The 71,036-nt window shown below is 37.0% G+C and overlaps 6 protein-coding genes and 2 long non-coding RNA genes across 9 annotated transcripts; all 8 read left to right on the plus strand.

The window, feature by feature from the left end:
• Nucleotides 1-2,623: 2,623 nt before the first annotated feature.
• On the plus strand, nucleotides 2,624-6,659 carry LOC126596278 (stem-specific protein TSJT1-like). Its single transcript, XM_050262806.1, has 5 exons — nucleotides 2,624-2,936; nucleotides 5,031-5,271; nucleotides 5,375-5,495; nucleotides 5,659-5,768; nucleotides 6,362-6,659. Exons 1-5 carry the CDS (start codon nucleotides 2,734-2,736, stop codon nucleotides 6,395-6,397), a joined length of 711 nt encoding a protein of 236 aa, XP_050118763.1. The 5' UTR covers nucleotides 2,624-2,733; the 3' UTR covers nucleotides 6,398-6,659.
• Nucleotides 6,660-12,504: 5,845 nt separating this feature from the next.
• Nucleotides 12,505-21,322, plus strand: LOC126596279 (uncharacterized). The gene is made up of 3 exons (XR_007613935.1): nucleotides 12,505-15,288; nucleotides 15,828-16,069; nucleotides 19,962-21,322. It is a non-coding gene; the product is annotated as an uncharacterized LOC126596279 (long non-coding RNA).
• A 563-nt stretch (nucleotides 21,323-21,885) lies between these two features.
• LOC126596654 (nuclear transcription factor Y subunit C-3-like) lies at nucleotides 21,886-24,519 on the plus strand. Its single transcript, XM_050263319.1, has 3 exons — nucleotides 21,886-22,048; nucleotides 22,188-22,241; nucleotides 23,522-24,519. The coding sequence occupies exon 3, from the start codon at nucleotides 23,560-23,562 to the stop codon at nucleotides 24,313-24,315; it is 756 nt and encodes a 251-aa protein (XP_050119276.1). The 5' UTR covers nucleotides 21,886-22,048; nucleotides 22,188-22,241; nucleotides 23,522-23,559; the 3' UTR covers nucleotides 24,316-24,519.
• A 1,074-nt stretch (nucleotides 24,520-25,593) lies between these two features.
• On the plus strand, nucleotides 25,594-28,187 carry LOC126596656 (uncharacterized). The gene is made up of 2 exons (XR_007614012.1): nucleotides 25,594-25,756; nucleotides 27,730-28,187. It is a non-coding gene; the product is annotated as an uncharacterized LOC126596656 (long non-coding RNA).
• A 9,582-nt stretch (nucleotides 28,188-37,769) lies between these two features.
• Nucleotides 37,770-41,340, plus strand: LOC126596447 (protein trichome birefringence-like 10). The gene is made up of 4 exons (XM_050263029.1): nucleotides 37,770-38,752; nucleotides 39,337-39,726; nucleotides 40,238-40,396; nucleotides 40,621-41,340. Exons 1-4 carry the CDS (start codon nucleotides 38,310-38,312, stop codon nucleotides 40,994-40,996), a joined length of 1,368 nt encoding a protein of 455 aa, XP_050118986.1. The 5' UTR covers nucleotides 37,770-38,309; the 3' UTR covers nucleotides 40,997-41,340.
• A 388-nt stretch (nucleotides 41,341-41,728) lies between these two features.
• Nucleotides 41,729-45,925, plus strand: LOC126596448 (NEDD8-activating enzyme E1 catalytic subunit-like). Of its 2 annotated transcripts, none has more exons than XM_050263031.1 (9): nucleotides 41,729-41,945; nucleotides 42,047-42,210; nucleotides 42,669-42,871; nucleotides 43,666-43,898; nucleotides 44,013-44,075; nucleotides 44,163-44,219; nucleotides 44,341-44,462; nucleotides 44,851-44,968; nucleotides 45,286-45,434. In XM_050263031.1, the coding sequence occupies exons 1-9, from the start codon at nucleotides 41,841-41,843 to the stop codon at nucleotides 45,298-45,300; spliced, it is 1,080 nt and encodes a 359-aa protein (XP_050118988.1). In that variant the 5' UTR covers nucleotides 41,729-41,840; the 3' UTR covers nucleotides 45,301-45,434. The 2 variants fall into 2 exon arrangements, with proteins under 2 accessions (XP_050118988.1, XP_050118987.1); XM_050263030.1 differs by having other exon boundaries at nucleotides 41,730-41,945; nucleotides 45,346-45,925.
• A 3,502-nt stretch (nucleotides 45,926-49,427) lies between these two features.
• LOC126595155 (uncharacterized) lies at nucleotides 49,428-50,579 on the plus strand. Its single transcript, XM_050261537.1, has 2 exons — nucleotides 49,428-49,677; nucleotides 49,998-50,579. Exons 1-2 carry the CDS (start codon nucleotides 49,552-49,554, stop codon nucleotides 50,238-50,240), a joined length of 369 nt encoding a protein of 122 aa, XP_050117494.1. The 5' UTR covers nucleotides 49,428-49,551; the 3' UTR covers nucleotides 50,241-50,579.
• A 17,985-nt stretch (nucleotides 50,580-68,564) lies between these two features.
• Nucleotides 68,565-70,641, plus strand: LOC126595137 (3-dehydrosphinganine reductase TSC10A-like). The gene is made up of 3 exons (XM_050261512.1): nucleotides 68,565-69,370; nucleotides 69,623-69,913; nucleotides 70,408-70,641. The coding sequence occupies exons 1-3, from the start codon at nucleotides 68,692-68,694 to the stop codon at nucleotides 70,413-70,415; spliced, it is 978 nt and encodes a 325-aa protein (XP_050117469.1). The 5' UTR covers nucleotides 68,565-68,691; the 3' UTR covers nucleotides 70,416-70,641.
• Nucleotides 70,642-71,036: the final 395 nt, after the last annotated feature.

Below are 71,036 nucleotides of genomic sequence, written 5' to 3' on the forward strand. Positions count from 1 at the left end.
AAAGACATAAATAGAAACTTTGGTTTTATAGTGATCATCTTTTCGGACCATATTTTGTAAATCACATAATGTGACAGTTGATGGCTAAATTTCTTCTGTAAATCATCAAAATAAAATTCAACCATCAATAGTTACATCACATGGTTTATAAGATATGCTCTAAACAAATGGCCTCCCTAGCACTTTTGAGATCGTTAATTATGTCATTGATATCAAATTTTTGTTTCGCTTTGATACATTTTATTGTTATAATTTGTTTCCCACTATTATGATGATTATCATTATCATTTTTCTTTAGTTTTCTTTAATTAAAAGAACATAGTATTATTTTATTGACACTTTAAAAAAATCATGCACTTCTTTTTCATGATAAAAACACTTTAGTGATAAAGTATTGCATGATACACAATCGAAACGTTAACATCATAAGTAAAAATTTAATTGTTTTTAAAAGATTCTATGCCTGATTACAATCATAGGGTAAAAAAACAAACTTGATAGAAACGATGAGCAAAAGTAGTTAACTGATGAAACATGTTTAAGAATCTTTCCAACCAAAACCTAAAACCTAACTAAGCAACACTAAACTCGAGATACTAAAGCAAAGAGTAAATTGTAGCAATTGTTCCTGAACTTTAATCAAATTAGAGTAATGGTCCTTCAACTAAAAATCCATTACCATTGGTCCCTCAATCCATCAAAACGTGTAGTTATGATCAATTTCGTCAACTTCGTCAGAATTTTGTCAAAATGAGTTATGTTAGAAGGACCATTACTACAATTGGATTAAAGTTGATGGACTATTTCTCCAGTTTGATTAAAGTTGAGGAATCATTGGTAATTGATTTTTAGTTGAGGGACTATAGCTACATGTTTTAATGAGTTGAGGGATCAATGGTGTAACATCCCATATCGCCCAGGGAAGTGGATCATGTATGCCTTATATGTATATTCTCATCTCTACCTAGTACGAAGCCTTTTGGGAGCTCACTAGCTTCGGGTTCCGTAGGAACTTCGAAGTTAAGCGAGTTCGGGCGAGAGCATTCCTAGGATGGATGACCCACTGAGAAGTTCTCATGTGAGTTCCCAGAAACAAAACCGTGAGGACATGGTTAGGGCCCAAAGCAGACAATATCGTGATACGGTAGAGTTGGATTGTAACATCCCACATCGCCCTGGGGAGTGGATCCTGTAAGCCTTATATGTATATTCTCATCTCTACCTAGTACGAAGCCTTTTGGGAGCTCACTAGCTTCGGGTTCCGTAGGAACTTCGAAGTTAAGCGAGTTCGGGCGAGAGCATTCCTAGGACGGGTGACCCACTGTGAAGTTCTTGTGTGAGTTCCCCGAAACAAAATCGTGAAGGCGTGGTTGGGGCCCAAAGCGGACAATATTGTGCTACGGTGGAGTCGAGCCTGGGATGTGGTGGGGACCTGGGTGGGGATGTGACAAATGGTAATTGATTTTTAGTTGAGGGACCATTGCTCCAATTGAGTTAAAGTTAATGGATCATTGCTACAATTTACTCTTAAAGCAAAACTTAAAAAGAGGTATTGAAAACAAAAAATAAAAATGCTTAAAGCAAGAGAAATGGTCGCTATTCTGATGTTGTAACTTGTAAGTTTGTGACCAGAAAAAGCAAAATAAAAACAATATTGAGTAAATGGCAAGTAATTAAACCTACTTCAAGTTTCCAACACCGGCAAAACAAAATGTTGTTGAAGGATATCAAATTTCCAACATTTACCAAATAACAAATCTTGTTTTTGTTTTTGTTGGTAAGAAATATATATATATTCCTTCTGTTGTGTTGGTTTAAACAGATAAGAAATTGTTGTTGAAGAAATCATATTTTCACATTTACCAAAACATCCCTCTGTGGTTAGGTTCCGAGGCAAACAACTCCGGTAATTTCGCAACAAATCCAGAAAACCCAATAAATGTCCGACGTGGCACAAAAGCATGACCCTAAACTAAGGAACACCCAGACAATTCCGCACCTGACAACTCCCTCCTCACTGATTCGTGAATTTTTTACCGTGCACGGAGCACAGTAGAACACCCTATGTCGTCATATAAAGTAATACTAAAAGACATTAATTTGTAAATTAAATTTACAAACTAAATAATGTATCGTTAATAGGTAATATCAACGTTTAAGTAATAATTTAATCATCAACACTCATATCATTTAATTTATAAAATCTTATTCATAAATTTAATCTCCTCATTAACATTATATAAACTCAGAAACGCATTCATTTTTGAATTATTAATTGTACAATTATCTTACTACTTATATAATAATATAATGTATCTCTTCATATTCCGAAGACAGTGAAAATCTCTCGACGATTCATCCCTAGGCTTGGTGGCTCGACATGTACTCATGATGCTGGCTCGTCCGCGGGTCCCACACGTCACCGGTTCGGGAATCATCGCCACCCGCAGGTCCCACCCACCACATGCCTCATCACCCTTGATTGGATTATTCCTTTGAAAAAAGCGAAAACAAACAAAAACAAAAAAATTCTATAAAAATTACAGCAGAAAAAACGCACAATCATTGCTGGCACAAAGACGAGAATACCCTCGCCCTCTTCCTATATAATAAACCCTGCCCCTCTGCTGCTAAGGATCCCATTTCCGAGTTCTCTCTTAACTCCATCGAAACTAAAAGAAAAGAGTAGATTTTTCTTTTTTTATTTTTTTATTTTTTAGTTAGAGATCAATCATGTTGGCTGTTTTCAGCAGCGCGATCGTGTCGCCGCCGGACGAGCTGGTGGCCGCTGGCAGCCGAACTCCGTCGCCTAAGATCACGGCGGCGTCACTAGTCAACCGCTTCGTCCAGACCAATGTCGCCGCCGTCTCCATACAAGTCGGCGACGACGCTCAGCTGGCCTACAGTCACACCAACGAGTCACCGTTACAGCCTAGGTAAGACAGACACACCGCATGTCGTTTCTTTACAGCTTTATCTGTAAATCACACGCTGTAGGAGATTTATTAATCGAACTGGATCAGCCAAACCACGCTCGAATTCGTAATTAATCAAACTGGAGTAAAATTGTCCAGAGCGCTCATTTTTTTATTTGTTTTTTTTTATTGTAATTAATTTTATATTTTGTGTGGTTGATTTGTTGATAACGGTTGGAGACTGTGATGATCATGATTGTGAAATCGTGATGATTTTTCTTGATCTGATTTTTCTCGGAGCTTCGGGATCAGCGAAGAGAGTTTTGGCGGTTAGTGCGGTGAGGGAGGTCTTGCATGACCACCAGGGGATCTTATCTTTAAATAAGATTCTGTTGACTAGATTGTTTCGAATGAACCGCCACCCACCTGATCCTTCCACGTGTCAGGATCCAGTATAAGTTTCACAACAATAAAGTTACAAATGTGTGTGAGTTTTTGGTCCCATCATTTTTTATAAATATTTTATTTTTATTAGAGCATTTTTAAAAGATATGTCAAAATCTTAGGTAGAATGTCACTGTACATATTTGACATCAAAAGTCTCTCAAATCAAAGTATTATTTGCTAACTGGATTTGAAGGTTTTGTGATTTCGAGTTAAATTTGACATCAATGTTAAATTTCTTTTTAATTCGTTTTAATGGTAGGTCTTTTATTCCACTAACTTTTCAATTAATAAAAATTTGTTTTAACATTTTTTTACTAATTACAACCATTTAAAACTTCATTTAAATAATAAATTAACATTTCACAATTCTGTTGGAAAATTACAAAATTTCACATGAGGCTTCAAATTGTCACATCAGCCATCATTTATAATTTGACATCTTCTTTAGAGATGATCTTAGTTGTGGTAAATATTTAAAAAAAAACTAGCGAAAAGTTATCAAAATTTTTAGTTTTAATCAAAATAATAAAATAAAGATGTAAGTAAATAATATCAGGAGTGATTTTTTAAGTAAAAAAATGTTATTAACGTTAAAAGTGAACATTATCAAAAGTGTTTCATTAAAACTTATAAGAAGTACCAACTGATATATATTGGGCTGTGCTGTACGCATATACCTTTTAGCTTCACACACTTTTTTGTATTTTTTTTAAATTTATTCAATTTAACGATTGAGAATTAAGAGAAGTGTGAAAGTTAAAAAAAAAAAAAAAAGAGTGAAGATATCGCTACTTTGTATATTTTTAAGACAAAAGGAAGCTCCTGCCCAAAAAAAAAAGATAAAAAAGCTAATATACTCTTTTCTATCCGGACAAGAAAAATTGTTTATTCATTAGGTTCTAAAGAAAAATTAAAGACAGTAACGTTTTAGGATTCGTAAAACCAACTACACTTGGTGGGATAAGATTTTATTGTTTATATTAAGTTCTAAAAATCTTCTGTAAAGAAGTTAAAAGTTTTAAAATTATTATTCTTCCCAATCAATCTCAAAAGTCTATTTTGAAAGAAGAATATCAATGGGGAAGTCTCCAAAGAATTGCAGTGGAAGGATCTGATGAGGAGGATGATGTAACCGGAGCGTGGGAGGGAGAGATTCTCCCCTTGCTACCGAATATCGATTTAACTGGTGTCATGGGTTCAATACCTACATGATTCAAAAAGTAAACCTGGTTGTTTAATAGCAAAGTGGTGACAAAAGATTATAGGGATCGATATTGTTTGTTAGATGTGATTTATTATTATTATTATTATTTTTTTTTTTTAAACGGAATAACTGGTGTCAAGCCCGATTATCCATCATTTGCGGGTCCAGAGAGGCTATGGGGATCATTACTGTTTGTTAGGTGTGATTTGATGCAAAGAAGATGGCAAGATGATGTGTCATGGAGGTCTCTTAAGGGACAAGCTCTGTTTTTATCATTTCTTTTATTTTACAGATAGAGATTAAAACTTATATTAGTACTAATTTATTAGATCACAAAATTAATTTATGGCATGCATCATTGAAGGACACAGACAGTAACAGTTGTATCCATAGGTGAGGAGAGTTGGGATCATATTGGCAACTTGTACATGGACTTGTTGGTCTAATCATGTGAAAGTTTTCAGGTCATTTGCAGTGAAGGATGAGATATTCTGCTTGTTTGAGGGAGCACTTGACAACTTGGGAAGTTTGAGGCAGCAATATGGACTAGCCAAGTCTGCAAATGAAGTGATTTTGGTGATCGAGGCTTACAAGGCCCTGCGCGATCGCGCGCCTTACCCGCCAAACCATGTTGTTGGCCATCTCAGTGGAAACTTTGCTTTCATAGTATTTGACAAGTCCACCTCAACCGTGTTCGTGGCATCTGTAAGTCATCCTTCCACACCAAGCAAGCAATGATCTGCCTTGGTAAAGCTAATAGATTTGATTCGCATCTAACAACAATTGGGTTTGGTTGTAATTGTGACAGGACCAATTTGGCAAGATTCCGCTCTCGTGGGGAATTACTGCTGATGGATATGTGGCCTTTGCTGATGATGTAGAACTGCTTAAGGGTGCTTGTGGCAAGTCGCTTGCTTCATTCCCGCAAGGTGCGTAAAAGTTTTAGTGGATGCATCAGTATCCAAGTGGCACCAAAGTCTTTGAGTTTTTGGTCCACCAGTAATTTGACAAATTACGGCATGATGTATGAGTAGTTAACCAAAAAAAAAAATGACCGTTCTTAGTTAATAATGGTGTTATTAATTTGCACAGGATGTTTCTACTCCACGACGGTTGGAGGACTGAGAAGCTTTGAGAATCCTAAAAATAAGATCACTGCTGTGCCTGCTACTGATGAAGAGATATGGGGTGCAACATTTAAGGTAAATAAAAAAAAGTGCCTATTTTTCGTTTTAGTAAGACAATAGACTAAATTTTCAAGAACACCTGTTGATAGGGCTTAATTTTCTATTTTGATTGACGGGATGTGTATTATTACGTCGCTAATGATAAATAGGCTGAGTGAAGAGTTATATCATATGATGCAAGAAGTATATATTCATAATTTCATATTCAAACAAGATTGCAGTAGCATCTCAACACGAAGAGCCTTAGTTGGATAAAGTTTCAAATCTTTGCAGCGAGTTAGCTGATGATGTAAAACTGTTCCTGACTAAGGCTCTTTGGAATTGGAATGCTAAAGCATCCTCCTTTACGACACTATATTCTGAGCAAAAAGAAAAAAGTGTATGTTTTGAATATGACGGTTGTCCATTGATTTGAGGATCATTTAGAAGATCCGATGAAGCCAGTGACTAGGGCCAGGCATTCGTGATTGCAAACCCCTCGTCCATCCCTATAGTTGTACAATTTATTTACAGGGACTAGGACCAGGACTAGGCGATGAAAATTCGCCAACTTTATTAATGTTGAGTTGGACCGCATTTGTCGTCAACTTAACGGGGCGAAATTTCAGGTGGAAGGGCCATCAGTTTTTGCAGCCACTAAGTAGAAGTTTTTCCTGATAGAGAGCTGTATCGTTGAGCCTTCAAAATCTGAATCTGTATCCGTTTCGATGGGGAAGGTTTGTACATGGCGTTGGGTGCAAGGCACACATCAGAAGCGATGTAAATAGCTGAACAAGTGAGTGATTGTTGATAAGAGTGTTTCTCGTGTGGTTTCTGCTCGTTGTATTCTAAGCTTCTACTACCAATGTACAGCTATGCTTTTGATTAATTAATAATAATGTTGTATTAAGGTTTGGAGTTTTTTAATCGGGATCAATCCGCATTTCTTCTCCGTTGAATGATTTAATGAATGAATGAATGAATTCTAATCAGGAGTTACTATAGGAAGAAAGAAAAAGAAAAGCGGCTGATTAATTTGGCGCTTAATTCAGTGTTGATTAAGGCTACTTTGGTATTGCTATGCTTTTTAAAAAATTATTTCTATTATGTTGTAAGAATAAACAGCTGTAAAATGAAATAGTGATGTTATTTCCACCCTAATGTCTTATCTTCCCACACCTTTTAATGAATTTTTTTAATTATAAATTTGTTCATTTACAAACAAACTGATAAGGACATTAATTATCTTGCTTTTCTTAATTAAAAAAAAAAACAAGTTGGGTCTACGAAAGAGGTAAAAGATTATGTTTCCATTGAAAATGTAGAAGATTATGTTCACGAATTTAATTAAAGAACTCTACATAATTCCCTACTTGGATTATGAGTAATAACATGGTAAATCTAATTTATTCACAATGTCTAATGTGGGTAATTCCCATTCACTCGAATCTAGAGTTCCAAACTAACCTTATGGAAATGAGCAAAAGTAAGGATTACGGACCACTCAACGGAATCCAACTAAAATATAGCACCTACCAAAATGTACCAAGTACAACTAATCACCTCCTAGAATGCATATGGTCCCCCATTGCGGATATACTAAGCAAAACCATAGGCATAATTTACCCGTGTAGGCAGTGATCACCTAGCGCGGATATACCAAACATGATCATCCTTGAAGTACGTATGGTCCCATAACGGATATACCAAGCAGGACAACATCCTAACTCTAGGTAGTGATCACCCATCGCGGATATACCAAGCATGATCACTCCTAAAATGCTTATAGCCCCCATTGCAGATAAACCAAACAGAACAATAGGCATAGTCTAATAATGTAGGATCTTTGATATACCAATCATGATCACCCCTAACATATGTACAGTCTCCCATCGCGAATATACCAAGCAGGACTGTATCCTACAGCTCTAGGTAATGATCACCTATCGCGGATATACCCAGCATGATCACTTCTAGAATGCGTATGGTCCTCCATTGTAGATAAACCAAGTAGAACCATAAGACCATCTCCAATGGTGGGCTAAAACCTAAAATTTCCCTTCCCCCCCCCAAATCCACTCCAACCCATGACCTAAAATAAACCTAAAACCTAAAACCTAAATGGAGGTCAAATTCCTGCCTAATTTTAGGCCACAAAGCAAAAAAGGCCCCACCAACTAAGACTGAAACCAAGGCTGTGAAGCCCACTTCCCAAATCCTACACGTCTACGCGTTGCACGCGCTAGGCTTTGCTTAAATTTGGACAAGCCCACGTGGGGGTGTTCCCCCGGTTGTCAGACCATCAAGTGGCCCAACGGCTACTTTTTATCATCCAACGACTACGTTTAAATGGGTCGTTGGTTAATCCAACGGTCCAGGTTCAAATTAATTTTTTTTAGTTTTATATTTATATATTTATTGAATCCAACGGCTTAGATCGAACATAATCAAATCTAACGGTAAAAAAAAGATCTAGCGGTCCAAATTTAAATCCAACGGCTAAAATAATTTTAAAAAAAATATTTAACTTAAAATTCAACCAAAAACTCTATAAATCTCTATATATTTGTTCAAACATTCACACAAAACTCACTTTTCTCCTACAATTCTTCCAATTTTTCTTTCTACCATTTCTTCTCATTTCCAAAATTTTCAAGATGGAAAAAGAGCATGTTAGAGGTCGTAATTGGACCTTTGACGAAGATATTGCTTTATGTTTGGCAGAGATTTCTGTTAGCGAAGATGGTGTCGTCGGCATGAATCAAAATAGAAAGGTTTTGTGAGGTAAAATCGTTGATAAGCTCCATAAAAACTCCAACGCCAATCGAAGGGAAGCTGGTAGTGTTTATGATCGGTGGAAGATTATCAACAAAGCGTGTACTTTGTGGAAGGGAAGCTTGGAGAGAGCCATGGTTGACATGCCTAGTGGAAGGGGCGCCTCAAAAATTGTGAGTTTCTTTGTTGATATTTTAGTTGTCATGTAAGTAATAGTATTTTGCAACTAATTGTTTTTATGCATTTGTTGCATAGGGTGACACATCAATGACAATTTACAAGACAAGAACTACACCAAAAAATCAAGCTTTTAATGCTTAGAACATCCTCAAGGATTATCCGAGGTGGGGAACCGATGCGGACCAACAATGGGGAAGATTATTTCATAGAGAAGCCCCACCCCCCAAATGATGTCAATGAAGGTGTGAATTTTGCCGACAATGAAGGTGTCGAACAAATGACACCAACTTCTTTTGCCAAGCCCCCGGGTAGAGATAAGCAAAAGGAAGCAAAGAGAAAAGGGAAGTCCCAAGATCCAATACGTGCACAATTTGCTAGCGAAATGGTAAGAATGAATGAAAATCATATCTCTCAGCAAGAATAATTGGCCCAAATGCGTTTGGCCATAAAGGAACAAGGGGATAGAGAGCAAGAACGGTTCGAAATTAATTTTATGATGAAGGACCTCGACAAATACACTCCAGAGAGAAAGAAATACTTACGTGGTAAGCAAAAGGACATTTTACGAAGGGATGCCACAAAGAGTATATTTCAAGATGACGATTCGTCTCAAGACTATCACCCAAGTCCATCACCAAGTCAAGATGGTGGATATCATTATTAAGTTTAAGAGTTTTCGATTGTATTAAGTTTATGCGGTTTATTAATTGTCATTTGTATTAAGTTTATGTGGTTTATCATGATTTTCATGTATTGATTTAGTGATTTTTCAAAATTTATCGGAATTTTAAATATTTTTAGGTTAAAATGTTCATATAATTAATTTAGGATAGTCTACATAATTTTTTTTTAAAAGTTAATTTAAAAAAAATAGCCTTAATTCATTCTTTGATAATCTCGAGCTAAAATTTTAGGCCAGAAGAGTTGGAGCAGAAAAGCTGTTTCTGGGCTAAAACCTAAATTTTATGGTCTAAATATTTTTAGGTTTTAGGTCACCATTGGAGATGGTTTAAGCATAGTCTAATTGTGCAGACGGTGATCACCCATCGCGGATATACCAAACAAGAAAACAATTCCATTCCTTTCAGATTTTATATGTATATATAAGTATTCGTTCAACTTTAGACATATGCAAAAGTTCTAATAATGTTAAACCAATGAGACCTTAATTAGATAATCAATACATATAACAATTACCATATATGCTTACAAAATCTATATCCATAAGCAACAAGGCCATTGCCAATAAAAATGTCTAAATCCAACAACAACAATCTAAAAAACCATACATGCATACAAAAACTGTACTTATATGTCACACCATCATAGAACATGCACACCAGATCAAAGAAGGCAACAGATTCTTAGCACAATTATTACAACTAGCACATGGTATGATTTTGTAAAAATACAACCTAATATTATGAGAGTGACAGTTAAAAGAAAGTCATGCATCCCATAATAAAAGAGTCTCCTATATAAATGTTGAGTGCAACCAAATATATCTATATCTCTAATTCTCTCATTGCATGTGCAATTACACAATATAGTCTCTCTAGCAGGAACATTCACAAAATCAATACTATTAGAGGCTATATTACCAGGTACAACAAAAGAACACACAAAACGAGAGAAAATAGTAACATTACATATTGGAATGCTATTGGTATGATGGCTCTATGGTATTTTTCTCAAACCCTTTATAGCATCAGAAATTATAAACTTTTGGAATGTGCTTTTAGCTTATCAAATAAGCCTACTATAGTCATAATTCAACTCCACTTTTCATCATAATTACCAAATTTATGATTAAGAAAAATACAGTAAAAGCATAATCATATATTTCATATTTTCACTAAAAACTTGAACCTGGGGTATAAATGGCAAGGTTAGGCCACCCATTGGCCCCATTCCAACAGCTTGAGGTTGAAGAATCACCATTTTGCAAGCCCAAACAACTCCCTGGATTCCCATTGCTTTGATCATGCTATGAGATTTTCGATTCCTCCCCTTCTTGAGACTTGGAGTTGATGAGATAATGTGGGAGTAGAAACAGAGAGAGTTTTAGAGAGTTCCTACGAAAGAGAGTGAGGGTTTCTTTCCCCCTTCCCCCCAAGCTAAGAGAGAACCCGAAACCAAAGAGGGGCGTGGACCCCAGTGAACCCAAATAACCAATAAATTTATCTAGAAATGGAGGGATTTTACCAAAAATGCCCTTGACTTTAAAATCCTGTAAAAACTTGTTCTAAAACCAAATCTCGTTCCGCTTGAGCCCACGGGTTCCTAGCAATGAGTACTAAAATATTATACTTAGTGTGACTTCGTAAGGTCTACGAATTTTTTAACAATCAATGACCAAAATTCAAACTTCGTAATTAGTTTAAGTAAAATCTAGAATTATTAAAATTAAAATATAGTCCAGAAAATAATATAGAGTCCTACTAATACATAATACGTCAATTACAATAGTGAAATTTAGGAACGGAATTTCACAGTAAGTTTGTAAAATATATATGGGTATACTTGCCATTTGAAAATTCTTTAATTGGGCACTAATATGCTTTGAAAAAAAAACATTGTTTTTAGAAACATGGTAGACCCTACTTCTATTTTTATACTGTCATTGACAGCAGTTTAAAAAAATACATTTTTATTTGTTTTACCAAACACATTTGATGTTTCAGATTTTTTAATAAGCTCCTTTTTTTAAAGCACCACAATCACAAACCAGTCCTGAGTAGTTAGCTGAACCGAATTGGATAAACCACTTAAGGATTGGTATCGACATTTCACGATAAATGTTTACATGAAGGCATTGTTAGAAGAAGGAAAAAAAATTTGGTAAGTTTTACATGTAGCAAACATGCACTTCTCATTTCAAGTATTAGAAGATGGGAACGTTCTCTTCCGAAACGACATGGGATGTAAACGTTTTGGCCCTTTTGGAATGTTGAAAACCAAAGAGTACCCCCACTTTTTGTGTTTAAAAGCAGAAATCCATTCGACTCAGGCATTTCTCTGCAATTCATGTTTCTTCTTCTCAAACCCTACCGATTCTTTTAGTCAGATTTCAAGAAATTCCTTTTATTTCTTAGTAAAATTTAATTACCCTTTTGTTCTCAAACCGTTTCACCATGCCGGATTTGCTCACTTTGCCGTCCGGACAAGCGTTTGTGGTTGGAAGAGTTGGGACCCAAACTATATACTACCATGTTCTTGATGCGTTTGGAGAGATGTTGTTCGAAGATCAAGAAAATGCCATATTCATTGTTTGGGTCAAAACGTAATTGAGACATACTGGTTGTATTTTTCAAATAGTTCAATTTTGTAAATGTGATTTAATTTGGCTTATTTTCTAGATAAATTGTAATTTATATTTAATTCAATATGTAATTGATCTTGCAATTATCATGCAAGATCTCATGTCAATTAGTTTTATTAGTCCAGCCTGTTAGGATTAGATTGGTTGGTCAAAGATGGTGGCAATCACATCAATTGATTGTTGGAGAAAATAAAGGGGTTGGACGTGAAGATTAATTGAGGAAGGACTTTCTAGTCCCAGAAAAGTGTGTAAGGTTACCTATTTAATAGGGAGGAGGATTGTCTGCCCTCCTAGTTTCAGTGCCCTTCCATGCCCTTCTGATTGTGTGGTCACGGTTAAGCCACGTTAATATTTTATATTACTATTTATTTTTATCTTATTATATCTATAAAAAAATAATATAAAATAATGATGTGGTTTAACCGTGACCACACAAAACAGGAGGGCATGGAAGAGCATTGAAACTAGGAGGGCAGACAATCCTCCTCCATTTAATAGGCCCTTCACACTCAAAGGAGGACATCTTTTGCAACGCAGAATATCCATATTGCATTTGAGTGAGCAAAGGAAGCTGTTTTGCACTTCGTTCAAATCCAACTGTGTGCAACCCTGTTGTGTGCATCAGACGTTCGAGATTGAGAGGACAAGGCTCACTAGGTTGTGTACCTGGGTCTCGTATGAATCTTGTAAAGTCTTCATCTTTTCCTTAGTGGAATATTGTTGGCAATCTTGCCCAAGGGGTTTTCCTCTCTGAGGTTTTTCTGCTTGTAAAGCTAATTCTTGTGTGTTTGGTATTTTGCTATTTTGCTTTGTCTTTGTTAGTTCTTTGCATAGAATGGGTTTAAAATTGACATTCAATCTTTTAGTTTGAATTCTTGGTTTTACTTTACATTTTCAATTGGCACCAGAGCAAGTCTCTAGATACACTTAGAGTGGATCCTGGGGAACGTGGGATGGACCGGGCTGTTGGTTCTGTCTCTCACCCTTCATACTTCAATGGGGAGAATTATGGAGATTGGATAGCAAAGATGAAGTCTTTTTTTATGGGCTTTAGATGATAGGGTTTGGAGTACAGTGGTCCATGGGCATACTTTGCCCACCAAAATTGTTAAAATTAATTACAAAAAGAAGTCTTCTGATAGCAAAGATGTAGTAGATGATGCTAGTGAAGTTGTTGTTCCTACACCTAGGGAGTGGACTACTGTTACTGTCACACACTCCACTAATAATCAAAAAGGGTTGAATGCTTTATTTAATGTTGTTTTTCCTGATCAATTTATTTTCATACGTAACTGTGAAACTTCCTAGGAAGCATGGGACATTTTGCAGGACACATATGAAGGAATAGTAACAAAGAAAGAGGCAAAGCTTGAAGTGTTCACTTCACAATTTGAGAGAATCAAGATGGAAGAAGATGAGACCTTTCCTGAGTTCTATGCAAAGCTATGTGAAATTGTCAACAATTGTTATAGTCTTGGTGAGCAAAGGAAGTTGTTCTGCACTTCGTTCAAATTCAGCTGTGTGCATCAGACGTTCAAGATTGAGAGGACAAGGCTCACTAGGTTGTGTACCTTGGTCTTGTATGAATCTTGTAAAGTCTTCATCTTTTCCTTGTGGATTATGGTTGGCAATCTTGCCCAAGGGTTTTTCTCTCTGAGGTTTTTCCCCTCGTAAAGCTAATTCTTATGTGTTTGAAATTTTTCTATTTTGCTTTGTCTTTATCAGTTCTTTGCATAGAACGGGTTTAAAATCGACATTCAATCTTTTAGTTTGAGTTCTTGGTTTTACTATACATTTTCAAATATATTTTTAATCTGCAATCGATTTAGGGTCCAACATATTCCTCTTATGTTTTTGGATACCTCAAAGTCATACGGCGCCGGAATGTGGATCTAAGGGCGATGACATTTCACTTTTGGCCCAAACCTGCCAGCACCTCCTTGAGTTTTCTGATATGCACGCCAAGTCTGGTGGACATGCTGTTGAACCAATTCATGTTCTCTCAAGATCGATTCCATTTCATGACAAATGGAAATCTGAACATATTGAGAGGATGTGAATTGGCCACCACCAGACTTGGCGTGCATATGAGAGAAACCTTAGAGGTGTTGCCTGTTTTTGACCAAAAATGAAATTTCATCACCCCTTACATTCGACATCCAGAGACGCGTATCCAAAAATATTCGAGAATTCTGTTCAACGCAAATGGAAAAAATTGGACCCTAAATTGATAGCAAATTTCTCATTCCATAGGCCTAAAAAAGTGAACACGATTTTTTTGAAGTGTGGACCGATTGTTGTTGCACTGCATTTATGGAAAAGAAATTTGGAATTACGTATCGAACCCAAGCAATGAATATGGCGTTTTCTTGATCTTTGAACACCATATCTCCAACCTCGCCACGGTAGTATATCAGAGCTATTTGGGGTCGATCCAAAATTCGAATTGGGGTCCAAACTTGCTGCCAGTCAGGTGCCATACAATCTCTGTTATTTTCTCTTTTCCCGTAGTAACATCAATCATTTTCTTGTTATATTTATTTTCCAGAATCGTACATCTTGTTGCCGCATATTGTCTAATCTGAAGGACTAGTAACTAACCATTTGCCGACCTTGACTGTTGTCACGCTATTAGTAGGCAGGGAGGGACGGTTGTGTCTAATTGTGCTACGGGGTCACCTATAAATTGTAATGTCTTCAGATTTAGGTGTAATTGACCTAGGCACATTGTATCAAGTGCAAACAGTTGACTGGATACTGCTCCTTCTGCTGCTACTGATGCCGACGCTCGACTCACAGCTCATTGGTACCGGTACCTGGAATTGATCGGGAGTTGATGTAGTTGTGCCGTGTGCACCAGCTAGTCATGAGCTTTGTGGTAAATTCATGCGTTATAACCCGGCCGCCTCAGGGTGTAGATATTAGAGCATTCGAATCTCGTGCCTATTTCTGTACCTAGTGTTAATCGAGAAACTGTTGGACCCGAATGTAATGGAATGTATGTTGTGGATACGATGAGATTAGTTTACGTTTATCTATTAATCGTTGTTTTCTTTTCTTTCTTCCTAGATTCTTATATCTGAAATGTTTCTTCACAAAAACATTAGTCGACCAGCAGCCAGAAAACCAGGGAACATAAGAGGTCTACTTTTCACCTGCAACATCAAACATTCCAAATGGTCTACATCACCCTAGTCTAAATTTAGGGGCCAACAAACAGTCGCCTGAGGAAGCACGGAGGAGAAAAGCCTCTCCCAGAAGCTTACCATGGTGTTCAAGGTAAGAATACTCTTGCTGCTCGTTTATTCAAATATCATTGCAAAGGAAATGGGAAAGAAAACCAAGATAACTGGTCTTTGCGTTTCTAAGGAACTCATTAGGCTAAGCAACAAGCATTCTCCTTATTAATCTTGGCTTCTCTGGATGATGATCTAATTTCCACTCTATTTTTGGACTGGTTGCTAATCTAATCCAACCAAGGGCGTTTTCTAATCTCAAGGGCTTTAGGTGTTGCAATAAGTTTCGTTGTGTTGTTATCTTGGTTACCCATCCCCCCATCCCCTCCCCCCGCTTCGCATGAGTTATTGATCAGATGGAAAGTTATTGTGTCTAGATTCTAGAAGCAAGTTTCAATCATGCTTGTTATGTTCGACCATACTCAGATACCATTCGTTTGGGATTTGGATAGAGTTTTCTTTAACATCTTCATTTCCTGATTTAAGCTGCATCCAACTTTAAAGCTCCATTATGATTTTCTTTATTCTTAAGTATGTAGTGGAGGTTTTAAAGCATGACATTGTTTGTTTAACGTGCAACAGACATCGGTATCATTGACAAGTTGGTGGATATTTACCTGCTTTTCTTCTGATTTTAGATGCATTCGACTTTGAGTGGATTTTGTGCTACTGAGTTATGGTTTTGTTGCTTTCTGTTTCTTCTGATTTGGTTCCATTTTATCTCTTTGAGTGTGTTTTTATGCTCCAATTCGGATGAGTTTTGCCTTCAACTACGGTATACAAACAAAAAAGAGGGAGAACCATCTAAAAATATTGAAAGTTCTGTAAGACTAAACTTATCAAAAGTATAATTTAAGAGATTAAGCTCAAGAACCACAAATTTATACAAGTATTAAAATCACAATTCGATAAACACAATGACAAACTAACCTGTAAAAATAGTAGTAGAAGAAGTCAAAGACGACTTCTAAACAGTGCGCCTTCTCCTCTCTTGCAAAACCAAAAGTACTCAAACTAACAATAGGTCTTAGTTCAATATTGAGCGTATGTTTTGTGAGAGCAGTGGCTTATGTTTTTATACTAAACATAGATTGCTCTATTACAATCCTACAAGGAATACAAAACCAAATCCTTGTATAAGTATGAGTTCTATTTTCAAGCCAACAGTAGAGTTTCAATCCAAACCAAAGTTGAATTTACTCTTATAAACACATTAAGACCTCTTTATACCAATTTGAAATAACAATGATTATTATTAAACTGTGAGAATCACACTCATACTCTAACATTCTCCCACTTGAGTATAATTCACAACAGTAAATAATCATCTCAAATTCAATATAAAGGTGATCACATAAGTCGTTCTTCAACCACACTAGTACATAGACACAACCAGCTTACATAAACCAAAACAATGAATTTATAATTGCATCTGCAACACAAAATTAACTCAAAAGTCACAACATACTTAATTTGCACTTTGTAATTATGTGAACCAATATAGCAAAACCAAACCAATTTGCTCCCACTTATCTAGGCCATACTTAACACAACCAAGTTAAGTACAAGTTAATAGCAACTATATTAACTAAAAATCATTCCAATACAATGAATGACTAATCAGAATCCATATGGAAACCAAAATCGTTTCCATAAACCAATTACTTAAACAAATTAAGTAACACAAATAATTCAACCAATTGCTTCAATAAAACCATAAACTGGTTTTTAAGCATCCAAATGAATTATAATGGCCGGCCTAAATACTCTTAGCCTTATGCTTACATTCGAACATATGATTCTCCCACTTAAGCATAAGCAAAATGTACTGCACAGCTAATAAAGAAACCGGAGATATGAACCAATTGGTTCCCTATTCTTCACCAATTGCATAATCTAAGTTTAGTTATATACACCTAAACCATTATGCAAACAATCTATGTATCAAAAGATAGTCACAATCCATTCGGAAAAACTTATCTCACATAAACCCAAAATAACCAGTTTCAACAATGATCAAAATCAGAATAGCAAACACAATATTCTTGCATTCAATTTTATCCTAACTAGTTCAATACCCATCGAGCAAGATCAACTAAAATTTGATAATGTCTGGATATAAAGGCACAAGTCATCTTGATTAAAACAAGATAATCAAGATCTCAACCTCCTTCATCCAATAAAATTTAGTGTACTTATAGATTTAATACATAATATCAAATCTCTTATACTTACAATATATCAAGTGAGATGAGTTTCAGAATGCATTCTTGCCAACAAGGCTTCGCTAAATAATTTATATCATTTCATACAGGTACAAACACAAGAGCCTTCACATGTTTTTGGTTATCCATTGCACATATTGGCATTAACGAACCCAAAGATTCCGAACTACATCATTCACATATATGGCAACACGCCCCAAAACCTATTATATGTAGTCTAACCAAAATTGGGATATGAATTACACTCATAATTTTAAAAGCGTCATTATGGATACTCGTATAATCCAATTTTGCTTTTCTAGAATAATTCAAACCAATCAGACCCACATAAAAGCCACAGGTATTTGGCAACAACAATAAGTCAAATTATGAACGTCAACAAATCAAATTCTATTATCATAATTCATAATGGAAAATCATGATGCAAGCTTCCAAGTTTCAAGCAAGTCAATGAGAAATCTTACATCTGCTTAAGACAACAAAATAGCAGCAAAACAATATTTTCCACCCAATCTAATTACACAGGCTCTAACTCAAAAATAGAAGAGCAATGTGTACACCAAATATTAGTCTAATGAATCTTTATGCAGAAAGGATGATTCCAATCATCTCACATAAATCATAAGTTGGCATTTCGAGTTTAATCGTGCATTCACAAAATAAACAAGCTTACTCGAAATAGCAAAAACCCTAATTCATTATGCTCCAACTCATCGCACTATAATCACGCATATTCGAGAACAATTAATTATGCATGAAACAGTGAACTGAGTTACCTGAATGCATCATTGGACCCGTATTCGACAACCCGATTGCAATTCCTCGGCTCCAAATCAACGAAACAAATTATTCATCAATGCTCAAGACCCATCCATACGGATTGCCATCATTCCCAATTCCCATGGACCTCGTACCATTGCAACAATAGAATGACAAACGAGTTAACGTCAACATGAAGAACCAAAATAATAATATAATTTCAATATGCAGATAACATGATCTTTGTTCAATGGTTCTTAATAACACAATTAGTATATCAGAATACAAGTTTATTCATTATGCTAATAATACAAGGAGGATTAATAAACCAAAATTTATCTCAATCTACAAACATCATAACCAACTGCAGCGGAAGCAATGTATTCAAAATCAAAATTATGATGTTTAAATAGAGATATAATTTATTAATTTGATACATATATCTTCAATTATGCAGGTGTGGGAAGAAAATATCCAACCCAGATCGAGAATCACAAGTTCTCACCTTGCTCAGACTATTAACAGTCAAAAATTTGAAAAGACAAAACCCTATTCTTTGTCTTTTAAGCAGCCAACGAGCATAAAATTAAACTTAAAGGGTATGCTACAAACGATGTCGTATTAGTTGTTCTTCGAAAACCAAATAGACAAACTTGATATAAAAGACTTAGTTTGCTGCAACATTGCAGATTTTTAAGGGTACATGTAGCATGATTTGTTTTGCAGGGAAGGGTACACAAGTGCAAACGAGGATTCCATGGACATGGAAACATGCTGCTTCGACAGCTGCACAAACGATGTACTACCGCAACGTTTTGATCCCAAGGACATGTATAAGCAAGACAAGATTAATCTTCACAAAAACATTATAAATGTGTCGGGTGGTTTTGTGGCCAGATCAATGTCCAAAGATGGGTACCATCCAGAGATTTTTAAAAGAGACAATATTGACCGACTAAATAATTCGGCCCTTACAGCAACCCTATTTGTATATCCTGGTATATAACCAATTTTAATACTGAATAACAAAAGGACCCTGTGACAATTGACTCTTGACTTATATTTTCACAAACTTCTATATGAGTTTGACTTATAATATAAAACTCCTACAAGTAAAAACATCGTCACTTTTATTCCTTTAAAACCCTAGAAATTTCTTTGCAAACCAAGGTCAATTCCGGGTAAACCATGATGCCTGTTATTGCTTTGATTTTCATATTGTCAATTTGAATTCAAGAGCAAAAACCTTAGGCTCTGATACCACATGTAAGACTAAACTTATCAAAAATATAAGTTAAGAGATTAAGCTCAAGAACCACAAATTTATACAAGTATTAAAATCACAATTCGATAAACACAATGACAAACTAACTTGTAAAAATAGTAGTAGAAGAAGTCCAAGCCGACTTCTAAACAGTGCGCCTTCTCCTCTCTTGCAAAACCAAAAGTACACAAACTAACAATAGGTCTTAGTTCAATATTGAGCGTATGTTTTGTGAGAGCAGTGGCTTATGTTTTTATACTAAACATAGATTGCCCTATTACAATCCTACAAGGAATACAAGACCAAATCCTTGTATAAGTATGAGTTCTATTTTCGAGCCAACAATAGAGTTTCAATCCAAACCAAAGTTGAATTAACTCTTATAAACACATTAAGACCTCTTTATACCAATCTGAAATAACAATGATTATTATTAAACTGTGAGAATCACACTCATACTCTAACAAGTTGCAAGTTAGGATCATCCAAGTAAACCCGCAAGTTACCCAAGGACCGAAAGATGTGAACACTCTGTTATTCGCCACTAACAAAACCAGAGGCACCGGCCTTCCTTACAAGTAAATCTTGTAATCATGATGAGAAGCTCATGGCACCATCTTTGCTTGTCACCAATGAGAGCAGCGGACCTACAAGAAAAACACTCCAACCGCTCTGATGGGATTCTAGGCCTATAAGCATAAAAAGCTTAGACTCCAAGTCCCATTATCTCACTCCATGTTCCTTAGTAGTGGCTGATTCATGTTGCTTTATTTTAGCCCCACTCCCTTGCTTTTAAGATGCATGGAAAATGACTAGTTTTTAGGATGCATTTTTTAGTGTTACTTGTACTAGTCCGAATAGGTGGGCGTTTGTTCGAATAGTTGTAACTTGATTAAATTGGATCATGGCAGTTGATCCTTTCGGAGACTAGCGCTGAATGGAGAGAGTTAGACCTCCGTTCTCCCTTCCGGATAGTGATCACTTTCTACTGCGCAGCAGCGTTCTGCTGCATGATCTCCTGAATTTTTTTTATTCCGCTGGACGCTGGGTAACGAAGTAGTTAATGGTTAAACGAAAGGACTGTCTTCTTAGCCGGTTTCTTCTTACTATGGCGTTGTTCGAGCGTGGGACCATGATTGTTCAGGGAAAGCAAATCGAAATACAAATACTTCAAAAGTCTGGTCATGGGCCGAACGACTTCATTGAGATTGACCATTCTTGTTCCGCACGACACGGGGACCTGATCCAACAAGTCTTTAGCCAGTTCGTTATATTCATGGAGTTCCTACAATCCAGGAATTGGAGTGCGCAAGAAATCACACTCTCAAAATGATGCAATATATATCTATCATTTGAGAGTCTTCCGACTTAATATAGAATTTTATCCTAAAAAGGATTTTCTTCCGACTGGTATGCAGCCCGCAACAAATACAGCACATAAAAAGTATAAAAGTTTTACATGAAGCAATCATGTATGTGCGTGAGTCGTCTCTCATTCCTTACAATTTTTTTTTTTTTGAACAAACAATATTTACACTAAGTGGGAAGGGTGAGTTTAATCTTACAATAGGCTAGCAATAATGTGGTTCAAATTCGTTTTTAATGAGATTAGAACATAAGACTTCTCACTTTCAAATAAAAAGAAATACAATTCATCATCTTACATCGTAAATCACCTACTCAGTTGATAATACCATAAATTGTTTTGTGAAAATGACCCGTGCCCAATCCTATTTCTATAATTTCCTTTTCTGACGTGGAATCAGTCATTATAATTTCAGAAAAAGGAAGTGGGTATATATAGGTCAACAAATTGACTCATGGGATGCGAGTATGGACTTGGATTCTCTACCCTCCCAATTCGATGCCCTCCCCGTGCCCTTCTGTTTGTGTGGTCACGGTTAAGCCACGTCAATATTTTATATTACTATTTTTTTTTGTCTTATTATTTTTATAAAAAACAATATAAAATATTAGCATGAATTAACCGTGACCACACAAAACAGGAGGGCACGGGGAGGGCACCGAAATGGGAGGTGGAGAATCCAAGTCCTGCGAGTATAGGGCGAAAGTCAACGGATGTTTTTAGTGTCGTGTCCCATTATGTCGGTGATGTCGTGTCCATGGCCCACTCGGAAGCAGGTAACGGTAGATATTTTAGATATTTCAGCTATGGGTCACACCTGTCTAGGGGCCCATTGACCCTTGGCACTCCATTAACATTTTACTAAGCAAAATATCTCGATTTTTAAACTAATTAAAAATATAATTAGGCAGTCGATTAGTGGAGGGAGATATTTTTATTTTTATTTTATTTTAATATAATTAATTAGTTTGGAGGGCAAAATCGTCAGAGGAATAAAAAGTCAAACTTTAAAGTTATAGTTGCGACGACGAATCAAACCTGGCGCTTTTTTATAGTGGAAGGCAAACGCACACATAGACACATACCTTCAATCTTCCCACTCTCTCCACTGCGATCCCCACTCCACTCTCCCCTTACTGTTTTATTTGATCCATTTTTCCAGAAAAACCCTAGAAATTCACTTCAAAAGGTTGGATTTTTATGTTTATTTTTCAAGATATTCGGTTAAATAATTCTCCTTCTGTAGTGTTTGCAGGCCTCTATTTTTGCCGTGAGCTTCAGTTCAACTGGTGTATGAATTTCATTAATTTATTTGGGTTTTGTTTTAGGGTTTTGGTGGTTGGATAAAACCGAGAATTGGGGAACAGAGCAGTGAGCCAAAGGTACCAATTTTTGTGTTTTTCACTTTCATGCATGACTTATATGATTTTTTTTTTTTTTTTTTGTGTGTTGTTATTAATTGAGATTTTGTATTTAAGTAGTGAAATTTGGTCTTATTATTTTTTCTTGAATTTTTTTTAGGGTTTCTGAAACGTAGATTTGATTTGAGTGTGGTGAATTGACTGTTTGTGGGGTTATATGCAAGTACAATAGACAAGGGGGTGTGTGTTTGTGTGAAGTCAGAACCAAGAGCATGTTTTCTGGGGTTGGTGTTGCTGTAGAATCTGACTTGGTGAGGTAGTGACCGGAGAATTGAGACTTTGAGTTGACTCAGGTCTTTTTCGCTCGGGAAGAAGGTTATGCAACTCGTTAGAAGGTTTCTACCTTTTGTTTTGTATTGTTTTTGGTTCTTCTGTTGGGGAAAGGGGGAGAGTACATACGCTTTTGGGTATGAACGGTTGGATGCGATTTTCATCGCCTGTGGTTAGTCTTGACTTTTGAGTGAAAGGCTAACACACCATGCCAAGTGCAGTTCATGGTTGACCAATTTTTCGAGGCAAGTTATTGATCAGATCACTTGTCTGATTAATGAGCTGTTTACTATCTGTTTCCAGATAATACTTTGTCCAGTTTTCTATTAAGGCAGATTACTCGGTTTCAAACATTACTCTTGATTACGCACCGGTTAGAATAATGGAATTTCGTATGGTGGTCGTCTATTTGGATGAGATAAAAGGTGCACTGGTACTTATGTTAAGTCTGGTTTCTAATTGGAACAATATCGATTGCTATAAACCATAAGAGTACTCAAATGATTTGTACGGTTATGCTAGACATCCTTTCGGGAGCAATTTGGTTAAAGGTTTCTAGTGTTTGATTTAAGGTGGAAGAGATTTTTGGTATTGATTGTTAAAGCTTTAGTTTGACCTTATAGTATTAACTGACGGGACTTATGTTTTATGGGTTTTACATTTTTAGTATGTGGTTTAATTTGGGGAAGTCATCCCCCTGTTTATTTTTGCCCTTTCGGTTGAATAAATCAAAGGAGAATACAGGGACGGAAGTAAGGGGAAAATGGGCGTGCAAAAGTCATTTCCCACTTTTTGTGGCACAGCTGGTCACCAACCCTTTGAAATGGGTGTTAGCCAGCTCCCAGAGTTGTTTCTGCATTATCTACTTTCTGTTAGGGTTTTGGAAATTTAATTCTGGAAATTCATAACCGACTCAAATTTCGTAACAGTAGTGTTCGTACTGATTGTTTATTATGTACTCTGCACCATAGGGGAGGGTAGAGAACTTTTTTTACCAACGTACGCCAATATGGATCAGCAAGGACATGGGCATCCAGCAACTATGGGAGTGGCTGGAACTGCAGCTCAAGCATCATATGGTGTGAACCCGTATGGATCAGTTGGGATGATGCAATCTCCTACTCAGCCAGCAGGTTCTGCCGCCTCTTCTCAGCTTGCACAACACCAGCTAGCTTATCAGCACATCCACCAGCAGCAACAACAGCAACTGCAGCAACAACTCCAAAAATTTTGGGGAGAGCAGCATAAAGAAATTGATCAAACTAATGATTTCAAAAACCATAGTTTGCCATTGGCCAGGATTAAGAAGATTATGAAGGCGGATGAGGATGTGAGGATGATATCAGCCGAAGCTCCTGTCATATTTGCTAGGGCCTGTGAGATGTTCATTCTAGAGTTGACAATGCGGTCTTGGAATCACACAGAGGAGAACAAAAGAAGAACACTGCAAAAGAATGACATTGCAGCAGCAATTACGAGGACTGATATATTTGACTTTCTGGTTGATATCGTCCCAAGAGAGGATTTGAAAGACGAGGTACTTGCATCAATCCCAAGAGGTGGGAATCCCCCAGTTGGGGGTCCATCTGATGGTGTTCCTTACTATTACATGCCTCCTCAGCATGCTTCGCAGGTTGGTGCTCCGGCGATGATAGTGGGAAAGCCTGTGATGGATCAGAATCTCTATGGCCAGCAGGCACATCCGTACATTGCTCAACCAACATGGCCACAGCAACAACAGCATCCGCACGACGACCTTGAGTAAAAGAGTAAATGGAGTAAAAATTGGAAGGCCAATTTGACTATATCATCATTGTTTGTAATTGAAGGCTTACAATTTAAAGTGTTTATCTTGGATACAGTAGTTACGTAGTTTGTCTTTTCCGGTCCTTAGTGTTACAAAATATTTGGGTTTGGTACATGAAAATTGAAATGATTCAGTAAAAGGTGTGGATTCTGGTACTGTAAATTATATGGCTTTTATGTATTTTGTTCTGCCGGTAAATCCAAAGCTTGACAAAGTGGGTTGGTTGAGGAGGAAAGTGGTCAAACACACGGCCACTTAGAACAATTGATGTTTATTATCCATTCATTCTGCTTTGTTGCTTGTTCTGTAGCACAAGAATCTGGGAAAGTGGTCCTTATGGCTCGCTCAGTTGGGAAGTCCGTTTTGCATCTAAACTCATAAACCATCTTATTGAAAATCCTTTCCTTCCCTGGAAATTTTATGCTCTTACAAGATAATACAATCTAGAGGTCGCACTTGGTGCGATGGCAAGTGCCTTCGCCCATGAGCGGTAGGTCTCGGTTCGAGACTTGGGAGCAACCTCTCCATAAATGGGAATAAGGCTAGCCGACATTCACCTCTCCCAGACCCTGCGTAAAGCGGGAGCCTTGTGCACTGGGTACGACCTTTTACAAGATAATACAATCAGTCAAGAAAGAACTTGGACACGACGCTTTCTCCGTCAATGATACCATGCGTTATTGTCGAAATTCAGACGGTCATCACCTTCTGACCTTATCAGAAGCTGATGCCTTCTCAGCACAGCACACCAACCAAACATGTAAAAGCACTTCTTTTGGCTGTTCGGCAAAGTACAGTGGACTGGTGGAGGCTGTTCAAGTGGAAGGAGAAATAGAATGCACGTGCGCAAACTTAAGTACCACACTCACGACGCCGTTTTACCTTTCTTTGGTTTCCTGCTTTTTGTACATCTGTAGCAGGAGGCAGGAGGGAGGAAAAGGCCGTAGCTTTGGGTAGCGGTTGTTGGTGGGGGCTGGAAGAAAGAAGGAAGAGAGAACGAAGGGCAGGATGAAAGTGAATTCGAATGCGATGAGATCGGGAGTTGTGGTGCTCGGAGCGCTGGCGTTTGGGTACTTGACGCTGCAGCTTGGCTTCCGGCCCTTTCTCGAAAGAGCTCAATCTGCCGTTGACGACTTTGATCCGGCGTCCTCCTCCTCCTCCTCCTCCGCCGCCGCCGAACAACAAGAACAACAACAACCCGACTCCAGCAGCTCCACCCGCCACTTCTAAATGAATAAACACCGATTACTGATTACCCAAAACCCCACAACCCTTGCTTGATTTTTCTTTATTCCGTTTCTTTTGCTTTTTTTTATTGGATTCGGAAGTTGTACTGCGCTGCGCAACTGGGTTTCTTTGCTGAATGATGGAATTGCTGTGTCCAGTCGTGCTCCGAAAGGTATCGAATTGAACTTGATTTCATGGAATTACTACTGCTGATGATGGATTTGGATTCATGTTTCTTCCCCAAAATTAATAAAACATTGTGACAAGAAAGAATTCTTAGCTATAAAGGGGTGTGCTTTGCAATTGGTTCGGTGGTTTTTTTCAGTTGATAATCACCCATCTACTTGTTGTGAGTTCATGTCTTTTTTTGCTTTGTAAGGATGGTTGAAATTAGAGCTATGCATTTGGAGGCTTAACCGCGTAAGTTTTTGGTTGTGTTGTTGTCAACAACGAGTTTCGAGTTCCATATGGTTTCTGAAAAACTTGCTTATCGCCTGAATATCAAGTAAACTCGAGGTTGATGAAGACATGGCACAAACATTCTTTTGTAGAGTGAAGAAAAGAACAAAGCTCGTTTCATTTGGGTTTTACGTAAAATATGCATTCTTATGGTTCTTTGGTAACGTATATGAATAATATCATTGATTTAGAAATGTCAATGACTCAATGTTTATGGCACTGTAATATTTTCTTCCCTAGGATAACAACTGTATTTGCTACCCCAATACTCTCTAGTTTTTGACAAATCTTCAATTTGAAAAGTGTGGTTTATAGTTATGTATATATATTTTGCATGATAAGAGTCTCTCTCGCCGGATTAATGTTCATACTCCCTTGTAATTGTAGCTGAACTCCCGTCTCAATCCGGTTATCATAATATCCAAAATCACAATTACAAAAATGTTTAACCTTTGGGTTGGAGCTAACAAATGTACATGATTGCATTGTTTTCTTAAACCAAAGTTGTGAGGTACGTCAAACTGGGCACATGCAGTGTTTGGTTGTTCTAAATTCTAATGATGTTTTACAAACATATTATTTAAAGAGACTTTTAGCGTCGTTATATATTTAGTTGTATTACACAAATGTTTTATGGTAAACGCGTTGGGGCAGATCATGAGGAAAAACCGAAAAAGAACTGGATGGCATTTTTGGTAGGCAAAGAATGATAGTGTTTCGAATTCTTTGATTCTTGAGCCATTCATATATGTAAACGGCATGAAGGTGTCAGTGTATGATTGCTTTGGTCAGAAGTAAGTGAACTACGGCTCCACAAGACCACATGATGATTTATGCAAGAGAGGGCTTAATGTTGAAGGGAAGCACTTAATAAAGTTGCAGAAGAAATGAGGGATTGGAATATTATTTCTGAGTTCATGTCTATTACTTGTTGTGAGTTCATGTCTTTTTTTGCTTTGTAATCACGGTTGAAATTAGAGCTATGAGGCTTAACCGCATTAATTTTTGGTTGTGTTATTAACAATGAGTTTTTGGTTCCAAATGGCTTCTTGAAAAACTTGTTTATTGGCCGATTTCAAGTAAAATTCAGGTTGATGAAGATATAGCTCCATTATGTGACCATGAAACTTCTTTATGATAGATACATTGCAACATACCTTTCTGGGCTTTTTGGCTAAGATCAAGATATACACATTACAACAGCATGGAATTGGAATTCAGTGTAGAGTGAAAAAAAGTAATGCTCATTTCATTAGGGTTTATTGTGTCGAATGTGCCATCTCTGACCTCGCCTCTTGTGTATTCGTATCATTGGGAATGGTAGTAGGTCTGTATGAATTATATCATAGAAATGTCGATGTTAATGGCACTGTATTCTCTTCACTGGGATAGGAATCTGTCACTGCTACCCAAATAATCTGTGGTTTTTGAAGTCTTAAATTTCAAGTGTGTAGTTTATAGCTACAGATAGTAAACTTTCTGCTTGTAATTGTAGCTGAACCAGCAGTCTCCCATCTCGGTCTGGTTACTATAAGATGAAAATACAAGTGCACACACAATCACAAAAAAGTTTATACCTTTGTGTTGAAGCTGACAAATGTACATGATTGTAGTCTTGTCTTAAATGAAATTATGATGCATGTTAAATTGGATCCTCACACGCGGTTTTTGGCTGTTCTTGTGCAGTTGTATTCTACTGGCAGACTGTTTAATGGCAAATGTGTTGGAGCAGATCATGAGGAAAAAAACTGGACAGAGGATGTGGTAGGCGAAGGATGGCAGTGGTTCAAGTTCTTTGTCATGTAGTATGTGCGTTACTCTTGAGCCATCCGTATTACTGCAAACAGCAGCGTATGATTGATTTCTTTGGCCAGAAGAAACCAAGACTCCGCGAAATGATTCATGCAAGTGAAGGCTAGATGTTTAAGTGAGGTAATTGACATAGTTGCAGAAGCAATTAGGGAAGGGAATGGTATTTATAAGAGAGCTCCTCCAGGATAGCATGTAAGTCAGAGAAGAACCTTGTGCAGAATTGATCGAATCTAGGTGTCGATGAACACCAAATTTTTACTAGTAGTAAATGTCTCTGTTTCAGAGAGTTTTGTATGGATTATTTTCTTTCAATCAAGGAGGGTTGTGGGTAAGTGGAATTTGAATCTCATGCATTGTTGTAGAAATCAAAAGAAAGAAAATGCGTTTGTTAGCGAAGCCTCTCCCTTTCCATCTTAATGCCAAAGCCCAATTGGCCCAGAGATTTTCAAAGTGCCCGTATTTGTTTTTTCAAAGTGCCGGTAATTTTCTTTTTCCAAGTGCCTGTAATTTTTCAAGGAGCCGGTAATTCTCTCAATTTTTATGAAATGTGAAGTACCGCTCGAATACCCAATATTTGAAAAAAAATCTCTCAAATTAAGCAACGAGGGAGGCTGTGATAATGGATTGGGATTATGATCAATCTAAGGTTAACGCTAAAGAGATAAAATTTGTAGATAAAATTTACAAATTAAATTATATGTCACCAATAGGAATGAGCACGTTTATCAACGCGTAAGTAATAATCAAATCATCAACTTTCATATAATTTAATTTACAAAATTCAGTATATAAATTTAACCGGCATTACTCAAAATATAACTGCTGATTAATGTTAAGCATTATGAATGATGGAGTCAGATTGTCATATTTGAGAAATAATGGATGGGAGATGGCGGGTACGTTATGCTGTTTAAGGTTTTCTGTCCCAGGTGAGACAGGTGGCATCATGTGATTTGACCATCCTCCTCCTCCTCCTCCTTCCCCGTATTAATCCCATGAACATGCATGGATGGTGTTTTATTAATACAAAAATCTAACTCATTTGAAATCATCTATTGCTAGCATCTCCCTTTTTGAAAGGTCCATGTAACAATAACACATGCTTGACTTTTTCACTTTTTAGGGCTCATCATGAAGGTTGAAAGTTCATTATTTTGCTCTTAACAAGTTGATTAGTTTCAATTATGTTGGTCATTAAAACCTACTTTCAGGTCAAGTATGAGTTGTTTCTATTTAGTTTGATCGGTTTCAGGTTTGAATTAATATATAGGGTTAAACTCTGTTTACTACCCTCATGTTTCGTGGTTTTCAACATTTAGTACATCAAGTTTTTTTCGTCCCAGAGTCATACCTAAAGTGTTAATTTTGGGACAATGTCATACATCTGTTAGTCAAACTGTTAAGTCTGCTGTTAACTGATGACGTGGTGCCTATGTGGACAATGATTGGGCGCCACGTGTCATTAAGGGATCCATGTGGAAATTAAAAATTTTTAAAAATTCAAAAAATTAAAATAATTAATTTTAAAAAAAAACAAAAACAAAACAAACAAAACCCATAACCTCTTCGTCTTCCCCACCCCCACCCGACATCCCTCCATCCCCTCCACCCCCTCCACCCCTTGCCCACCCGAGCCACCCCTTCTCCCGTCACCAACCCCATCCCCCAATTTTTCCCCCAGACCATCACCTCCTCTCTTTCCGCTGCAACATCTCCTCCGTCGGCAGAACCCCAAACCCCAAAAAATCCAATCCCAGGCTCGCGTCACCTTGCTTATGGTGGCTCCCAGATGCACGGGGTTGTTCAACTTCGAAATCGAAAGGAGGTGGTGAGGGGGCCCAAAACCCAATGAGATTCATGGGGGAATCTTAAAGAATCGTCGAGATTTGTTCGGGAAATCTTCGAAACGATTTTCTTGTAACTACCTTCCGGAAAACATGGTGGATGCAGGCGTTGCAGACGCATGGTGTGACACACGGGGGGGGGGTAGCAACACAGAGGTGAGATGGATGCTACACCTCTTAGAAATGGGAGCCGTGAAGAACATCTGGAACGCATGATGGTCGGCAAAAAATTCAGCAAAAAAAAAAAAAAAAAAAAAAAAGGAGAAATGGGAGCTGTGAATAACATCTGGAATGCCATGGAAGTAGCTGAGCAAAGCTTCTGATTGCTCCACCTCTCAGATCCATTCTTGTTTTCTGCAACCTGCTTTTAGCTTAGATGAATTATTTGATTTTTGTATTTGAAATTTATAACCTTTTTAAAAAATTCAGTTTGGTGGATGATAAATTGCAGGAAACGAGACAAATGTGAAAAAAAAAAAATTGATTTTGTTATTTTTGTGTATTTTTGCGTTTGCTTATATTTTATTGGAAGTGAAATTTTGAATTTTGATGTTTATATGCTGACGGAGGAGATGTTGCAGCGGGAAGAGAGGAGGAAGTGATGGTCTGGGGGAAAAATTGGGGGATGGGGTTGGTGACGGGAGAAGGGGTGGCTCAGGTGGGCAAGGGGTGGAGGGGGTGGTGGGGATGGAGGGATGGAGGGATGTCGGGTGGGGGTGGGGAAGACGAAGGGGTTCTGGGATTTTGTTTTTTTTCTTTTCTTTAAATTAATTTTTTTAATTTTTTAATTTTTTTTTTAATTTTTAATTTTCACGTGGACCCTTAATGACACGTGGCGCCTAATCATTGTCTACATAGGCGCCTCGTCATCAGTTAACGGCAGACTTTACAGTTTGACTAACGGATGTATGAGATTGTCCTAAAATTAACACTTTAGGTATGACTCTGAGACGAAAAAAACTTGATGTACTAAATGTTGAAAACCACGAAACATGAGAATAGTAAACATAGTTTAACCCTAATATATATTTATGTTTGATACCTAATCATAAAATAATTTTATTGTAGATGTGCCTTAGAGACTTTTTGAGTTTTAGATTGACACGCTTCATCGCGTTTGAAGATTGAAGTAGAATCCAATAAGTTGTAGCCATGGGAAAACTTGCCAAAAGCCTTGGGTTGGCCCAAACAACGAAGGAGGTTGAGATAATAAATCAAGGGTGTGCTATCCGCACATCCCTTTTTACTTCTCACACACCCCTTGTTAATTTATGTCCGTTGATCTTCTTCAATTCATCCGATCCGACGGCCGAAAATAAAAAAGGTGTGAGAGAAGTAAAAAGGGGTGTGTGGATATCACACCCCTAAATCAAGATTATGAAAGATCCAGGTTTGAATTTCTCTGATGTAACAACAAAGCATGCTTTTGTGTTGTGTTGATTCACAAAATAGGATGAGGATCATTTTCGAATCCTCTTTGTAGGGATCATATGGATCTTCATATTATTACCGTTTATCATATATCATGTGGTCAGTTTTTATTAGGTACTATTTGTGTTTAATCTTAAATAAAAAATTTAAAATAATTTCTGACTATATAATATACGATAAACGGTTTGAATGTGAGGATTTTTAGGATCCCACAATTTGGATCCGGATGGATCCAAATCCCAAAAATAGATCAAAGTGAGTGCTGAATAAATGGAAAGCGTTGTCATTCAAATTTGTGGAGTCAGATTTTCATCTTTGAAATAATTATTTAAACATGGATGGAGATGGCGGGTACGTCATGATGCTTAAGGTTTTCTGTCCCAGATGAGACAGGTTGCAGCATGTGATTTGAAGCTCCTCCTTCCTTGGATTAATCCCATGAACATGCATGAATCGTGATAGAAAAATGTTAAAGAAGATTCTTTGAGATGTTTTGTGGATTATCTATCATTTTAAAATTTAACGTCAATTTTTTTATCAATAATTATAAACATTGTGTAAAAAATATGAAATGACAAAGAGTTATGGAAAATCTCACTTCTAGAAAAGTTTCCTTAACATTTTTATTATAGTAAGGAGACTTTTTCAAAAGGAAAACTCTTCATGAATTCTTTGTTATCTTATATTTTTGGCACAATATTTTATAATATTAACACGAAAATTAACGTTAAACTGTGAAGTAATAGAAAATCTCTGAATGGTCCCACTCTAATAGGTTTCCTTAAGATTTCTCAATGTTTTAGTAAATACAAAAACGAATGATGTTTTAAACCTGATCAGGAATCAGAAAAGCAGCGTTCACGTGTAAACTTTGGGTATTATTATGTTGTTTTGTTCCGTCCTTTTGAATTAAAATTTGTTCTGCCTGCCCATTTCATGCGGCGTGTGTTTCCCTTCCGTTTGCATTAACCTTCTATTTTTCTTAATAAATTTCACAGGTTTAGTTAAGATTATATATATCACGTAATGCTAGCAACTTTTTCATTTGAACTTTTTTATTTCTATCTTCTCAGTTCTCTTTCTTATTTTACAATGTTGCACGATGATCCGAACTGTCTACTTTTCTAAGTCACCCTTTAAAGATCATCTTAACTAAGCATAAAATCATCTATCTTCTAGTGTCCCCCTCATAGAAAAGTCCATGTAACACTAACACATGCTTGACTATTTTTGCTAAACCTTGTTTTAAGATCATCATGAAAGTTGTAATAAGTTGATTATTTTGCCCTTAATAAGTTGATTCATTTCAACTATGTTGGTCATTACAAATTACTTTCACGTTTAGTGTGAGTTATCTCCATTTAGCTTGAGAAGCTTTCACGTCGGACTCAAATAAATACAAAAGTACTAATCATGAAATAGCTTTATAATAGGTGCTCGTTAGAGACAAATGTCTGGCGCCCGTTGCTTATATATCCCTACATATCCAAATGAAATCTCAATCCAAATCCTCTCAACAGTAAAATTTTAATTGGTTTTGGATTTTGGATTTTGGATTTTGGATTGACGCATAATGTGTCTATGGTGTTTGAGGATTGAGGTAGTGTCACACCCCAATCGGAGAATTAACTTAAAACTCCAATTAAAGCATGATTCACAATTTAATATGAAATAAAATCTTTGAGAATAGATTAATTCATAGTCAAAAAGTGAAGAAAGAAAAAAAAAAATAGAAGATATAAACATGTTCAAACATAATTCACATTTATTCACCAAGAGGTAATTCTCAAGTTTTACACAGCAATCTTTAAATAAATTTACATAAAGCTTCTTGTTCCTTATTCAAACAAAAGTGCAAACACCACCAAGCTCTTTATTTTATTTTTATTTACAGATATCATATAGTAAGTAACATCTTAAGCACAAGACTTAATTATCTAGTTCCGAACGTGCACAAATTTAATTAGGGTGAGCATAAAGCTCAGTAGGGACATTATACCTCAAAATATATATAACCATGAGTATATTATTATTATTATTATTTTAAAAACATTAGAAAAATGATATGTATGAATGCACAAAGTTTCTCTCTTCAAACCCATTAACCTGAACCCAAACACCATATTTCCCTTTTGTTAGTGCTCATGCCTAATTCCCTTTCACCAGTCCCGTATTACCCTTAAATTATTGTGCACTTTGGGGCTGGCCTGAGATCTGGTACATGCCAAGAAGCTACAATGTAAGTCCACGTAACTGCCAAACTAATCAAGTATCTTGGTCCAACTTGTGAGTTCCTATTCAAAATATAAACTATCACTATTTAAGCACACAATTTTAAATGTAACTCGTATTATAGATAGACTTTGTAGAATACATACTTTAATAAGTATGTATAATAATAACCCAAACAAAACGTACTTTCAATTTTCTAGTAAAATAGTTTTAAAACTAAAAGTTTTTGTATGGTGTAAATTTGTTATGCAAAATTAATATTGGATATCTGTACGAACCCACCAATAATATCTAAATATATTATTACAATCAGAACTCATATCCAACACCAAAATTTGTTTATTGACTTAGATGACTAGTTCAAAAGTTTCATGTTTCAAAATTTCACCTTGAAATCCCTTCGTTCCTACCAATCCATAACCAAAACCTCAACATAAAAGACTCTTTCTTTTTGAGTTTATGAAAGCTCTCTATTTTAAACAGTAACAGAACATAAATATATTTTGAAATCAAAGAGAAAATTGAACATTTTATAATATAAAACTATGGGGTTTTTGGCTGAAAGAGATTGACAATTGATTAACCAACCCCTTCAAAGCCCACTAAAATAGAAAAATGAATCAAATAAAAGGAATGAGAAGTCTAACCAAAAGAAAATTATTTCAACTCTTAGCACCCTTTCTCCTTCACTAGCCTTCTAAAACTATAAAGCTTTTTGTATGGCATTTCTATTACTGTTGATTCTCAAGAGAACTACTGACTCCCTATTTATACAGGTTTTTGTTTCTTTTTTAACCGGCTAAAAAAAAAACTCTTACTTATCCTAACAATCATGATGCCTAACTCTAGACTCTTCACCACCTTGGCTGATTTGGTATTGATGTGCTTTGAAAAAAAAACTGTTTCTATTGTGCTGTGAGAATAAACTCATTTTTGCTGCTTTCACGTTTTCAGTTTTTTTTTTTCCACCAAAAACTGTGAAAATAAGTTGTTTTTAAGTGTTTACCCAACATCTTTTTGAGCTCAGCTTTTTTTATACCCACTTTTTATAAAAGCACATCAGTACCAAATCAGTACTTAGACCTCCTCCTCCTGCTTCCATAGACTCCGCAAGTTCTCTTGGAACTAACACTTAGGTGACACAAGCCACCAAGCCACATAAATTGAACACCTCATGCTTGCTAGCAGTAAGAGGAGGATTCATCTGACTACCACATGGTAACTAGATTGAGATTGAGATGAAAATCCTAGCAAATGAAAATAACACACCTACTGATTTTAAATTCTTATGTGATGGTAAGAGAGAAAGAGGCATGGAAATCACAAGCTCAATTGTACAGTCATAAAGAAATAAAAACAAACTTACCTCATGAATTACTTGTTGGCTACTCCATTTAACTCTAGATAAGTATGAAATTGAAGACCCAAAGACAAAACTAATTTTTTGCTTCTGTAATTTTCGAAGAGAGAAAAAGCTAGAGTAAACTCCCTCCCCACCCCCCTCTTTTTTTCAGACTACAGTAGATTTGAGAAAAGGAGATTGTGGACTCCTTATTGGAGTTATCATCCAGAAGAAAGAAACAAATAAAAATCAATAAATTAATAACAACAAAATATTGTATTTGTCCTTTTTGTCAAAAGTATATAGTATATATTTTATAGGGATATGATATCTATATACCCATTTTTACTCCTCTCATTTCCTTTTAATTTTCGACCATCGGATCGGATGAATTGAAGAAAATCCAAGGACAGAAATTAACAAGGGGTGCGGGAGAAGTAAAAAAGAAGTGTGTGGATAACACACCCCATTATATATAATGAATCTCAAACATATGGACCAATATACATATTAATCTAACTATATAAATTAGAAAGTTAACCTAATTAAAAAAATTTCGGATTCTCACAGGTAGAATCCAATAAGTTGTAGCCATGGGAAAACTTGCCATACCATTTTTGTCAAACATTTTATCTTACCTATCAGAAAGGTAGGGAAAAAATAAGGCCAAACAATTGTCGTGTTCTCTTTGCTAATTGCTAGGGGTCAAATAATTGTCATATAATATATAGCAAAACTGATTTTCCTGAAAAATGATATAACAAGCACGAAAGTTGATTATATTAGTCTAATCTTATCTTTAGAATATATGCTAACTGTCTTGATGATTGAGCTAAGCATCGCACAAAGTAAACATCTCTTTTGATTAAGGTCCTGTTTGATATTCCAAGAGTATGTTGCATTTGTACACCTTATTATTATGACCCCAACAAAATTTAGAGGTTCTCTTTTCATTAGGGTCACTTGTCTTTAGCGCCGGACTCAAGAAAAATTATTCGGAGAATCACATGTAAATGTTAACAAACATTTTTTAGACATATGATAACTTTAAAAATTAAACCACAGTTCCATCATTCATAACATATAGAACAAATAACAATAGAAGTTATAATTGTCCACAATGTTGTTTTGACCAGGTAATATTTAAAAGAATAATAATAAAAGCAACTCTTCTTTGAGGCATTTTATCACACAGTTAGAGTGCTTGTGTGAAGGCCAACTCCAACCTTTAAAGTAGCAGCATCTAAGTTATCTATAAATATCCATCAAAGTTCGGAGGGTCATCTAATTCTCTGTGCTGCTGAGAAGCTTAGTGCGTCCGCCTCTGCTTGTGCTCATTCTATATCAGATTCTTTTATGAAATGTAAGATGTAAGTATAATATTTTTGTTTACAACAAATTTTTTTGGTTGAACTGTTTACTGTCAATTAGTGGTCTTTTGTCAATTTGTAGAGTGATTTTATAATATTTTGGTGGAGTCTCAGTCATTTTTATGAAAACTAGTATATGCCCACACATAAAATGTGTGTAAAAATTTTCATTTTCATTTTTAAAATTGAATGAGAGAGGAAGAGAAAGACAGAACGTGGGAGTGGGGAGAGATGCTTAAATTAGAGATAATAAAATCACCTATGGGTGAGGCTTAAACAAAAAACAACAAAATTTTGTTTTATGAAATTACGTTATTGTTCTTAACTTTTTTGTTGTAATAAAGGAAAAAAAAAACATATCTTTTCATTTTCTTTTGATTGACAAAAGAACTTTATTAATATGTAGTTTAAATAAAACTTGACGGTGTTAATAAGTTTTTGTAATACGAAAAAGAAAACCTAGTCAAGAGAGATGAGCCTTATTCCTCAAAATGCAAACACAACGAGAGCAAAGAGGAGTACAAGTCGGGAGTTCCCCACTCCCACTCCCACTCCCACTCCCACTCCCACCCAACTTCACAATTATGTCCACCAAATTTGGATTAGTTAGATATAATATGGCTTCAATGTGAGAAAAATTTGGATTAGTTACAAAAAATTGTTTTGTGAAATTACATTATTGTCTTTAACTTTTTTATTGTGATAAAAGAAAAAATATATATATTTTCATCGTCTTTTAATTGACAAAAAGATTTTCATTAATATGTAGTTTAGATAAAACTCGATGGTGTCAATAAATTTTAGTAGTATGAAATAGAAAACCTAGTCAAGACAGATAAGCCTTATTCCTCAAAATGCAAACACAAAGAGAGCAAAGAGGAGTACAAGTTGGGAGTTCCCCACCCCCACCCATACGGCACCCAACTTCACATTTATGTCCACCAAATCTGGATTAGTTAGATATAATATCGCTTCAATGTGAAAAAAATTAAATGCTCCGAGCTGATGAGTATTGTAATCATGAACATTGTGAAATTTTTCATAATTTTTTTAGGCTCGGAAAGAATCAAGATAATCACTTGCCATCAATTGTTCTCATTTTTTAAAAAGAAAAAAAAAATCAATTATTGTTTTTCAAAAAAAAAAAAAATTAATTTTTCAAAATAAAGAGAAATTGGAGAAGAACAAGTAGTTTGTTTTATTTTATTTTTAGAGAAAAAGAATGAAGACAGTGGTAATTGGCAAAATTAGGGAATAAAATATATCTAAGACCGCTTTACAGCCAGAGTGATGTCGGGATTATCATACGATCAACTCACCCACGCTCCACCTCCTCCTCGTGCACAACACTCCCCAGAACGTTTCGTCTCCCTCTCTTCCTCTTCTCTCCAAAACGTCACGTTCTAGCACTAAAAATACGGCAGCCGCCCTATATCCGTTACCCCCCCCTCTCTCTCTCCCTCCCTCCGGACCCGGCTTCTCTGCCCTTTCACTTTCCATACATTTTCATCTCCTTCTATTTTGTGCGATCATAATTAAACCATGTCAATATTTTATATTGATTTTTTTATAGTGATAATAAAACAAAAAATAATAATAATATAAAATATTTAAGTGGCTTAACCGTGATCGCACAAATAGAAGAGGATAAGAGTGTATAAGAAGCCAGGTCCCTTCCTCCCTCCCCACTAACGCCACAACTCCTGTCCATTCTCGGCTGGTCCCTCTCTTCTCTCTCCTCCCTTAAACCCCATCTCTCTCTCTCTCTCTCCCCTCTATCTTCATCCTCTCTGCTGAGTGCTGACTTGAAGTCTTTGGATTTTGTTTTTGGCCCATTTGGAAAATCAATCCTCTTAAAACAGAAGCATATCTCTGTATAATTATACCCACAAACTGTATTATAATTGATTCTCTCTCTCTCTCCCTCCCAAAAAGTAAGAAGAGAAAAGGCAAAGTATATATATATAACCTCCGCCATGAATGCTTCCTTGCTTCCTTAACAACCCATCTCCCTTGTTTTTTAAGCTCTGCATCATTCATTACTAGCAAATATCACTGACCTACCAAACAAACCAACTCATCAAAGCACAATCCCAGACAGGACATATTTTCCAATCCCATTTATGAATATGTTTTGCTTCCACCCTACACCTCTCTGCTCTCTCTCTCCTCTTTCTCTCTCTAAAAACTTGATCACTGCAAAACCCACATCGCAGAATACGATTCCGAGCTCCAATGTCTAAGGACCCGTCTCAACCCGACCCAGAAACCATGCCATTCTTCGAAGCTTTCAAAAAGTTGAAGCGTTTGAAGCCGTTGGAGCCGTCCCTGGGCGTTATGGGATTCTTCTTTGCCAGTGTTGGTGTGATTTTGTGCTTCTTTTACTTGGATTACAGAGCTGTTGTCAAAGAGTATCGGTTCCCGGGCCAATCGGCGCGGTTCATGTGGCTGCAGAGCAATAACAGGTGGGGCAGGGACCGGAGGGTTGAGTTTCTGGGAGAAGAGGGTGGTGGCTGTGACGTGTTTGAAGGGGATTGGGTGTGGGACGAGTCGTATCCGCTGTATCAGTCCAACGATTGCCGGTTTGTGGATGAAGGGTTTAGGTGCTCTGAAAATGGCCGCCCTGATTTGTTCTACACCAAGTGGAGATGGCAGCCCAGGCACTGCAACTTGCCCAGGTACTTCAATCTCTTCAGTTTTTGGTAATTTTCGATTACGGTTTCAGAATGTTTGGTTGCCGAGAAAGAGAGGGAAAATATGAGAAATCATCAGAGTTGAAATATGTCATTTCTTTTTAGTCACATTGATTTCCCTTTTTATTGTGAGAAATTATATGAATATAATTTATAATTGCCTGTGGAATTGAATAGTTTAAGTTGACTTGCTCTATATACTGTCTCAGCTATAATTTGCAGGGATAAGAGTTTGATTGTTTTCCTGAATTTTCTCAGCAACCAAACAACTTGAATCCAACGACGTAATTTGGAGTAATTTTCAGGGTTAAGTAAAGTAAAATGTCACCTTGACAGTGATTAACTTTTTTGGTTTCATCTCAGGCTTCCTGTGAGTGTGCCGTTGATAAGTACGTCAGTTTGAATTTTAGTGTCATTCCTATTTGGATGTGGACTATAATTTTTTTTTTATTTAAATTTTGTCCTTCCTTGTGTAACTCTGTGTATGCTTGGTGGTGACATTTTAGAACTGTTTATGTGATTTGATTTTTTACACTCAAAATTATTTTTCCTGCGGGGATAACGAACAGATTTGATGCCAAGTTGATGTTGGAAAAACTGCGTAACAAGCGGTTAGTGTTTGCTGGCGATTCAATTGGAAGAAACCAGTGGGAATCACTCCTCTGCATGCTCTCTTCCGCAGTTCCTAATGAGGATTCGATCTATGAAGTGAACGGGAACCCAATTACTAAGCACAAAGGATTCTTGGTGTTCAAATTCAAGGATTTTAACTGTACTGTGGAGTACTACCGGTCTCCATTTCTTGTACTGCAGAGCCGTCCTCCTTCTGGGGCTTTAAGAAATGTCGGAACAACTCTGAAGGTGGATCAAATGGATTGGAATTCCGCAAAGTGGAGAGATGCAGATGTGCTGGTCTTCAACACAGGGCACTGGTGGAATTACGAGAAGACTGTAAGAGGGTAAATCTTTAATCTCAATCCTATATGACTACTTCACAAGATTCACTCGTTTGCATTCGCATGAACCCTTTACTGCAATGTATGCGACCTTAGTGGAATTTTCAATGAAGGGTCTTAAGAAGGGGCTGGGAGGTAACTCGTCCGATCCACCCCAACTCTTCTCTTTGTTTTTCGCTTTCTAGATTTGGTTTTAATTAAAAGAAAGTAAATGGTACCTGAAAAAATGTTTTATACTGAACGATTGCATCACATCAACCTCAAGTTTTGGTCGAAAGTTGATGCAATTGGTGTTAGGACTTGTACTGATGGCCGTCTGGAGTGTTTGGAGTGTTGTAAGTTATATCACAAAAATGATGGACTTGGACTTTAGGACTTGTTATATGTGGGGATGCAGTGAAACTTGGACTTTAGGGCTTGTTTTAAGTTTTATAGTTTTATTCACAATATTTCTTCTTTCATTCTGATTTTCCTCGAAGTGGAAGGATTAAAAGTTTCAGTATGTTTTGTTCAGGGGTTGCTACTTCCAGGAAGGGGAGCAAGTAAAGATGGAAATGAGCGTAGAAGATGCATATCACAAGTCCATGGAGACTGTGGTGCACTGGATAGACACTCAAGTAAATTCAAGCAAGACTCAAGTTTTCTTTCGAACATATGCTCCTGTGCATTTCAGGTTCGTTTTGTAACTTGAAATGATTGGTTTTCTTTATTGAACACATATCCTATCAATGGTTCAGCATATTCTAGATGCCTTGGACAATTGATACTGTCGTTTGTACATTTTCACAATCGCCAAGATCATGAATCCATCTCTTGTTTTTTATCTTTGCTGGTGAAGTAAGATACTATATGCAAATCTTTTTTGAAAAGCTGAAGTGCTATTCTTGAATAATGCAGAGGTGGGGATTGGAAGACCGGGGGAAACTGCCACTCGGAGACACTTCCTGAGCTAGGTTCCTCATTGGTGCCTCCTCAATCATGGGATCAATTCAGGGTAGCCAATGTTGTGCTATCAGCTCACCCAAACGCATCACAGACGACAAAGATTGATATACTAAACGTAACTCAAATGACTGCACGGAGAAAAGATGGACATTCGTCTTTGTACTTTCAGGGTCCTAAACTTGGCCCTGCACCTCTCCATCGCCAAGATTGCAGCCACTGGTGTCTGCCTGGAGTGCCCGATACATGGAACGAACTACTCTACGCGCTATTCCTAAAGCAGCAGGTGATGGGCACATATAACTCCTCAACTTATAGGGCACAGGTATGATTGAACCAAGTCTCCTGTTTATATGTTACATGGAAGAAACGCTTGGATGCGCACAGCAATGATTCCGAGGGGAGAAGGGAAAAGATCAAAGAAAATGGCAGATATCATCAATTTTGTCAGGATTTCGAGTTTCGGGTTGATGGAACACCAGAACAGCATACTTTTGGAGGATAGTGTAAATTTATAGGTTTCCAAGGGTTTCTTGAATCAAATTATGAAAGTTTAAATTTATAGTTTGGTTTTTTCTTTTTACTTTTAATTATTAAACAGGCACTGTAATCCTTTGGAAATATGTAATTAAATAGCTTTTTTTAATATAAATTGAGAATCATCAGCAATGCTCATTACTGTTTTCTTACTTTCTTCTACTTTTGCGTGTGTTTCAACTTCCGAGTTTCAACCTTTGTTCGTTTTTCACTACTTTTTTTATATTAGAGGTTCGGGTTTCAATTTGAATTAGGGGTTCTAAATCTTTGTTCATTTTTACTACACATTATATTTAAATACATAGTTAGACCCATAATGTAAAGCTATTGACAATGAGTTACGAAAAATATTACTAGATCACAGAGTTAAGTACGACAAAAATACTACGGTCTGGTGATATTTTTTTCATTTGAAAATGAGACGTCTTAGGTTCGAATTTGGTAGGTACTCAAAAAAAAAAAAAAAAAAAAAACTGATTTTTAAAATAAATAATAAAATTTAAATAGGGATTCCTATGTGCTATTCTCCCGGGTTCTAAAACCACTCCGTTTCGCTCAGTGAAAGTAGAAAGATTAGAAAGATTCTCACCTTTTGTACGTCGGGCCTTCTCTTCTCATCAGCAGACAGCGACCAGAAAATGGCACCACCGTCTACCGCCGAAGACAGCCGATCCAGGGACCTCGACAAGCTACTCCTCCGCGCCGGCAATCTCGTCGGACCCACCTTCGAACCCGGCCCCGGAGTAAACCTTTTCCCCCCTTTTCCCTCCCTCTCTCTCTACCATTCTTCTCTTTCGATCGATTGTACGATTTCGTCGGTTTCTTACTTTTGATTTCGTTGCAGCTGCGAGATGACCTCAAAGAGTACGCCAGAGTTTTGGTGGTCGGGGCTGGTGGGCTGGGCTGCGAGCTGCTCAAGGACTTGGCTTTGTCTGGCTTTCGGGAGCTCGAAGTCATAGACATGGATCGTATCGAGGTTTCCAATCTCAATCGCCAGTTCCTCTTCAGGTTATTTGAAATTTTTTTGGTGCCTTTTGCTTTAATTTGTTATGGGTATTTTTTTTTGAATCGGAGAGTTTGTTGAATATGTTTTTTATTGCCCTGTTATCGCGGTCTTTCACTAGCTATAGAGTATCGAAAACTTGTATAATCTATCAATACTTTAGTTCTACTAAGTGATCATAGGCTGAAGTTTTCGGAGAAACCCGAATTTCTAATCTTAATAGTAAACTTATCCCTGAATCATTCATGTTTGTGTGTGTTACTGAATGTCTTACATCTCGATAATAGGATTCTATCTGCTTCGCAATCATCTATTTTGATATCCGTTCCTGCTGCATTTTACTAATGAATACTGTAATTTCCTATCTATTATGTGGATTATCGATTTGAAAAACAAGGGAAGACAGAGAGTTGGCATGTCAATTTCTTGTTAAAGTGCTTTCCTCATGAAATTATTGTTGTAGACTTGAAGATGTAGGCAAGCCAAAGGCTGAGGTGGCTGCAAAACGTGTCATGGAGAGAGTTAGTGGTGTAAATATCGTTCCACATTTTTGCCGGATTGAGGACAAGGAGCTTGAATTTTATAGTGATTTCAGTATTATCGTCCTCGGTCTTGATTCCATTGAGGCTCGGAGCTACATAAATTCTGTTGCTTGTAGTTTTCTTGGTTAGTACTTCAACCTATCCATTTTTCTCATATTTTGTCTCTCTACTACATTTGTGTAAAAAAAAAAAAAGGTCGTACCCAGTGCACAAGGCTCCCGCTTTACGCAGGGTCTGGGAGAGGTGAATGTCGGCTAGCCTTACCCTCATTTATGAAGAGGCTGCTCCCAAGTCTCGAACCCGAGACCTACTGCTCATGGGCGAAGGCACTTGCCATCGCACCAAGTGCGACCTCTCTCTACTACATTTGTGTAATTCATTAAAAGTATTATACGACTTCTGGTGTTCCGGTAATTATATTTGCACTTGTTCTTTGTATGGTGCTGATTATTGACCTTCCTTGTTGCTCTGGTTATTGATAATTACAGAGTTTATTTTCGTATGAGAACAGAAAGAACAGATTTGAATAAAATAGTCCCAGAAAATCCTGCAGAGGATATAGATTTTGGTTATTAAACTTGCTATCCAAAACTGGTCCCGTTTTGCAACTTTAAGGTGTAGAGTCTAAGGTGTCAAATTTGAGAAACTGACTCCACTACCTTCCTTATGATATGCATTTGCAACTTTAAGGTATCAAAATTGGTCTAGTTTTTGGTTTGAACTTTCGTCTCTAGTGTCGGATGTATGTATAACAATATTTTGGGGCTTTTTTTTTCCCCCTGGTAATATCCTTATGTTGTGGCTGGCCTTATCCCTTGCTACCCTTTGTGCGTCATTCTTGAAATGATGAATTGCTTTTACTTTACTATATTTGAGCTAACGTGGCCCTTTGCATTTTATTTGTTATTCTTTTGGAAGAGTATAATTCTGATGATAGCCCACAAGAAGAAACCATCAAGCCTATGGTAGATGGAGGGACTGAAGGTTTTCAAGGACATGCTAGGGTCATTATGCCAGGGGTCACTCCATGCTTTGAGTGCACCATCTGGCTTTTTCCCCCTCAAGTGAAGTTCCCTCTATGCACCCTTGCAGAAACCCCAAGAACTGCTGCTCATTGTATTGAATATGCTCATTTAATCAAATGGGATGAGGTGATACATTGTGCAAAATTTCAATGTTCTTTCCCCTTTACTTTTCGTTACACTTTATAACTGTTGCATGAGAGAATTGATGGAATGGCAACTAAAAATGCATTCTACAAATAGCTACATAGCGGAAAGGCTTTTGATCCAGATGATCCAGAGCATATGAAGTGGGTCTATGATGAGGTCAGTGAAGTACAATTATGTAGTGATTTGCATTTTGTTTATACTGATGTTCATTTTAACTTGGATTTTGTTGTTAATATCCAATAGGCTACCAAGAGAGCTGAGCTTTTCGGTATTCCAGGAGTCACATATTCTCTTACTCAGGTGCATATGTACTTAAAGATGTCTGTTTCTCCTAAGATTATTTTCGTTTTAAGATTTTATGCCACTTAACTGCATAGTTTGGCTTGGGTGTTAATTAATAAGCAGATTACGTTGTTTACAGGGTGTTGTGAAGAACATCATACCAGCTATTGCTTCCACAAATGCAATTATATCAGCCGCATGTGCACTAGAGACATTGAAGATTGCATCTGGATGCAGCAAAACACTATCAAACTATTTAACGTGCGTTCCATTCCTCTTCTATACTACTCGACTTATCATCTTGTCCTAGATGTCATAAGTCATGACCAGTATGGTTGCAAATCTATGTATAGGATTAGTGAATGACCACCCGCAAAATAGTTTAGGATTAATGAATCCCCCCTATACTCTTAATTGCATTTACTCCAAGTTTGCATTTCATTAATCTCTAAAAAGTTAGATTGCAATGCTAAGGTTGTGAGAAGTGCCAATTTCTTCTTACATTGTCAAATTAGCTTGCTCTGGATGCTAGGTCATTGTTGAACATCATTTTCAAAATTAAAGTGAATAGCTGCACATGTTTCATCTAATCAAACTTGTAACAAAAGGTTAGATTTCAATATTTACCGAGTGTTCAGAGTCTTTGTAGGTATAATGGTGCAGCAGGTCTCCACACGAAAGTGACTGAATTTGTCAGGGACAAAGACTGTATTGAATGCGGACCAGGTGTTCTTGTACAACTGGACACCTCAATTACTTTGCAAAAGGTTATTTTCTATTTCTTTTGATTTGCTAGAATTTGGTTTCTGTGAACATATCTTTGGAGAAAATTTAGTTTCGGCGACATTCATGTTTAAGTTTCGAAGTCCTGCATGTTAGTCTTTGTGGTTATATTCCTAAGATATAACCGGAATCTATTGCTCGTCGGATGAAAGCTATTGCATGTCTAGGAGGCAAATGCTATACTATGTTTTAGTTATGATCCTTTTGATCTTCGCTTTAAAACCTTCCGAGTAGTGATATTTATGTTCCTTGGCGTTGCTTTTGATGTCAGTTCCGCTTGTTTTGTTTTCTATTTTAAAAGGTTCGTGTAACTTAAGAAACAAAAAGGGGTTCTAGTTTCTAATTCAACTTATGGCAACAGTTCATCGATCTACTAGAAGAACACCCGAAATTGCTATTGTCGAAAGCAAGCATCTCACACGGAGGGAAGAATCTGTACATGCAGGCGCCACCTGTACTGGAAGAGATGACCAGATCAAACCTAAGCCTTCCACTTTTTGAGCTAATGGGTAAAGTTGCTAAGGATGTTGTACATGCGACTGGTACAACCACCAAGAATGACAAAAAGACTTCGTGTCTGAGAAAGTTGCGTGTTATTTTCGAAGGAGTTGATGGGATCACAGATATGGACACCGCAGGCGAGGCATGAGTTTTTCACTGGGCCTAATCAAAGACCAGAGGAGTTACAAAGCTTTTGAAGATTCTCTCCCAAATACGATTGAAGCAAAAGGCGGAATTGGTGAGGCAAGGTTGAAAACCATTCCAAGTTGTAAATTTTGTCTTCGAATATTATTATCTCCAAGGATAATTGATCTTTTACTATCACCATGAGAGCAATGAGATTTTACAGTTTCAAGTTGCCCTCAACAATTGTTTTGATGAAAAAGAATGACGGTTTTCCGGTTATTCTAATGATTGAATTAGTCCGTTTGGAATTGGAATTGCTTCAGTAAGAATCCTTTTACGGCTCTCCCTTTAGCCCTATGTCTCTTTTATCTTTAGGAGGTGGAGGTCTTCCTCGACTAGCAGTTTTTTTCCAAAAAAACTTCATTTATTTGGGCTCTTTTGCTTGTAAACGCTTTTGCTAGAGTGCTTTTATTACAAACATGTTGAAAATTTTATCAAAAAATACAAGTGTAACTCGAGTAATCACATACCAGATGTTTCTTCATAAAGTGCTTCAAGATCTGGAATCACTTTTTAAGTTTTTCTGTTAAACATAGTATACTACTCCAAAACATGCTATGGTAGAAGATACTAGTGTAATTTTCCAAAATATGAGGGATGCCATTGCAAGACAAGTTTGAAGATACTTTATGATTGATTCGCAGCCAAGAAGATCCAAATATCCGAAACTTGATTACCATTGAAAAATCAGAGTATGAATGCGCAGCTGTCAAGTTATCCACAACAAAAGTAAGATCATGGGAGCTTGAGGATGAGGCTGTCTTTCCAAATTAAATAGTTCAAAATCCCCAATTAATTTGAGGCCTATGAGTCTATGACCAGCTTCAAGGTTGGACCGCACATCCAACCCAACATTCTACTCCGAGAAATGAGGAAATTTAGTAATCCTCGTTTAACTAATATAATAATCAAACATGTGAAGTAAATCACCAAATTAAACACCATCGTATTATTGAGAAAATCTACTGTGTCACTCTAAAGCTCAACCAAAGCCAACCATGAAACTATGATTTTTTTTGGTTAAGAAATCTAATGCGTCATCCAAGTACATTTTTCATGTTTACAATTTCATTATCCGCTACATATCACGTGATGATTGCTACAAACACAAAGAAATATATTCTAGATCGTATGAATATTGTAAACACAAAAAATGTATCACAAAATTCACGACGGTAAGATCTTTTCATAACTATTTGTTATGCTTCAATCAATGGTCTTCTCAGGGGTCATGATATTCCATGCAACCCTAATGCTCAACCAACGCCAGCCATGAAACCGTGTGGAAAAAGGAGGTGGACCAAGCAACACCATACAATGAAACACGCAAGTGGAAAGAAAAGAGAACAATAATGCATCTTACTCAGTTAATGCTCTTGCAATTGACTGACTGATACAGTTTGTTCCTTGAAGAGGGAGGGAGATGAATGAAGAAGTGGGAATAAACAAGCACACACAAAAGATCAAATTTATCTGCCAATAAGTCTATTTCTCTAGGCATGAATTCCGGCCCACATGTTACTTAACCCTAGTGAACCAGTTGGTGCTATGTGCACCCTTGGTTGATTGATTTTCACGCATACACATCACACTAGCTCCTTTCATTTTCAAATAACTAACCCATCATTTTGGTTTTGATTTTTTCTTCATTTTATGTCTTATACAAGATATGCATATGAGGGCTAATTGAATATGGATGGATGGTATGTTTACTCTTCAAGGTACAGTATTACTAAATTTATGTGTTTCCGAACTTATGGATTGGATTCAGTTAGTGTAAGAACGTCAATAACGAGTGATGTTGTTAGCTATCAGCGAAAGCTTTCATTAGTTGAGGATTAATGATTTACTAATAGAATAGTAAGGCTTCTCCGTTGAGTGAAGCTGCAATAAACACAAGTGGATTAGTAACGAGAACATGTTAACCATAGTGAACCAAATGGTTCTATATGCACCCTTCTTGTTTGTAATTGATTTTCATGCATACACATCATTCTCCTTTAATTTTCAAAAAACAACCCATCATTTTGGTTTTGGTTTTTTTTGTTTCTTCTTATTTTTGCTTATACAAGAGATTCGTTATATATATGATATCTAATTGATGGATAACTTAGTTTATATTTTATGATATAGTATCATTAAATGTACACGTTTTCATACTTATAGTTTGGATTTATTCAGGAGTTATGCTCTAATTGTTGGCGAACTCTTCCATAGGTTGGCCACTAAACGCTTTACTAATATAATAGTAAGACTCTTACACTAAGAGAAGCTGCTAGCAACTCGAGTGCATATGACAATTTCTCATAATTTATCTACATCCTTAAAATAATACTACAAATGAACCATGTTTGTTTTGTGTGGACATGTATGTGAATCTTGAACAATAAGCTAGGTCTTTTTAGGGACATGGATGTGAGAGGCAGAGAAGTAATTTACAATCAAGTATGCAAGTTTTGCAAGGGATTTTGAGTCTATCTTGGATTGGGATATATCTGGGTGTGGGTTGTTGCCGGCTGTTCCTCATCTCGTAGAGCAAGTCCACCGGAGGTGGAATAGCCCAGCATAAAGTACAAAAATTAGGTTGGGAGCCAGTCAATCCACTCCAGCCCACCCTTTTGCTTGGGACGCAGCCCAAGCTGGTCTCCAGGCTAACCCAAATTTGACTGAGCAAGGAACCGGGCAATTGGGCTGGCGTGTGCCTTTCATGCGGCCTTTATGGCGAGTAGCCAACAGACGTTAAGAGGTTGGGCCCACCTAGCAGGCGCACTCACACCCCACCCCCGGGTGGGAGACGTGGCGAAATGTATGCCGTTGGATTTCCAACAGCTAGTTTTTGTAGACCGTTGGATTTTCAACGGTAAAAAAAAATTAAATTTGACTTTTAAAATGGGCCGTCCGATCACAGATCAACGGTCCACGTTTTTCCCCCAAAAAATTAAGATTTCACTTTTAAAAAATACATAAATTTTTTAATAAATTTAGATATTATTATTATTATTATTATTTTATTTTTTATAAATTCAGAAATTAAAAATAAAATTATTATTTTATAATAAAAAATAATAATATTTTAATAAAATGAACTAGGCTATTTTTTGTTAGGGATGGAGATGTTTTGGTGTATTACTGTTCATTAGGGTCTATTACTGTTCACTTAAGTGGATAAATACACTGGATGCTGGCATAAAGTCTTTAGACCATCTCCAACCCTTGGGCTAAAAGCCAAATTTTTTAGCCCGGAAAATTTAGCTTTTAGCCTAGAAACATCTTTTCTGCTCCAACCCTTCTACCCTAAAATTTTAGGCCGGAATTATTAAAGAATGAAATTAGCCTAAATTTTTTTCTTAAATCAATTTTTTTTTTAAAATAAATATGTAGATTATTGTAAATTAATTTTATGAACATTTTAATCTAAAAAAATTTAAATTCTGATAAATATTTCGCATTTAGCCCGGGGGGAAAGCTGGGGGGTTTGGCCCAGAAATAGCATTTGGCATTTAGCCTAAAATTTTAGCATGGATTGGAGAGTGTTTGGGAGGGTAATTTGGCTTTTAGCCCTGAGTTGGAGATGGTCTTAAGGGTGTACTTGCTCTTATAGGGCAACTGGATAATATGATGACACACAACATGATTCTTGCGGGATCAGTGGGACTTAAATTACAGATAAGCCAACTGCCGCCGTAGACCCCACCACTCCACATGGCTGCACAAAGCCATCCCCTTCCCTCCCCCCCTTGCTTTTCCCCTATTTAAAATCCCTACTTATTCCCTTTAGATTTTATCAAGAGAGCTTCAGATTTGGAGACTTTTAAGATCCTTCACTGATCAGTCTTGCTTATCACACAGAAAGACTCAAGTTCTAGATTAAGCTGCAGGCATGGAAGTTGCCATGGAGAAACTAGAGGATGACTTGTTCTTTGCAGAATTAACTAAGCAAATCTCCCTTCTAATTATGGATGATGAGGAGGACCCTATTGCAACTTACCCTTCTGTTTCTCTTCAGGTATACACTTCATTTGCAGTATTGTTTATCTTTTTCTTCTTCTATAGTGGATACCGTAGCAACTTGTGGACGTAGCTCATATTCATGCAAATTGATTACCGCAACCTCTTTTCTCTCTCTGCACACTATTTGTCTATTCCTCACATTTGGAATGAATATGCCAAGCGATGTGCAGAAGAAGAAAAAGAGTGTGTGGTAACCATGTTAAATATCGTTGTGTGTGATTGTTTACTTTTGTGTTCTTGATCGCGTTTATATCGTTTTATACTTGTTCTATCTGGGAGATGAAGGGACTGATTAATTGTGCTTTGAATTTACAGGCTTTCTCTTGTGCAATCCATCCACCTGCACATCCTGTCCTTCTGTATGAGCATTCCTGCAGAAGAGAAACCAAAGGAACGGGAGTTTTCATCCCCCAATCAACACATTCAAGAAGAAAGCACAGACAGGGAAGGTTTGCTTCATACAACCCAAAATCCCACGGATCGTCACAAGCTGATCACAACAAAAGGATGGTTTCCCAAGTATCTTCGGACTGCGCTTTTAGACCGAAAAATGGATGAGATTTAGAACGAAAATTATCAAGAAGTATTGTACAAGGCAATAAATTTCTGCTGATAAGTCCCCTTGCCAAACATGGCAAGCTTTAAGGCAAGGCAAGGAAAGGCTATTTACTTTTGTTCCCTAGTTACTCTGTCAAGGGGAAGCTTACCAAAGGGTATAGGTTTGTACCCTTTGAATTGTACATGTGTGGGGGAATTTTAGGTTGGATATAGAATGAGCTTTTCTCTAATTCATTATATCGTTTTATGTTGATTTCAATTTGATTATTTGTCCAAAATGTTTTATGGCTTAGCTTAATTTGAATAAGTCAAGATATGTGAGTTACGTTAGTTGATCAAGGCAATTTGTCCACTTACTTGCATCTAAGTTCAAATTTTCCTCCCCGTAGTTTGGAATAGTTTAGAATAAGAAAATAATTTCTACACACCTTTTTCTCCATTTTTATACCATGCTTGTTCTTGTTTGTTGATTTTCTTTATTCTATTTGATGTAATGGTCAGAAATATATAAGCATAACGTGTAAATGTGGAAACAGATCGTGTGTTGAAATCAATTCCGCTAAAATACTTGACTTGCCAAAAATGCAAGTTCGATTGAAGGCAACATAAATGCATGATAGATCTAATGAGAGTTACATTTGTAGTAAACACAAGTACTTCAACCAAGTTACCCTAGTTGGTGAGCACAAACCCAATTGGGAAAACAAGGATCTTGGCACTGATTGAGGTGCAACATTCAGACAACAAAGCTTGGTAGCTTGCTGGATCTGCAAATTGGAAGAAAACATCTTGGATTGGTTTTATGCTTGGAATTATGGAAAGGAAAAAAACAGATGATGTGGAAGTGACAAGCATGTGAGCTATTTGGTTGGTTGCAAATCAACCTAAAAGGAAATGCTATTCATTTGGGTATAAACATATGTTCTTGTTTAAATTATTGGAATCAATTAGGGCCGTTGGCAAAGGAGCTGCATCATTGCAGGCATCGATTTTCAATTCTCTTTAATCAGATCATACATAATTAATCATGACATAATTAATCACTTCTCTTTTCCTCTCTGAACTTTGCATGACGTTTTGTGATTGATACTTTATAGAGTCGTTAGAGTAGTATGATTGAAGCTTAATCACCAAACCCTACTCTCATCATTATTCACTAAACTTTTTCATTTGCGATATAATCAAGCATCTAATTTAAAATCAATTAGCAACAAATTAATAGGTTCTTGGTCGGTCTTTCATGGCATAATAATGAGGAATATGTGGTGCAAGAGGTGTTACGTACATTTTCGACATGAAATTTTGCATGTAAGACTCATCTTGAGTTGTCAATTATTATGAAAAACAAATAACTTGAAAGTGAAAATAATTTGATCTTCAATTTGTTTGATTCTCATAGTGATTTATATTGATTAACAAGAATCATGGAATCAAGATACTTCAATTGGTTATTTGGAACCCTTAGTAAGATATACTGTACATACCTTGATGAGACAACACACACGTTCCATTATGAGCAAACCCTATCATTGCTGAAACACTTCCGTTTGGTAAGAGTAGAATACTTATTTATCATCTGTAAGAGTTGTGCCTTCTGTATTCTACAGATAAGTTAATTGTTATTAGTGTATTAAATCTGTGATCCTAATGTCTTGTTGTTTTTATGATTTCAGAAATATCTTACATTAAACTCAACAATTTCAGTAAACTTAAAAGTAGCTCTATTATATTACTATCAATTCATTTCTCACTTTAAACATGTTTGATTAAACAGTTTTCGCTAGGGTTCGAAAACAACTCTTCAGACTCTTCCCTCAGCATGTCACGTTTCGATAGTACAACTACATGCATGATCATGCATTTGTTTCAAAAGGCATTCCTTTCATTTTCGATGCCATGTTTGAGTTCTCTCTTTAAAGTCTAAAAACCATATTTTCCCATTTCTTTTAGGAATTCTTTTCGGTTCTTTTTCTTATATAGTTTTCAAATTTGGTGTCCCTTCCATGCTGGCAGGCCCAGCAAGCCACATGACCTCTCACTTTTGATACAGGCCCTGTCGGCTAAGGCGAACATAGAATTGTTGGGAGTGTGAAATCATAATATCATATATCGAAAAATTGGGAAATTATGTATGAGTTTATAAGGAGTTAGAGTTGAGTCTTTCACGTTTTATGGTGAAATATCAAATCCTTTATGTTATTAGAATACTTTTCTAACGTGTTGAATCAACACCCTATTGTCAATGTATTGCGATAAAACTTTTAACTTCCTCGAAAACTTCACTAAGTAAATAATCTTTTTGTGTGCAAGTGATGATCATTTACCACAATGATGGAAAGATGTTGAGCCATTGCATGATGGCATGGGTTCAAACTCTGGCTTTAGCTAATCTAACATCTAATCTAACAAAATCTATCGTTTGACAAAAAAAAAAATAAAATAAATCTTTTTGTGTAGTAACGTTTCCAAACTGGTAGTGGAACAATAAAAAGAGTAGTGAGACTGACAAATTATTGAAAACAAATGAATATTTGTCAGGGAATATTTGCGTTGATTTTGCTTTGAGATCTAGATAGCTATTAGTTTTATTTATTTTTCCTTTTTTTTTTGGATGAGATTTGAGATTTGAGATCAGGGATTTATAATTCCCAAATTTCAAAAAAAAAAAAAAAAATCCGGTGAATTATTCAACGATAATGAATCCAGTGGTGCCGCACCTACGTCTGTGTCCATCCATATCTCGGAATGGAATTGAAAGCTCAACATTTGCTTTTAAAACACAAGAAAATGTCACGATTCACAACACATGACAGATAACAATACGGAGATTCTTACCAAATTTTCCGTTATATATGTATTTACATTTTATGTAATCACAAAAGGAGAATAATGCAAAAGTCCATGGTAGTTTCTTACTTTAACATACCTTGAGATTTGATGAATTATATAATTCAATCTTCAACTCATATGCGATGAGTCTTATGTTAGTGATTCTTTTTTTGTTTTTGGAACAAACGATGATATCTACATTAGAAGGGTGGGAGAGTGGGCTAAATCTCACAATGGACTAGCCCATAATAATATGGTTCAAATTCATCACTGGCGAAAATCGAACTTAAAACCTCTCACTTATGTATGAAGAAGAATGTCATTAGACTGTAGTACTAAGTGACAGTTAACATGTTAAATAGAATATCGATAGATAAAAAATAAAAATAAAAATTTATTAACTCTCCACATATAATTGAATGCACCCTACACCTATTTTCTCAATTAAAATTTTTCTTAATAAATTCTACTTATATTCTCATTTGCCCACATACCCAACGCTACTTACACCAAACTTTTCACACACACCCCATACTTTCTACGAACTCTCCACCTTTTTTTTCGGCCAAAGAAAATTCATTAAAACTATTGTAAATAGTGAGTATGTATGCCCACATGCATACAGTAAAATTTTCATCTGCTTAATAATGTAATTTGTTTGTTTTCAAGGTAGTTGCTCTATAAATAGAGCATTATTGATAACGTGTTATAAATAGGCAAAAGTTTAGAGAGATAACCTTTGCTAGGGACATGAGCGAGGTTGTTGCAAAATATTATACTAATAAAATATTGCAAAGGAAGTGATGGATATTATTGCATTTAGTTGTTTTTCTCTTTCTTTTCTTGCTGTGTCTTTTGAACACTCGTAATGTTCTATTTATAGAGCAACTACCTTGAAACAAACAAATTACAATATTAAGCATATGAAACTTTTACTGTATGTATGTGGGCATAATCTTTGCTAGGAACAGGAGCGAGGCTGTTGCAAAATATTACACTAACAAAATATGGCAGAGGAAGTGATGAATACTATTACTATTAGTTGTTTTTCATTTTCTTTTCTTGCTGTGTCTTTTGAACACTCGTAATGCTCTATTTATAGAGCAACTACCTTGAAAACAAACAAATTACACTATTAAGCATATGAAAATTTTACTATATGCATGTGGGCATACATACCCACTATTTACAACACTGGATGTCATCACCGTGTATCTATATGGAGAATTAGATACTGACATATATATGAAAGTCCCAAAAGGACTTAAGTTGCCTGAAACAACTAACAAACCACGAAGTATGCTCTCAATCAAATTAAGGTGATCATTATATGGGCAAGGCATTTTTAGAAATTGATGAAAGAAAATGGTTGGATACGGTGAAATCTCATAAATATAACAGAAACAATTTTCACAAGCGGGCAATCTTCAAAGCGTGCATTTTGAATACAATTGATACCTCTATAAAAGGAGAGGCAACACAGCAAGAAAAGAAAGTGAAAAACAACTAATAGTAATAATATCCATCACTTCCTCTGCAATATTTTGTTAGTGTAATATTTTGCAACAACCTCGCTCCTGTCCCTAGCAAAGAGTGTTGTCAATATGGTGGATGTCCACGTTGGCCACTAATCCACTAAGCTACAAGTGGGAATAAGGGCTGTCTTCCACTGTCTGCCGAAGCTTGCTTCCTACGACTCCTGTTTTCTATATAAATGTAACACACACCAAACATAGTGGTGATACGAAGAAAAGAGAAACAGAAGGAAGAGAGAAAAGAGAGGAAGAAGAGATGAGAGAATAGAGAGAGTTATCTTTGTAATCTTATTACTCTAGATTATAAATGAAAGCACCACTGCTACTTCGAGGATGTACTCCAATCACACTGACTATAAAGGAACCTCATAAATTTTGTGTCTTGTTTATTTATTTCGCTACACACACGTGTTATAAATAGGCAAAAGTTTAAAGAGATAACCTTTACTAGGGACATGAGCGAGGCTGTTGCAAAATATTACACTAACAAAATATTGCAGAGGAAGTGATGGAAATTATTACTATTAGTTGTTTTTCACTTTCTTTTCTTGTTGTGTCTTTTGAACACTCGTAATGCTCTATTTATAGAGCAACTACCTTGAATACAAACAAATTACACTATTAAGTATATGAAAATTTTACTGTATGCATGTGGGCATACATACCCACTATACATTAGTTGCTACATCTTCCAATCACTTAGAAATAATTACTTTACATGAAGCAAGTCGTGAATGTTCTTGGTCAAGATCAATAATCCATCATATTCGGAATTCATGTGGTCTACCTTCAAAGACAGACACTCCAACTGTCATCCATGAAGATAATGCAGCCTGTGTTATCCGGATGAATGAATGATTCATCAAGGGCGACAAGACTAAACACATATCTCCAAGGTTTTTCAGTGCACATGAGCCTTAAAAGGCTAAAGTTATTGAAGTCAAACAAATCCGTTTCAATGAAAATTTGGCAGACATGTTCACCAAATCTCTACCAAAGTGCACATTTCAGAAGTTAGTGCAGGGAATCGGATTATGTTAGCTTACCAAATTGAAGAATGCGGAATCAGGGGGAGCATCCATGATACATGCATGTTATACTCTTTTTCCTTCGATTAGGAAATTTCCCACTGGGTTTTTCCTATCAAGGTTTTAATGAGATATAAATAGGCAAAAGTTTAGAGAGATAACTTTTGCTAAGGACAGAAGCGAGGCTGTTGCAAAATATTACAGAGGAAGTGATGGATATTATTGCTATTAGTTGTTTGCTCTTTCTTTTCTTGTTGTGTCTTTTGAACACTCGTAATGCTATATTTATAGAGCAACTACCTTGAAAACAAACAAATAACACTATTAAGCATATGAAAATTTTACTGTATGCATGTGGGCATACATACCCACTATTTACAACACTCTCCCATAGATGCCCACATATCAACATCAGTTGCCTCGTTAAAACCTTACTTAGAAAAACCCAGTGGGAAAAAAACCATAGCAAAGGAAAAAGAGTACAACTTTACCCAGATTGTTGATATGGTGTTAAGCATGCTTATGTTGCCTCATTAAAACCTTGATATGAAAAACCCAATGGGAAAAATCCTAATCGAAGGAAAAAGAGTACAACATGCATGTATCATCGATGCTCCCCCTGAATTCTATCTCCCCCTGGATCCACATTCTTCAAATTGGTAAGCCGATGTAATCCGATTCCCTGCACTAACTTCTGAAATGTACACTTCGGTAGAGATTTGGTGAACAAGTCTGCCAGATTTTCATTGGAACAGATTTGTCTGAGTTCAATAACTTTAGCCTTCTGAAACTCATGTGCACTGAAAAACCTTGGAGATATGTGTTTAGTCTTGTTGCCCTTGATGAATCCTTCCTTTATTTAGGCAATATAGGCTGCATTATCTTCATGGATGACAGTTGGAGTGTCTATCTTTAAGGGTAGATTGCATGAATTCTGAATATGATGGATTATTGATCTTAACCAAGAACATTCACGACTTGTTTCATGTAAAACAATTATTTCCGAATGATTGGAAGATGTAGCAACTAATGTTTGCTTTGTTGAGTGCCATGAAATTGCAGTATCTCCATTAGTGAACATATATCCAATTTGTGAGCGGGCTTTGGGCGGATCAGAAAGGAAACCAGCGTTTGCATATCTAACAAGAATCTGGTCATTTATGGATTTCCCTGAGTAGAAGAGACCCATGTTTGTTGTTCCACAAAGGTATCGTAATACATCTTTGACTCACTTCCAATGACGAATTGTTGGAGAGTTATACCTTGCAAACAAGTTGACTGAAAAAAACTATATATGGTTTAGTACATTGTGCTAAATACATTAAAGCACCTTTTGCACTCAAATATGGTACTTCTGGACCAAGAACCATTTCATTATCTTCTTTTGGACGGAATGGATCTTTCTTAATGTCCAAAGAACGAATGACCATTGGGGTGCTCAATGGATAAGCCTTGTCCATGCCAAATCGCTTCAATATTTTTTCAATGTAAGCTGATTGATGGACCAAAATTCCATTAGCACAATGCTTGATCTGCAGGCCGAGACAATAATTTGTTTTCCCAAGGTCTTTCATTTCAAATTCGCTTTTCAGATATTCAGCAGTTTTATTGAGCTCTTCAGGGGTTCCAACTAGGTTCATATCATCGACATATAGTGCCACTATAGTAAATCCAGTATTTGATTTCTTGATGAACACATAAGGGCAGATAACATTGTTGGTATATCCTTTTTTGATCAAATACTCACTGAGACGATTATACCGCATTCATCCAAATTGTTTCAGCCCATATAATGATCGCCTTAATTTAATTGAGAACATACATCGTGGTTTGTTAGTTGTTTCAGGCAACTTAAGTCCTTATGGGACTTTCATATATATATATATATATATATATATATATATATATATATATATATATATATATATGTCAGTATCTACTTCTCCATATAGATACGTGATCATGACATCCATAAGTCGCATGTTAAGTTTTTCTGAAGCTATCAAACTTATAAAGTAACGGAATGTAATTATGTCCATTACAGGAGAGTACGTCTCTTCGTAATCAATTCCAGGTCTTTGTGAAAAACCATGTGCAACGAGTCGTGCTTTATATCTTGCAATCTCATTTTTCTTGTTGTGTTTTCTTGTGAATACCCATTTGTAACCCACAGGGTTTACACCAGGCGGGGTTTGGATTACCGGTCCAAAAACACTTCGCCTTTCCAAGGAATTTAATTTTACCTGGATTGCATATTTCCACTTAGGTCAATCTTGTCTCTATTTGCATTCATCAACAAAGGGGAGATCAATATCATCGCTTAATATAATATCAGTGGCTACTGCAAATGCGAACATGTCGTAAATGATTATTTCATTTCGATCCCACAATTCGTTAATACTTGCATAATTTATGGATATTTCTTTGCTTTCATGTACTTCTATCTCTTCAGGGACATATATCTCATCAATGACATTTTCTTTTTCTAGAAGTACAAAATCATGAATTATGGATTTATCATTCATTTTCTTTTCCTAAATGATTTCATTTAGATTCAGCTGTGCCCTCATCTTTCTCTTTGGAGGGGCTGAATCTTTTGAACCTAAGGGTCTACCACGCTTTAGGCGTGCACCAGATGAATCATTCGCTGCTACTTTATTTTGTCCAACAGGGACATCAATTCTTGCAGGTGCATTTGCAGCTAATATATGTGACTTTGTCACTTTCGAAGCATCATTAAATGCATCTGGCATTTGATTAGCCATACTTTGAAGGTGAACGATCATTTTCACTTCATTTTCACATTGAATGCTTCACGGATTAAAATGAAATAAGGTGGGAACAACCCATGTCAACTCTTGTCGTTCTTCTGGAACGGTCTTTTCTCCCCTAACGACGGGAAGACTGTCTCATTAAAGCGACAATCAGAAAAATAAGTTGTAAACATATCACCTGTCAAGGGTTCCAAATATCTAATGATAGATGGTGAATCAAAACCCACATAAATTCCCAGTCTACAATGAGGTCCCATTTTAATGCGTTATGGCAGTGTAATAGGCATATAAATAGAACAACCAAAAACTCGTAAATGTGAAATGTTTGGCTGATTCCCAAACACGAGTTGCATTGATGAGTATTGGTGGTTAGCTATGGGTCTCAATTGAACCAATGGTGCAACATGTAAGATTGCATGTCCCCATGTAGAGATTGGCAATTTTGTTTTCATGAGCAGAGTGCGAGCTATTAATTGAAGCTGCTTGATAAATGCCTCTGCTAAACCATTTTGAGTATGGACATGAGGAACAGGGTGTTCAACATCAATGCCCAGTGTCATGCAGTAATCATCAAAGGTTTGAGATGTAAATTCGCCAGCGTTATCAAGTTGGATTGACTTAATGGGATGATCAGGGAACTGTGCTTACAACTTAATTATTTGAGCAAGAAGTCTCGCAAAAGCTACATTTGGAGTAAATAATAGGTAAACCTTGTTGGGCATAAGTGCTCCCCTAGTTGAGTTGTCAAGCTTGAGGGTTTTTGATTATTTGTGAATTCTAGGAGTTCACATGTACAAGTTGTACCACTCGTCTTTTGGTAGGTGGAATGAATGGTGAGTTGCTTTCATCACTTGGTTGGTGGTACGAAGATGAGTTCCTTCTTCACCTGGTTGGTGGCATGAGTAGCAAGTTGCCAAATGATATTAGAGTACAGGTTGTACATTTCATCACCTGGTTGGTGGCATGAAGGAGAGTATGGGTTGTACATTTTATCACCTGGTTGGTGGCATGAAGATGAGTTCCTTCTTCACTTGGTTGGTGGCATGAGTGGCTTCTTCACTTGGTTGGTGGCATGAGTGGCAAGTTGCCAAATGATATTAGAGTACTGGTTGTACATTTCATCACCTGGTTGGTGGCATGAAGGAGAGTACGGGTTGTACATTTTATCACCTAGTTTGTGGCATGAAGATGAGTTTCTTCTTCACCTGGTTGGTGGCATAAGTGGCAAGTTGCCAAATGATATTAGACTACGGGTTGTAAATTTCATCACCTGGTTGGTGGCATGAAGACGAGTACGGGTTGTACATTTATCACCTGGTTGGTGGCATGAAGATGAGTTCCTTCTTCACATTTCATCACCTGGTTGGTGAGAATAAGGGCAAGGTGTCGAGGCACATTATAGTAAGTGTCGAAGACACAAAGTATGTTGAACCCTTTCGAAGCACAGTTGGCTTATGTATGGATGTGTTGGAATGTATGATGTTTATGTATGAATGTGTTGGAATGTACAATGTTTATGTTGATTGATATGAGTGATGCTTATGAATGTTTTGTTATGCATGAAGGGATCCATGCTTTTGATATGTGAACCATGTTAGTTGTAACACTTAGTATCACATACTTTGTGTAAAGTACGCATGTTAAGCTCTGAGTTGGAGTATAAGGGTAGGTCAGTGTAGACCAAGTGTTCCAGTGCTAGGAAAGCAAAAGACTCAGAAGAAGTTGTCTGAATTCCCTTTTCTTTAAATATTTACCGAATGGCTTGTGTGATAAAAGATCTCAAGCGGTTGACAGTCAAAACATTTGTAATGTGTATGCCTTCTTATAATAGCATTTCCTTCAGTACCTAGTCCTCCATTTTGAAAGAGTGAGGCTTGGCCCCATAGTCATAATAGTCGATCGTACGTTCACCCCTGGTTGTCTTGATACGAACTTTTATCCCTCTTGTTGTAATGGGCTTGCTGAGAGTAAAAATCATTCCTCTTACCAAGAGATAGATACGTTTGGTGACTTAGCGAGTAGCTAAATGAGGCAGGAGATGATGCAATGTGTGTCTAAATGGCCAATATCTCCTCACTTGGTAGAACTTGACTTCCACTTCCCATTTGTTGATAGGGGTTAACCATATGGGGGTTCCCTTGGTATGTCCTTGCTTCGGTGGAGGCGTAGTTGTAAGCCTGAGCCATCACCTCAGAGTACATCTTCCAAGTGTTGGCATTGATCATGTACTTGAAGAAACAATCACGTAGGCCTGCCGTGAAGGCCTTGAGGACGGTCTTGTCATCTACCTCAGCGCAGCGAGAATACTCATGGCTGAAGCGACCGGCATACTCTCGTAGTGACTCGTCCAACTTTTGGAAAATAGTGTACAAGTCATCTGCAGAATGCAAGTGATCGGTCTGAAAGATGTGTTGAGAGACAAACAGTTTCCTCAATTCCTCAAATGAGTCTACTGTCTCAGGTGGAAAACGGCAATACCTGTTAAGAGCTTCGTCAGAGAGGGTAGAGGGGAAGAGAAGACATCGCTCTTCGTCGGTGTGCATCCGATATGCCATGGTGGACTCAAAGAGGTTAAGGTGTTCAATTGAGTCCTCCCTTCCAGTATAGAGTTGTAAACCAAGCTTTTGTTTTGTCTTCGCTTGAAGGGGGTGTCGAGGATCATTCTTGTGAGACGGCTAGGCCTGGGTTGGTTCCAGTCAGATATCTCGGCTTGACGTTCGGCCTTCAACTTGTTTACTTCCTCAATGAGCTGTAGGATAAGGGGGTCCTGAGTAGAGTCATGTACTACTGGAATTTTCTTTCGTAAGTCTCCATCGTCTTTTGGAAGTAGGAAAGTTTGAGCAAGGGCATGTGGTTTTTTCTTGGACTCGCCGTACTGACTTCTAGGGCGAGTCTGTTGGAATACCTCAGCGTCCCCGTACCTTCATGTTCATCTAGGACTTGTCGTTCTTTCCCTAGATTGGCAGCTGGCCTGAGTCGTAGGAGGGGACCGAGTCTTTCAAAAACCCTTGGGTTATTGATCTTCGAGTATATGTGGAGGGGATTCTCTCGACGTTGCTTTAGGAAGTCTCAGAAGTCACGATAAACGACTTTCGATCCTTCCAACCCTTCTGTAAGGAGGTGTATTCCTCAATTTCTTCTACTTCGGGTCGAAGCATCTGGGTTAAGAGAACTCTCATGTTGATCAATGTTTTGATGATTAGCTCGCTCCTCATTAGGGATACCCATGTCGAAGGGAGGTGACCCTCCGTGTTGGGGGGCACCTAGATGATGGTTGATGTCTACAGGGGCAACGAGCTCGCGTGTTTGAGTACGCCTAGTTTCGTGGAGCGTCTCAAAGAGCTTCTCATACTGCTCCTGGAGAACCTCATTCTTTATTGTTATCTTATTGTTCTGAGCTTCTAGCTCATCGACTTTAGCTTGAAGAGCAACCCTCTTTCCTTCTTTCTTTCGTTGCTTCACACTAGGTGCAAGAGGGGTGTCATTCTGTGTGCTATGGCTTCCTTCGCTCCCCATGTTAGAAAGGGATGCTTGGTCAAAAGAGAGTGTACAAATGGTGGAAACCAGCTTGGCAAAGCTGAAGAGAGTGGGAATAAGTGTCGTTCCCACAGATGGCGCCAAATGTTGATGCACAAAATCAATAAGGACTTTGGTACAACATAAAGTGTTAAGTTTGTAACATTCGCTAGATTGCTCTGGTCACAAGTATGGATAAGTATGTAAATGGATAGAGACAGGGAAGCAAACATAAGATGTACGTGGTTCATCCAGATTGGCTACGTCCACGGAGTAGAAGAGTTCTCATTAATTGTGAAGGGTTTACACAAGTACATAGGTTCAAGCTTTCCTTTAGTGAGTACTAGTGAATGATTTAGTACAAATGACATTCAGAAATATTGTGAGAGAATGATCTCTATTTATAAAAGCGAGTTTTAGTTTTATTCTGACATTGACACGTGTCGTGTTGTGATTGGCTTCTGATGTTGACACGTGTCGTGCTATGATTGGCTTCTGATGTCGACACGTGTTGCTCTATGATTTGCCTCCTGGTTTGAGGGAAACTCTTCTAGGTCCTTGACGGTATAACGTTGACCGATGCTCAGTAGTTTCGGGATTGGTCAAGTATGGTACAAACAAATTGTATTATACATACATAAAGACAATTGAGGCACATACTATCTTGAACCAGAAGTTCATTGATTCAAAAGTTTATATGTTTTGGCATGATCGTTTGAGTCATCCATGATCTACCATAATGCGATGATCATTACCAACTATAATGGACATCCATTATTGAGCTGACACATTGTTATCTCAATTGATAACCCTTGTAAGGCTTGTTCCTAAGGGAAGTTGGTAACTAAACCATCACAGCTAAAAGTTGATGATAAATCCCCATCATTTTTGCAAAGAATTCAAGGGGATATTTGGGGGCCTATTCAACCATCTTGTGGACCATTTCGATGTTTTATGGTTTTGGTTTATGCATCTACCCAATGGTCACATGTTTGCCTATTGTCTACTCGAAATGTAGCTTTTGCTAGACTTCTTACTCAAATAATTAAGTTGCGAGCACAGTTCCTAGATCACCCCATTAAGTCAATCCGACTTGATAACGCTGGTGAATTTACGTTTCAAACTTTTGATGATTATTGCTTGACACTGGGCATTGATGTTGAACACCCTGTTCCTCATATCCATACTTAAAATGGTTTAGCAGAGGCATTTATCAAGCGGCTTCAATTAATAGCTCGCACTCTACTCATGAAAACAAAATTGCCAATCTCTGCATGGGGCATGCCATCTTACATGCTGCATCATTGGTTTGATTGAGACCCATAGCCAACCACCAATACTCATCAATACAACTCGTGTTTGGGTATCAGCCAAACATTTCACATTTACGAGTTTTTGGTTGTGTTGTTTATGTGCCTATTGCACCGCCACAACGCACTAAAATGGGACCTCAGCGCAGACTGGGAATTTATGTGGGTTTTGATTCACCATCTATCCTTAGATATCTGGAACCCTTGACAGGTGACATATTTACAACTTGTTTTACTGATTGTCATTTTGATGAGACAGGCTTCCCGTCATTAGGGGAAGAAAATACCATTCTAGAAGAACGGTAAGAGCTGACATAGGTTGATCCCACCTTATCTCATTTTGATCCACGAAGCATTTAATGTGAAAATTAAGTGAAAAGGATCGTTCACCTTCATAGTATTGCTAATCAAATGTCAAATGCATTTAATGATTCTTTGAAAGTTACAAAGTCACATATACCAGCTGCAAATGCACCTACAAGAATTAATGTCCTTGTTGGACAAAATAAAGTGGCAGCGAATGATTCATCTGGTGCACACCTGAAGCGTGGTAGACCCCCATGTTCAAAAGATTCAGCCCATCGAAAGAGATAGATGATGGCATAGTTGAACCCAAATGAAATCATTCAAGAAAATAAAATGAATGATAAATCCACAATTCATGATTCTGTATTTCCGAAATAAAAAGAAAATGTCCTTCATGAGACATATGTCCCTGAAGAGACAGAAGTACATGAAAGCAAAGAAATATCCATAAATTATGCGAGTACTAACGAATTGTGGGATTGAAATGAAAAAATCATCGACGATATGTTCGCATTCGCAGTAGCTAGTGAAATTATATCAAGCGATGATATTGAGCCCCGCTCTGTTGATGAATGCAAACATAGACAAGATTGGCTTAAGTGGAAAGATGCAATCCAAGCAAAATTAAATTGCTTGGAAAGGCGAAATGTTTTTGGACTGGTAGTCCAAACCCCGCCTAGTGTAAACCCCGTGGGTTACAAATGGGTATTCACAAGGAAACGCAACGAGAAATATGAGATTGCAAGATATAAAGCATGACTTGTTGCACAAGATTTTTCACAAAGACTTGGAATTGATTATGAAGAGACATATTATCATGTAATGGATGCAATTACGTTACGTTACTTAATAAGTTTGGTAGTTTCAGAAAAACTTGACATGCGACTTATAGATGTCATGACCGCGTATCTATATGGAGAATTAGATACTGACATATATGTGAAAGTCCTAGAAGGACTTAAGTTGCCTGAAACAACTAACAAACCATGAATTATGCTCTCAATCAAATTAAGGCGATCATTATATAGGCTGAAACAATCTGAACGAATGTGGTATAATCGTCTAAGTGGGTATTTGATCAAAGAAGGATATACCAACAATGTCATATGCCCTTGTGTGTTCATTAAGAAATCAAATACTGGATTTGCTATAGTGGCAATATATGTCGATGATATGAACCTAGTTGGAACCCCTGAAGAGCTCAATAAAACTGCTGAATATCTTAAAAGTGAATTTGAAATGAAAGACCTTAGGAAAACAAAATATTGTCTCGACCTGCAGATCGAGCATTGTGCTAATGGAATTTTGGTCTATTAATCAGCTTACATTGAAAAAATACTGAAGCAATTTGGCATGGACAAAGCTTATCCACTTAGCACCCCAATGGTCGTTCGTTCTTTGGACCTTAAAAATGATCCATTTTGTCTAAAAGAAGATAATGAAATAGTCCTTGGTCCAGAAGTACCATATCTGAGTGCAATATGTGCTTTATTGTATTTAGCATAATGTACTAGACCACATATAGTTTTTTCAGTCAACTTGTTAGCAAGGTATAGCTATGCTTCAACAATTCGTCATTGGAAGGGAGTTAAAGATGTATTACGATACCTTCGTGGAACAACAGACATGGGTCTCTTCTACTTAGGAAATCCACAAATGACCATATTCTTGTTGGATATGCAGACTCTGGTTTCTTTTTTGTTCCGCACAAAGCCCGCTCACAAACTGGATATATGTTCACTAATGGAGATACTGCAATTTCATGGCGCTCAACAAAGCAAACATTAGTTGCTTCATCTTTCAATCACTCGGAAATAATTGCTTTAAATGAAGCAAGTTATGAATGTTCTTGGTTAAGATCAATGATCCATCATATTCGGAATTCATGTGGTCTACCTTCAAAGACAGACACTCCAACTGTCATCCATGAAGATAATACAACCTGTGTTACCCAAATGAATGAAGGATTCATCAAGGGCGACAAGGCTAAACACATATCTCCAAGGCTTTTCAGTGCACATGAGCTTCAGAAGGCTAAAGTTATTGAAGCTAGACAAATCTATTCCAATAAAAATCTGGCAGACTTGTTCACCAAATCTCTACCAAAGTGCACATTTCTGAAGTTATGCAGGGAATCGAATTACTTCAGCTTACCAATTTGAAGAATGCGGAATCATGGGGAGATATGATTCAGGGAGAGCATCCATGATACATGCATGTTGTACTCTTTTTCCTTCGATTATGATTTTTCCCACTGGGTTTTTCCTATCAAGGTTTTAACAAGGCAACATAAGCATGCTTAACACCATATCAACAATCTGGGTAAAGTTGTACTCTTTTTCCTTCGCTATGGTTTTTTCCCCATTAGGTCTTTCCAAGCAATGTTTTAACGAGGCAACTGATGTTGATATGTGGGTATCTAAGGGGGAGTGTTGTAAATAGTGGGTATGTATGCCCACATGCATACAGTTAAATTTTCATATGCTTAATAGTGTAATTTGTTTGTTTTCAAGGTAGTTGCTCTATAAATAGAGCATTACGAGTGTTCAAAAGACACAACAAGAAAAGAAAGAGAAAAACAACTATTTCCAAGCAAGGTTTTAACTAGGCAACTGATGTTGATATGTGAGCATCCAAGGGGGAGTGTTGTAAATAGTGGGTATGTATGCTTACATGCTTACAGTAAAATTTTCATATGCTTAATAGTGTAATTTTTTTGTTTTCAAGGTAGTTGCTTTATAAATAGAGCATTATGAGTGTTCAAAAGACACAACAAGAAAAGAAAGAGAAAAACAACTAATAGCAATAATATTCATCACTTCCTCTGCAATATTTTGTTAGTGTAATATTTTGCGACAGCCTCGCTCATGTCCTTAGTAAATGTTATTTCTCTAAACTTTTGCCTATTTATAACAAAAACAAGTGGCAAGATTGATTGGCTGCCAAAATAGCCTACTTTGTTTCTCCATCATTGTCTCCTTCATAATTTTATTTTATGCTTCCCTCCTTTTGTCTCCAAATTTAGTTTATTTATTTGTAAACCAATCTATTTACGATATAGAAAGATTGAAGATAATAGGATAATAATTTTTTTGCACCCAAAATTGGTGTGATCTCTCTGTGGCCCTAATAAAATATTTGACACATATTAAATTTAAGAAAGGTTAATATAATAATTAAGTGTCAGTGGGTCACAGAGAACCCACACTCATTTTGAATGCAGAAAATTTGGTCTCGAATAATGGAGGGTGGGAGTTAGGGTTATGTTCAAGTGAATGATTTTGACTTTTGAGAGCTTGAGAATAGGAAGTTTGGGGCCTAAATAGTCATTTCATATTAGGGGTATAGTCATTTAATAAAAAAACTTAAAGCTTAATTTTAGCCATGCACTCTGTAACTCTATTTTGATTTCACTTTACTCATGGAACTGAAAAAGTCACCATTTTACTCCCTGAAACTCAAGATTCTTTCCACTTTGACTCTTGGATTCTCTCTTCTCCCTAAAACTTATAGGTTGCCTTCTGAAACATATGTGGAACTCAACATCGAATAAGACTATGTTACATATGCAATAAACTTGGTTATAAATCTCTATTATGCGTTAACATTCAACAATCAGAGAATATTAAGTTTAAAATAAATTGAAAAGATGAAAAATATATAATAAAAAAAATTGATTAGTCCGGCACGCCCAAATCAAACCCACATAAGAAATGAACAAATCTAAGGTAATGTGAAGCGAATTTTGAGTTTTATAGAGACGACTTTCAAGTTTCAGGGGGCATAATAGGATCAAAATCGAGTTACAGGGGCAATATGGGGCGAACTATGAGTTTTAGGGAATAAAGTGGGATTGAAATCGAGTTTCAGAGGTGTAAGCCTAAGTTTAATTGGGAAAGTACTTAGGGTGGGTAGAAAGTATGTAATTAAGGTCTCATATGATTCGCCACTTTGTACTACGTATTATTTTTTAGTTGTAAATGAGAGGTATTAGGTTCGAATTCAATTCTCCCTAAAACGAAATCGAATTAAATTATTATTGCTAACAAATTATAAAACTTATTCCAATATAATTATTAATATCATTAGGCCTGGTTGGACAACTTAAGACCCAAACTCTGGCCATATTTCAGTTCCGGTGGGCCAAGGCCTGAAAATGTATTTCCGGTCCGGGTCTGTGCGTAGGAATGGACAAATACCCATTGGTTATGGGTAACCGCGGTTACCCGTCCATTTAAATTAAACGGTTACGGTTATGGGTAACCGTTTAGATAAATAAACGGTTATGGGTATAACCGTTTACCCGCGAAATTTAAATGGACGGTTATGGGTATTAACCACGGTTATAAACGGGTAACCGTTTACCCATTTATTTTATATATGTAAAACTAACATAAATCATGTTCTCGATCCAATAATACTTAGCACTCAATAAATTAGCAAGGAATTCATCGATCATTCTCTCAATAACACTACTACATGAATGATGATTCTCATCATCAAGGAATTGGCCAAATTAATTTAAATTTCATGTAAGTAACCGTGAAATTAACAGAAATGTCTTCTAAACAATTTTTGTAACCCAATAATACTTAGCAAATATTATATTTACCTTCATTGGTAATAGTTAAAAATATCGTCTGTAAACTATTATTTCAATTATTGGAATGGTATAAGGACTTAAAAAATTAAAATATGGATATGTATGATAATGTACCTATAACGATGTTTAATTGTCAAAAAAAAAATTATGACAATTTTTTTTTAATTTTCAAGTTGTTAAAAAATATGTAGATGGGTGAAAAAATGGTAATGGTAAAAAAAAAAAAGATAAACGGGTTAAAAAAGGATAAATGGGTAAACGAATATTAAACGGTTACGGTTAAATGGGTATGCGGTTATGGGTATGGTTAACCATTTATAAACGGTTATGGGTATGGGTATAACCGTTTAGGTAATTACCCAACGGGTAAATGGTTATGCGGGTATGAGCATAAATGGTTATGGATAAATTAACCGCGGTTACCCGTCCGCATAACCATTGCCCATCCCTGTCTGTGCGGCCTATATTTTAGCCGGAGAACACAATATAGTCACTTAACTGAATTACACAACGCAACACTCACACTATCAACGCTTTGGAATCTCCGTCAATGGTGGACCTCTCCTTCCTCGCCCTCCTCCTCCTCCTCCCGCTCGCCCTCCTTTTCCTCATTCTCTACGTCATAGTCCGGCCCTGCCCCGTCAATATCCCAATCAAGAACCGCCACGTGTTCATCACCGGAGGCTCCAGCGGAATCGGTCTCGCCCTGGCCCACCAGGCCGCCACGGAGGGCGCAAGAGTCTCCATCCTCGCGCGCTCCCTCGACAAGCTCGAGGAAGCAAAGAACTACATCCAGCTGTCCACCGGCATCGACGTGTCAATCTTCGCCGCCGACGTCCGCGACTACGACGCCGTTTCGAAGGCAGTGGAGGAGGCGGGTCCCATCGACTTGTTGATCGTGAACCAGGGGGTGTTCGTCGCCGAGGAGCTCGAGAAGCAGGGATTGGATGAGGTGAGGTTCATGGTGGACGTGAATCTGATTGGGAGCTTCAACATGATCAAAGCCGCTCTCCCCGAAATGAAGAAGGGAGAGGACCGTGGGCCCCGCTCGATCGCGCTGATGTCATCCCAGGCCGGCCAGGTCGGAATCTACGGCTACACGGCCTACTCCGCCAGCAAGTTCGGGCTCCGTGGCTTGGGCGAGGCTCTGCAGCAAGAGGTGATTTCTCACGACATTCACGTTTCTCTTGTATTCCCGCCGGACACAGACACCCCTGGTTTCGCTGAAGGTAAAACTGTAAAAGAGTTGTAAATGTTGGACGTGGAATTTGATTGTTTCGCCTTGATTTTTCGTACGAGCGATATTCTACTTTAAACTAATACAAACTGCTAAACATGGGGAGGGAGATTCGAACTTGGATGCATTGGAATGTTAAATGCAGGTAGGGAGATTCGAACTTTGGTGCATTGGGGGGCACATCCGCTCTAGACAACGTGGCTTCGCGTGATTTTGCTCTAATTTTGATATTCAATTGTTGTAGAGAACAAGAGGCGGCCGCCGCTGACTGGCATTATAGCGGAGTCGTCTGGGGCGATGAAAGCCGAAGATGTTGCGAAGAGGGCTTTGGATGGGATTAAGTCCGCTTCTTTTATTGTGCGTTGCAACTTTGAAGGGTTATTGTTGTCTATTGCCACTGCTGGGATGTCTCCTCAGAGGTCGTTCGTTATGGCATTTTTGGAGGTGGTTGCGGGTGGTTTGGTTCGTCTTGTTGCTCTGTGTTTTCAGTGGAGTTGGTATACCAGCATACACAAGTGGCAAGCACAGAGCAAGAGTAAGTATAGTTTCATATCGCGGTTTAACTGATTATGTTTTAGTTTTCGGTTTGATCTTACTGCATTAGAGATTGTATTTCCCAGACACAATTGCCAATTGTCCGTATATTTCCTGTTGTTATCCAAACTGCCTAGTTTAATGAATGATGCTGCCGGGTTTAGATGTTTAATGCATTTGAATTACTCGTAATGCGTATCCAACTTTGCAATATGGTCCATGATCGGAGGGAATGCAGGACTAGCACCGGTGTAGCTGACTGAACGGTTGTCATTGCTAGTTAGTAGGAGATGAACTCATGAAAGTGAAATTATTCATCTGTCGTCGTAGAGAATATGCCCGAACAGTGGCATCTTTGATTCTTAAGAACCTCCTTTCCCTCCGATCTAACGCAACAGTCTGGGAATCCGATTCTTTTCTTTTTTCTGTGATGATTTCCTTGCATGTTTAGCTATGAATGACACTTGACCATTTCCTATGATTTTTTAATTTCAGGGACCTGAGATTCGTGGTGCTTTGTATAGCACTTGGACTGCAGCTGTCGGATGTGGGTTACTTTGGTCCGTCGAGTCTCTGACCTCATCCAGGGTCGAATCTAGTTGTAGAATAAAACAAGCATCGCTACAAGAATAAGGTAGTTGTAGTAAGAAACAAGATAATTGTAGCAAGAATACTCATGCAAGGTGTTTCCACAAGAATAATATTTTTTAATTGACCATTTAAAACAAAGTTTGGAAGGGGTTTGATTTTGAAATTTAAAATAATAATAACGAATTTAATAAAAAGATCCAAAATGACTTTTTTTAAAGCTTGAGATATCCTCAACATATAGGGTCGTTGTCAAGACACCTTAGACACCAAAAAGCTCAATTAACCCCAAAATGTCACTTTGACAGCATTACACAATGCTTTCTTTATTTTATCGCCATAAATTATCTACCTAGTAGAAAAATTTGAAACTTTTACACGAACATCCTCCAATTAGAATTACTTCAAAACTCGTCCATTTGATCAATTTTTGATCAAGAGGAAGTCGAATGTCCTACATTGAGCATATCAATCAAGGTATCAAAATTTCACTAAAATAATCAATAAATTATAACTAAAAGTAAAGTAAAATATAT

The sequence above is a fragment of the Malus sylvestris genome, chromosome 13, assembly GCF_916048215.2.
Source record: "Malus sylvestris chromosome 13, drMalSylv7.2, whole genome shotgun sequence".
Lineage (NCBI taxonomy): Eukaryota > Viridiplantae > Streptophyta > Magnoliopsida > Rosales > Rosaceae > Malus > Malus sylvestris.

Excerpts from the sequence above, each read along its gene's own strand:
- LOC126596278 (XM_050262806.1), top strand. The coding sequence starts at position 2,734 with ATGTTGGCTGTTTTCAGCAGCGCGATCGTGTCGCCGCCGGACGAGCTG. Across the intron at positions 2,937-5,030 it reads GAGTCACCGTTACAGCCTAG|GTCATTTGCAGTGAAGGATG; the intron begins GTAAGACAGACA and ends GAAAGTTTTCAG. Across the intron at positions 5,272-5,374 it reads CAACCGTGTTCGTGGCATCT|GACCAATTTGGCAAGATTCC; the intron begins GTAAGTCATCCT and ends TAATTGTGACAG.
- LOC126596654 (XM_050263319.1), top strand. The coding sequence starts at position 23,560 with ATGGATCAGCAAGGACATGGGCATCCAGCAACTATGGGAGTGGCTGGA.
- LOC126596447 (XM_050263029.1), top strand. The coding sequence starts at position 38,310 with ATGTCTAAGGACCCGTCTCAACCCGACCCAGAAACCATGCCATTCTTC. Across the intron at positions 39,727-40,237 it reads TACGAGAAGACTGTAAGAGG|GGGTTGCTACTTCCAGGAAG; the intron begins GTAAATCTTTAA and ends TGTTTTGTTCAG. Across the intron at positions 40,397-40,620 it reads TATGCTCCTGTGCATTTCAG|AGGTGGGGATTGGAAGACCG; the intron begins GTTCGTTTTGTA and ends TGAATAATGCAG.
- LOC126596448 (XM_050263030.1), top strand. The coding sequence starts at position 41,841 with ATGGCACCACCGTCTACCGCCGAAGACAGCCGATCCAGGGACCTCGAC. Across the intron at positions 41,946-42,046 it reads CCTTCGAACCCGGCCCCGGA|CTGCGAGATGACCTCAAAGA; the intron begins GTAAACCTTTTC and ends ATTTCGTTGCAG. Across the intron at positions 44,220-44,340 it reads TCACATATTCTCTTACTCAG|GGTGTTGTGAAGAACATCAT; the intron begins GTGCATATGTAC and ends CGTTGTTTACAG.
- LOC126595155 (XM_050261537.1), top strand. The coding sequence starts at position 49,552 with ATGGAAGTTGCCATGGAGAAACTAGAGGATGACTTGTTCTTTGCAGAA. Across the intron at positions 49,678-49,997 it reads ACCCTTCTGTTTCTCTTCAG|GCTTTCTCTTGTGCAATCCA; the intron begins GTATACACTTCA and ends TTGAATTTACAG.
- LOC126595137 (XM_050261512.1), top strand. The coding sequence starts at position 68,692 with ATGGTGGACCTCTCCTTCCTCGCCCTCCTCCTCCTCCTCCCGCTCGCC. Across the intron at positions 69,371-69,622 it reads CACCCCTGGTTTCGCTGAAG|AGAACAAGAGGCGGCCGCCG; the intron begins GTAAAACTGTAA and ends CAATTGTTGTAG.